Source organism: Gossypium arboreum, chromosome 10 (genome assembly GCF_025698485.1).
Source record: "Gossypium arboreum isolate Shixiya-1 chromosome 10, ASM2569848v2, whole genome shotgun sequence".
Taxonomy (NCBI): Eukaryota; Viridiplantae; Streptophyta; class Magnoliopsida; order Malvales; family Malvaceae; genus Gossypium; species Gossypium arboreum.
The window spans coordinates 98731562-98803650 of NC_069079.1; the positions used below are offsets into that span (position 1 = coordinate 98731562).

General features: G+C 35.1%; 1 long non-coding RNA gene across 1 annotated transcript; it reads right to left on the minus strand.

The window, feature by feature from the left end:
• Nucleotides 1-23953: 23953 nt before the first annotated feature.
• Nucleotides 23954-26230, minus strand: LOC128282599 (uncharacterized). The gene is made up of 2 exons (XR_008272925.1): nucleotides 26147-26230; nucleotides 23954-24437 (listed from the first exon to the last, which is right to left on the minus strand). It is a non-coding gene; the product is annotated as an uncharacterized LOC128282599 (long non-coding RNA).
• Between the last annotated feature and the right edge of the window lie 45859 nt (nucleotides 26231-72089).

Sequence of the window (72089 nt, forward strand, 5' to 3'; positions counted from 1 at the left end):
AGACTGTCAGGCTGAGTGCCATCCCTAACTGTCAGCCACCACTGATATGCTTCATCGCGAAGCAACAAAACAACTCCTTAAGCTTCTGCTCGGCAGTAAAATCCAAATCATACATAAAATGCTCCGTGGCCTCCATCCAGTACTCAGCCACATTAGGAGCAACTCTAGCGATGCCCCTGAATACCTCAGCCCCATTAGATCAGAGTCGTTTCATAACCGACCCACGACCTCCAGATCCAACATTAGCTCCAGCGACCCTCTCCAGGATTCGCAGCATAGCCTGGGCCAATGCATCTTCCCCAGCTGCACGGTCCTAAGACTCAGCACTAGTCTCAGTAACAGGTGACACTAGCGTCTCGCTAGTGTCCAGATTAGGGATTGTATCAGATGTAAAAAACTCAGCTCGAATCCCTCTACGGCCTCTATCTCGGCCTCTAGTACCCCGTCGACCAGTACCAGATGTGCTCATCGTAATTATCGAATTAATTTGAATTTAGAAGTTTTATGCATATTAGTTTACAATTTTGATAATCATTAACAGATATTTTATCCAATATGGTAATAGAGTTTCAAAGTTAGTTATCGTGAGTAGTAAGCTAACTACGGTTTTTAGGTTACACTACCTAAAGTGTTTCATAACACATACACAATATTTTAGACAGATACAGACAAAATTTCAGTATAAGCATGCTTTCAAACAGTACATATCAGAGTTTCAAAGAACATACAGGATCAGTGCAGGAGGCTCGATGTATCACATACTTATTATCAAAATATTTCAAATTGTTTCACAAATCATTTTCTTTAAACCAAATTCTGAAACCCATAATTCACAATCGAGTTTTGAACCTTGCTCTGATACCACTAAATGTAACAACCCCAAACCCGGCCTAGATGCTATGGCTGAATCTGGCGGTGTCACATGTGAGTGCTTTTTAGAAAAACCTTAGTGGGTGAAAATTTGTCCAGTTTGTTATCTTTACTTAAGTTGTGAAATCCTTATTCCAAACATTAAGAGAAAACATTTTATAAAAGCTGAAGCTAAAACGTCATTAATTCTTAAATCAATAATTTATCAATTTAAAATCCCAAAATAAACCAAAAAATAGTTTGAGCCCGAATACATAATCAACCCCCCAAAACAACTTTTAAGGTAAATCAGGAAAAATAAATGTTACTCATAAAACCATTAAATGTCTACCAGTGGTCGCTATTGAGCCCTCCATCACACTGATCCATCTACTGCTGAGGATTACCTGACAAACAAAATAAACAAAGGGGTGAGTTTTCACCAACTCAGTGTGTACATCCCCACAAGTAGCATGCATACAAGCAGATAATAGAATACAATTATTCAGCCTTAGCCATACAGATATCGCATACATAACAGATTAGATATCAGAAAACATGCCCACCAACCCTGCATACCATCTCCGTCTAACCCAACACACCATGTGAGGATAAAATCGACCTACCCATCCCTGCACACCGTATATGGGGATATAATCAACCCATCCAACCTTACACACCATAAAGTACCGCATTGCAGCACATATCATAAGTATGCAACTTAGCTACCAGATAACAGGCTAATCGCCTCTCAGACTTCCTTCTCTTCACAACAATCCCAACCCTATGCAATGCATCATAAATATCATGGCAAGCTATTATGCAGATAACAGATCATATAAACATCATGTCAGAGCAGATTACAAAATTAGACAGATACACATGCTTATGTTAACATACTTTTCAATAACCAATTAGAGTATGGGGACTAAGTAACACTTACCTCCGCTACAGTGAGGTCACAGTTGACTTAGGCGACCTGTGCAACCTAACAGAACAAATCAGTAAAATTGGGCTCACACGCTAGTGTGCCCTACCCGTGTGGGCCCACATGCCCGTGTGGGTCACACAACCCAAATTGGCCTTTCTCGTGTGTAACACACGGCCTGACCCAGATTCTAACAAGCCCGTGTGATTCACCCGTGTGGGCCCACATGCTTGTGTGGCCCACATGGCCCATTTTCCTAAGCCCGTGCCTCGCACACGGCCTACAAGCCATCACACGCCCGTGTTTATCATGCCCGTGTGGCGCACGCACAGCTAGGCTCGTCAGTGACACGCCAGTGTCCCGCGACATAAGCTGCCACACGGGCAGACCGTACGCCCGTGTGATGTCGACAATCCACTTTTTAGCTTCCACCGAAACTCGTTTTCTACGCGATTGGAGTACACACCTGATTCATTTTCGCTGCTAATTCAACAACGAGCACTCTAAAGCTTAAGATTGACAATACTGAGCCCAAATCAGTCACTTAAATCGACCTCTTTAGGAACTGCCAAATCCCGAAAGAGAGATCTACTTACCTTCAATGAAGAATAGTGTTTCCTTACTATTTAGAACTCAATTACTGATCTACAGAGCCTTGAATATCCCCTAAGCAGCAAACAAAAACCCTCTTAAACGATTTCCAAAAAAAATCACACAACTTGATAAATCGATACTTACCAAATCGACAGAATCACTAGTGATATGCCTAAACTTATCAAAAAAGAAGAAAAACAAAGGGAAGAAGGTAAAAGAGAAGGAAATTTTCGGCAGCAAGGGGTTTTGGGAAAAGGAAAACAGTAGAGAGCAAGAACTTTTGTTAAAAAGAAGGGAATAAGCCCTAATTATCCCTAAATCCCAATTCAGATTTCTGATAAAGCCTAATCTTAGTCAAAACTTGCAGCAAAAATAATCTCATCGCCTGCAGGGAATCGAACTCCAAACCCTAAGCGTAATCCCTTGCCACCTAACTACTAGACCAGCAGGCCCATTCTGTTAGGTTTTTACCATCAATTCCTTCTAAGTCCACTGACCCAAATAAAAACCAAAATTTAGCCCAAGTTAAAGCTTGAACTTAGGAACTCCCAGACACACCCTAAAGCACAAAATAATACGAGCAGGCTAATATTATGCAAATTTATGCAAAAATTTATTTTTAGATATCCCCCTATGCTACAATTTCACAAAAGCCGAAATCACCTAAATTTGTGGCGTTACACTGATAATAACTCTTTGGAGTTACCTATTAAGCTCAATGAGCTTCCTGATTAAAACTCTTATAAGTTTCCTATTTAGTCTGAATATGCTTCCTGTTTCATGGCTCACATGAGCATCCTAATATATGGCTCGAGAGTGTGCTTCTCGATTATGTGCCCTTATGGGTACCCCTGAAAATGAGTTGACGGATCATTGATTGTATACCTCGATTATACAACTTAGGTATCCATCAAAATTTCAATAATTCAACGGATAAAACTTCTGTTAAAAGAAAACATGAGATTAAGATGATTGATTTGGAAATATGATATGAAAAGCACATGTTTGTGAAAGATATTACATAATTAGCTCATATTTGATTTTTGATGTTTACATGATATACCTGACTAACAAGTTTTTTTTTTGAGATCATATGTGTTTAGGCAAATGGCCATAATGAATTGGATGTATGTTTGTATACTTATTTTGAATGTACATTATTAGTAAGTTAAATTTTTGTTATACAAACTTGCTAAGCATTTGAAATGCTTACTCAATTTTCTTTTCTCTGTTTTATAGTGCTTGAAAGCTCGTAAAGGTTGGAATCTGTCAGAGCACCATCACACTATCCTCCAGCTCGTTTTGGTATAAATAGGAAATTTACTTTACTATAATGGCATGTATAGGCGAATGGTAACAAGTAAGAGTATATAAATGTTTTGGTTGTAATTAGCCATTGGAATGGCTAGTGATAAAATAGTTAATATATTTATGCATGAAGTTAATATTATGTTTGGTATGTAAGTATGCATGGATTAGTAACTTATATATAATCAGACTTGGGTAAGTATATGATTAGAAAAGAGTAAGATGAATACTTGAAAGTATGAGCAAACATGTCATGTGTAAAACTTGAATAATAGCTTGATTTATATGTCTTGGATTAGTTGGTAAACATATATAAATGTTGTTATAGGTTGAAGTCAAATTTGGGTGATAAATAAGGCTAGGAAATGGCCTTATTTTGTCCACACGGATAAACACACAGGTGTGTATCTTGACCGTGTGTGACAAATGGCCTAGCACATGGGCGTGTGGTTTGGCCGTGTGTGCCCTGCATCTTTAAAATTTAGAAACAAAATTCTAAGAATTGATCACACGAGTAGAGACACAGGTGTGTGTCTCAGCCATGTGAGACACATGGCCTAGAACACGGGAGTGTGTCTTGGACATGTGAATTCTGCACCTAATTTTTGAAAATTAAATTGATCACACGGCCTAGCACACGGGCGTGTGGTTGGCCGTGTGACCCAAGTCAGAGAGTTACACGGGAAAGAACACGAGCTGGGACACGTCTGTGTTCCTCACATCAAACACCCACACGGGCGTGCTATTAGCCGTGTGAGCCACACAGCCTACCCACACAGATAGGTGTCCCCTGCACCTAAGAAAATTTTGAGATTTTGCAAAAAAATTTCTGCGATCCTGGTTTAGTCCCAACTCGAATCTAATATCCTGGTTTAGGTCTCAAGGATCCATTGAGGGACATTATGATTATTTTATGATTGATATTTGAAAATGAATAGTAAATGACATGAATTAACTAAAAATAACTGTAAACTCTGGTAATGCTCCATAACCCTGCTCTGGCGATGGATACAGGTTAAAGGTGTTACAAGTGTCAAATCCTCAGGGACTGGATTTGGACAAATTCTTGTTCCTCGAAATCCCAGGAAGAGTTGTGCCCAAGAAAAATGGTGTACTTGGAAAAAAAAGAATTAAAAATATGAACGAATTGAGATTATCTAAATTGAAATTGAAGTTGTAAAAATAAACAGAGTCAAGAAAAAAGATTCTTGGATTGAGAGATTCCAGCCTCCGGTTATCTTGATCCTCCTTGGATTTAATCCTAGGCATTTAGGTTATCCTTTGTGACAGCCCTAAAGTGACCCCAGTTGGAAAGCGGTTTCGGGACCGCTAAACCGAGTTACCAAATTATTTGAATGTGATATTTATGGTCTAAAATATGTGAATATGAATGTGCGAAAATTTTAAGCTTCGATTTAGTAAATTGCATGTGAATTTAGTCAAAAGGACTTGTGTGACACTTTTGAAATGTGATAGGCTAATCTACAAGGATCTAATAGTGCATGTAATCAAAAGGGAGGACTTGCATGTCAATTTTTCCCCCCTGATATGTAGTGGCCGGCCATGAGGATGGGTGGACAAGGTGTTATGGCTAAAAAGAAACATGTCATAGACATGTTGGCTTAATGCATTATGTAAGGAAAAATAAAATAATGAGCATGGTAATTGAATAATGAAAGGGAGGAGTGATGAAAAAAAAATGGTCTCATCCATGCCCCCATTGCTGTGAGTTGAAGGAGAGAAAAACAAAAAAAAAAACAAGTGTTCATCCTTTGGTTCATCCTTGGCCGAATAGAGGAAAGAAAGGAAGGGGAGGAGCTTGAGAAAATCGGCTATGGTGATTTGCTAGACTAAGGTATGTTTGATGTTGTCCATGAGATGCATGCATGTTTTAGTTGTTAGCTTAGTTCTACCTAGCCCATGGTCTAAATCTTGCTATGTGATGAAGATGATACTCGGCCTTGGGTGTTGTTTTCTTGCTTGGTGTTTGATGTTATGGTGGTTCACTAGATTAAGGGATGTGTTATGTTGCTTGAGGTGTTAGATAAATTTGAACTCATCACCAAGCTCTTTAAGCAACCCAAGTTAAAAGTTTTGATATTGAGGTATCTTGAGCATTCGGCCATGGTAGGAAATAGAAGAGAAATAAGGTTGTTGTTAGATGAAGTAGAGTCTAACAAATGAGCTCGTATGTACATTAGTTGCTAGATGGAGAAGAATCGGCTAGCAAGTTGTGTGCTAAGGCCAAATATAATTTTGTATATTATGCGTAATGCATGTGTTGAATTAATGGAAAGGGAGAGGATGCTTTAATAGTGTATATATGTGTATTAGCCAAGTTTTGAACTTGAAACAAATGGTGTTTAGTCAATACAAGTGACCATACTTGTAGAATGTATTAAGTGTTGCAATCGGCCTTAGCATAGATGTGTATGTTCGTCCATAGGTAGCCTATTGATGGCTTTAACTTGACTTAGAAAATTCGGCTAAGGGGAAATATTAGCTAGTACGTTGAATTCGATTCGTGATTTCGTACATATGTGACTCTAATGTCTAATGTATATATGGGCTAAGTACCTTGAGCTTCTCTTTTGATGTTCGAATGAATTGTATTAAATTGCTTGATGTGATTAAAAATGCGTATGATCATTGTGTATTTGAGCTAAAAGGTGGCCATATGACCTATCAAACTCCTTGTCATATTCGGCCATAAGCTAGCAAAATGAGACTTTAATAAGTTAAAGTTGTTTGAATTAGCTCAAGAGCTTAGAGGACCACAGTTGGATAAGGGAAAGGAAAAAGTGATCGAATAGCCGTTGAAGCCGTTCGACAACATCCGAGGTAAGTTTTCGAGTAATGGAACTTAAGATTATGATTTGATTAGATCACGTTTTAAGCAAATCAAAATCATGCTCTTTGTGTGTGGCTATTGAGCTGAAATTGCAAGTGTGATAAGTGCCTCGTGTTAGAGTTTTGCTAACGAAAATGAAATACGAATGTGTCATGATTTATTGATAAATGTGCATGGTTATTCGAATGATGTCCGGGCTAAGTCCCGAAGGCTTTGTGCTAAGTGACTAAATTCGGACTAAGATCCGAAGGCATTTGTGCGAGTTACTAATTCCGGGCTAAGCCCGAAGGCATGGTGCGAGTTATTAAATTCGGGTTAAGTCCCGAAGGCATTTGTGCGAGTTACTATAATCGGGCTATGTCCCGAAGGCATTTGAATGAGTAGCTATATCCGGTTAAACTCCAAAGGTACGTGATTCGGGAATGAATGATCTTGCTGTAAAAATTTCAGTTAATACGCTTGTGAAATCCCAACAATGAGGTATGTTTCGTATGTGCTTTGAATTAGTCGAGCCCTTACAAATAAGTATTCGCTCAGTTGATAAATGAGCTACCGCCTTTGGCTAAGTTGATCTTTGTGTATGAATATAAGGGTTGGTAATGTGAAGTAAGTATGATATTGAGAATTTGTGCATATGAAATTATCTGTTTAGCTACATGAATGCTATACTTTGGTTGTGTCTAAATTCATGACTCAAACTTACTAAGCATTAAATGCTTACTCCGTTTCTTTGATTCTCTGTTTTATAGATTTTGGTTCTTCAGCTATCGGACTCGGGATTTTTGAAGTCGAAGTCGCCCACACTATCAAAGCTCCTTTTGGTATATTTTTGGTTGAACTTTGAAATGGCATGTATAGGATTACCCTTTTGTTGTAGGTCATGTACCTTTCGGTTTTGTGTAAATTTGGATAGCCATGCGAAAATGGCTTAAGTATACTTTGGGCATGGTATTATAATCATTGTATGTTGTTCATTAAGAGGCATGGAAATGTTTGGAAACGATTAGCCATTGGGATGGTTAATCATGATCATATTTTGTGCTATTTATGTTAAAGGGCTAGTTGAATCATGGAAACTATGAAATAGGTAAAGCCTACCTTAAAGATAGATGCTGACAACTGTAGTGACGTGGATGTGAAAAATCACTAAAAATAGTAAGAATGGAATTAAATAGTGAATAAATTATGTAAACGAACCTTGACGAGTCTATTTTCATAGGAAAATAATGAAACGATCATATAAACAGTATGCTAAGAGATATTTAAGTTTTCGTGAGACAGGGCCAAAACGGTTTCTGGAGTCCCTGTTCCGAATTTGGAAATTCATTATAAATTGACCAGAGATAATTAGAAGTCATGCCATATATATAAAGATTCCTTTTCGAGTCTAGTTTCTGTAGAAACAAACGGCATCAGTATTGAAGTCCTTTACAGGGAGATATCCAAGTCGTAATGCGCAAAGGTCAGTGTAGTCGATCCCTGTAACATGGGGGACTTTAACTAATAAACTGTACTAATTGGCCTGACGAAAAATTCTAGAAAAAATTTGTAGATGCATATATGAGTCTAGTTTTAGGAAAAAATCACGAAACTGATTTTCGAGTTGTGGAACTCAAGATATGATTTTAAGGTGACAGTGACACGCTTAGCGGCTATCTGGAAATTTTAAAATGAACGTGCAAGTAAGTGGATTAAGCCCGTTAACCCCTCGTGTCCGACTCCGGCAATGGTCTCGGGTACGGGGTGTTACATCCTTCTTGAACAGAATAAGCCAGTTATAGTGGAAGAGGACACCTACGACCACCAGCTCCACTTAGATTTTAGACTTACGATATAGAGGAACCTGAATCTAGCCAATCGTCACTTTTGTGAGACCGTCTTACACTAGATCATCACTTCTCAATGGAGAATGCCACACCATTTTTTCTCTTGGACTTGACAACCACTGACGCAGTAAGCTAACGAACCAACTGTACAACCTTTCCAAAATATACAAAGCGGTCATCTTTGCACAAGATGAAAAGATCACTTTTGAAGGAACATGGATGAAAGCGCCAGCCCTGTAGTGTGAAGAAACAATGAATACTCGTTGAAAAGGCTAAGTGTAGATTCTAAGCCTCATGAACCTTTTTTGAGGAATCTTGAAAACCTTTGGCTAGATGATTTTAGTGGCTCATGCTTTTTGGGAAAAAAAGAAATAAACTTAAGAAAAATGGAATTTTATTGAATAAATGAAAGGAACAAAGGCTAGAGCTTTTTGGGAGATGGAGTTTTTTTATAGAAAAGATGAGTGAAGTTTGTGTCATTCCATCCCCTATTTATAGTACTTAGAAAACCTAGTTTAATCTTAATTAAATTCTAAAAGATAAATAAAGATAAAAGGTAATATTAAATCTAAATAATCTTAACAATAATCCTAATATAATTAAAATTTAAATAGAGTCTTATGTTTATAAAATCTCTTCTTTAACTTTTGCCCCCAAGTCTTCCACACTTTGCATTTTCAACACCACTTCTTTCCTATTTCGCATGCTGGCCCATTTTATCTTTAAATTCACACTTTTTGCCCCCAAATTTCATTTTGCCTTCAATTTAGTCTCTACAAGATAAAAAACGATAAATAACTCAAATTAGTAGGGTCATACTCATAATAAATATCTAATTAATACATAAAAATATGTCATTCGAGAGTATTATTAGTCATCGACACCCACGAGTTCCCCGTCCATGACTATCACGCAAACTCATAATAGCAATCTATCTACAATGTTAGAGTGCACAGATCAATTTAGACATCCAACAGGGTAATTCTACTAGTTCATATCATAGTATTTAACCAGATAACAGTTTATGTAATACAATGTTTCAGTTAACCATTACAACAGAACAAAAATACTTACAAGTTCAGCGTTAGAGGCTCGGTCATTTACTAGTATTCCAGTTTTCAGATTGACTCAGATATCATATTCTCATTTAACCATTTTTTTTCACACAATACGAGCCCAAATACAGTCCGAGTATTGATAAACTTGGCTCTAATACAACTAGATGTAACACTCTAAACTCGGCATAGACGCCCAGACTAAGTTCAAAGAGTTACATCATTGATATTAAGAATATCACATTTATAACGCAATCAAAATGAATCATTCAACATAAAGTATCAATCACAAAAACAAAAAATGTATATTGTGACAGCCCAAAATAGACCCTAGCCGGAATGTGGTTTCGGGACCACAAAACCGAGGCATAGCAATAATTTAAAATTTATTTTGATGCCTATAATATGTGAGTATTCATGTATGACATTTTTTGATGATTGATTTAGTGTTATAAAGGTGAATTTCACTAGAAAGGACTTGTGTGAGAAAATTTAGAATTTGAGATAGGCAAGCTGTGGAAGTGGCCTATTGATGCACACTAGGAAATGTTGTCCTTGCATGTCAAATTCCCCAAACTTGACTATAGTGGCGGCCATGGTGATGAATATGGGCAAAAGAAAACATGTCTTAAACATGTTTTGCTAGTGGTGCATGTTTGAAATAATAAAATAAGAGTATGAAAAAAAAAGAAAAAAATGTTCATCCTTCTCCATAGGCTTGGCGAATGTACTAAGGAAAGAAAAGAAAAATTTGTTCATCCTTTCTCATCTTCTTGGCGAAATTACTAAGGGAAAAGGGGGAGGATTTTTGCTTCATGCTTGGGTTGGAAGAGACCTAGAAGGAGATTTGGCTAAGTTTACATCAAGATTAAGGTATGTATGAGGTTGTGTTAGGAGTTTCATGCATGACTTGGTTGCTAACTTGATGTGCATGTTAGCCATGGCTCAAATCTTTGTTATGCCATGGAAATGGTATTTGGGCAAAGTTGTTATGATGATAAAGCCATTGCATGTTAAGTGTGAAGCTTGATGATGATGCATGCAATGATGGATTTTCTACTCATGAGTAAGATTTTGAGTTTTCTCTTTGTTTTATCATGATTGAAGTTGAAAAGGAACATGATTGTCATATTCGCCATGATGCATTCTTGAGCATGATTCATGCTTCTTGCATGTTAGTTAAAATTTGTGTTTTGGATGGCTATAGACACCTTGAAAATTGGCCATGCTCATATATGCATATATATGATTGCACATTATGTTTTGGTTATGAACTAAGTGATGAATATATTGGTTTAAAGAAGAAGATGTGGAAGAATGCTTGTGAAATTGCAAGCACAATTCGGCCTAGCACACATGTAGGTGCTTGATGCTATATTATAAGTTTTGGGCCACAATGTGCAAAGCATTAATTAGTAAATTGCATGCTGTTTTGTGAGGTATTAAGTGCAAAATTGACCTCAACATGTACATGAATATTCGGCCTTGGGTAACCTATTGAAGGCCTTAGCATTTCCTTGATGCTCAAATAAATTGTATTGAATTGCTTGATGTAGTATAAAATGTGCATGACCATTGTGTATTCAAGTTAAAGAGTGGCCATATGACCATTTAAAATCCTTGTCATATTCGGCCATAAGCAAGCACAATGAGGTTTTAATAAATTGAATTTGTTTGAATTAGCTCAAGAGCTAAGAGGGCCACAATTGGACAAAGGGAAGGAAAAGGTGATCGAATAGCCGAAAAAGCCGTTCGACAACATCCGAGGTAAGTCCTCAAGAAGTGACCTTACTTGAATTATGTGAGATGAAATATGGTTGTGTATGATTATTGATTATGTGTGTATGAGTATTTGAATTCTACCGGGCTAAGTCCCAAGGCGAATATGCTAATGATTATAATTGTGTTTGAGCCTTAGTAACGAAAATGAAATATGTATGTCCAATGATTATTGATGTATGTGTGCATGAGAAATTGAATGATATCGGGCTAAGCCGAAGACAATTATGCTGGAAATTATATCCGGGTTAAGACCCGAAGGCGATTGTGCTAATGGCTATATCCGGGCTAAGGCCCGAAGGCATTCGTGCGAGTTATTCTATCCGGGCTAAGACCCGAAGGCATTTGTGCACGTGACTATATCCGGTTATATTCCGAAGAATCTTGGGCTGGAGGTGAGTGTTGGTTGCTGAAATGAATTCATTTAGTACACTCGGTAAGCCCAAAGGATAAGGTACGTTATATGTGCATTGGAAAGTCGACGTGCTTGAGCAACATTCGCTCAATCGACTAATGAATTTCAGTTATTGAATTGATTGATGCTTTGCGAACTTATGTAATGATGAAGTGTGAAGTAAGAATGTGTATTAATGAAATGATGCATTTGGTTATGTGAATGTATTGCTGTAATTAGAGTTAATTATATTCCTTGAGACTTACTAAGCATAAAAATGCTTACCCCGTTGCTTTGGCTCTTAGTTTTCTAGATTTCGCTCGAAGCAATCGGATTTGGGATCGTTGAAGTCGAAGTCATCCACACTATCAAGCCTCCTTTTTGGTATAAATTTTTTTTGATTGAACTTGAGATGGCATGTATAGGACTACCTCTTGTATGTTAAATACGTTGTAATGTAAGTATGTATGGCCATGCGAAAATGGCTCGAAAAGGGGAGCATGAACTTAGACTAATTGTGGGTTGTATGTATATATTTGGTGTCATGATGTGGCTATGGTTTGGAAATGGGAATGTTGGTCATATGATCAGCCATTGGCATGGTTAAAATGATCATATATGAACCTATGTATGGCAAGACTAGTTGAATCATGGAGACTACCAAATAGGTAAGTCCTACCTTAAAAACAGATGCTGCCAGCTGCAGTGGCGTGAATGTGAAAAATCACCAAAATTCATAGGAATGGAATTAAATAGTGAATAAGCTATGTAAATGAACCTTGATGAGTCTATTTTCATATGGAAGAAACGAAATGGTCATAAGAGTTACAGGTTAAGAGTTATTAAAGCTATGGTGAGACAGGGCCAGAATGGTTTCTGGGTTCCCTGTCGCAACTTTAAAAATTCACTATAAATTATCCAAAAGAATTAGGAGACATACCTTATATTTACGGATTCCATTTTGAGTCTAGTTTCATTAGAAACAAACGACACCAGCATTAAATCCCTATACAGAGAGATATTCAAGTTATACCGCGCGAAGGTCAGAGCAGTCGATCCCTGTAACATGGGTAACTTTAACTAATAAACTGTACCAATTGGCCCGACCAAAAATCCTAGAAATAAATCCATGGATGGATATATGAGTCTAAATTCAGGGAAAATTTACAAAACCAGTTTCCGAGTTTTGAAACTCGAGATATGATTTTTAAGGCGACAGTGACGCAGTTTTCCAGCCTGACTGGAAATGTCAAATTGGTGGGCAAAAACATGTGAACTTGGCTTGTTAACCCCTCGGGTCCGACACCGGCGATGGTCTCGGGTTTGGGGTGTTACATATATAATCTCCCCAAACATCATAATATCATAGAATACCGAAATTTCTAATAATAGTATTTAAAGGAAAGATAAAAGCTTGACCAAGCTCCCATAGCGCCACCTGTTCAAGTCTAAGAACCACCTGAAATCCAATCAGTAACAAAATGATTTGTGACTCAGTGCGTAAAAGACATTCATTTAATTGGAACACATTTATAAGAGAAATAAACATATTTATAAGATAATTCTCAAATCTTAAGATTCAGTTAGGTAACAAAAGCAATTTCAATTCAGATACGGAATAGATCAATTACATATGTAAAAGCAATTTCATTTTTATATACAAAACAAATCAGATTCATATGCAGTTATTCCTACCCTCATCTGTTATACATCATATCCGGCCATCCCAACCCACCGTTAGGGGTGTTCAATGCCCAACCTATAACACCCCGAACCCGAGACCGTTGCCGGTGTCGGACACGAGGGGTTAACAAGCCAAAACCACTTATGGCACCGACCAATTTGACATTCCCAGGCAAGCTGGAAAACTGCATCGCTGTCGTCTTAAAAAGCATATCTCGAGTTTCACAACTCGGAAACTGATTCCGTAAATTTTACCTGAATTTAGACTCATATATCCATCCATGGATTTATTTCTAGAATTTTTGGTCGGGCCAATTGGTACAGTTTATTAGTTAAAGTCGCTCATGTTACAGGGGTCGACTACACTGACCTTCGCGCGTTACAACTTGAATATCTCTCTGTACAGGGTTTCAATACTGATACCGTTTGTTTCCAATGAAACTAGACTCAAAAAGGAATCTGCACATATAAGGCATGACTTCTAATTAATTCTGGATAATTTATGGAAAATTTTCAAAGTCGCGACAGGGGACCCAGAAACCGTTCTGGCCCTGTCTCACGAGAACGTTAATATCTCTCGGTATACTGATCATATGATCGTTTCGTTACTTTCATATGAAAATAGACTCGTCAAGGTTCGATCACATAATTTATTCACTATTTAACACCATTCTTACAAATTTTGGTGATTTTTCACATCCACGTCACTGCAGCTGGCAGCCTCTGTTTTTAAGGTAGGCTTTACCTATATTGTAGTTCCCATGGACCAACTATAGTCTAGTCATACTTAGGTCCACATATGATCATATTTAACCATTCCAATGGCTGATCATGTGACCAACTCTCTCATTCCAAACCATAATCACATCATGAAACCAAATATAATTACAAACCACATATGGTCAAATTCCATACTCCACTATTACGAACCATTTTCGCATGGCCGCATACATATACATCACAAGTACTTAAAAATAACCGAGGGTAGTCCTATACATGCCATATCCAAAACTCAACTAAAGGAGTACCAAAAAGGGCTTTGATAGTGTGGTTGACTTCAACTTCTATGATCCCGAATCCGATCGCTAACGAGCAAAATCTATAAACAGAGAAACAAAGGAACGGAGTAAGCAATTTATGCTTAGTAAGTTTCGAGCCATAATTTACACACAACCAAAGCATAGCATTCAAGTAGCTAAACAATAATTCATATGCACAATTTCTCAATGACATGCTTACTTCACAATCCCAACTCTTATATTCATACACAAATAACGCTTAGTTAAGGCCGATAACTCGTTTATCATTGGAGCAAATATTCATACGCACTTACTCCTAGTGTGCAAAGCACACACAACACATACCTTGTTGTTGGGAATTTCACAAGTGCATTAACTGAAAATTTTCCAGCAAGCTTATAAATTTCAAATCACATACCTTCGGAGTTTAACCGAATATAGCTACTGTTCAAACGCCTTGGGACATAGCCGGTTATGGTAACCCGCACAAATGCCTTGGGACTTAACCGGATATCACAACTCGCACAATTGCCTTCGGCTTAGCCCGATATCATAGCTTGCACCATTGCCTTGGGCTTAGCCCGATATCACAACTCGCACAATTGCCTTGGGCTTAGCCCGGATATCACAATCGCACATTCATACACATCTTTGTTTCAATTTCATAACAAACTTTTATGCACAATTTACTTAATCAAGAATATCATTTCGGCTCAATGGCCACATACAAGGGCACAATTTCGATTGCTTATTACTTTGTTCAATCGAATCAAAATCTAAGTTTCGATACTCGAAAACTTACCTCGGATGTTGTCGAATGATTCCGATGGCTATTCGACTACTTTTTCCTTCCCTTTATCGGATTTGGTCCCTCTTTGCTCTTGAGCTTAATTTAGCAAATAAATTGATTCAATCATTTGAGTATCAAAAGAGGAACTCAAGGCACTTAGCCCACATATATTCACTAGACATTAAAGTCACATAAGTACGGAATTCATGAATCGACTCAACACACAAAGCCTTCAACATGCTTACTCATGGCGAACAACACAACCTCTTAGGTACTCATTCATGGGCCGATTATGCATGTTGATGTTGAGGCCAATTACATGTTTAATACCACACATGCATGGCACACATTTTACTAGCTAATGCTTTACATATTGTAGCTCAATACACATCTATCATTTGCTTCATAATCAAAACACAATCACATGAAAATACATACTTTGAGGTAGTATATATGTCATTCCAACACATCATGTGCAAACATATATATATATATATAGGTGCATGGCGAATCTCAAGGGTTCATACCCATCCAAACACAAATTTTACCAATCAAGTAACAAGCATAAATCATGCTCATGAATGCACCATGGTCGAATACATCACAACCATACCCTTTTAACTTTGGTCATGGTTAAACAAAGAATTCAATGTCCTACTCAAGAATACTAAAAGAAATTTCAAGAGTAGTCAATCCATCATTACATGCATCATCAACAAGCTTCACATTTAGCATGCAATGGCTTTAACACAATATCAACCTTGGCCAAATACCATTTTCATGGCATAACAAGGATTTGAACCATGGCTAACATGCACATCAAGTTAGCAACCAAAACAAGCATGAACCTCATGACACAACCTCAAACATACCTTAATCTTGATGCAATTATAGCGAATCTCCTTCTAGTTCTCTTCTAAACCAAGCATGAAGCAAAAATCCTTCCTTTTTCCTTAGTATTTTCGGCCAAAGAAGAGAAAAATGGATGAACAAAATTTTTTCTTTGCTTCTCTTGCACTCACGGCAAAAGGGGGAAAGGATGAGCAAATTTTGATTTTTTGTTTCTCTTCCTACATGCTTAATTTTTTATCATTTATCACATCATGCATTAACAAAACATGTCATAACATGTTTTCCTTGCCCATATTCCCTTGTCATGGCCGGCCACTATACCATCTTTGGGGAAATTTGACATGCAAATCCCTTATTTTTGCATGCATGATCAACTAGTCATCACACATTTCCCCATCATACTTTCAAAGTTTACTACTAGGTCCTTTCTAGTGAAATTCACATTTATAATTCTAAATTGAAACATCAAAATGTCATACACAAATTAACACATATCATAGGCATCAAAATAAATTTTTAAATTATTTTTATGCCTCGGTTTTGTGGTCCCGAAACCACATCCTGACTAGGGTCAATTTTGGGCTGTCACACAACCAACCTTACACACCATAGAGTGTCTATCAAACACGTTTATAGAGACGCAGCTTAGCTGCTAGATCGAGAATGTGACAAAGCCCCAGGTTCATATTTATACGAATTGTGGCTTAGCCACTATTTTAGAACAATTTACTCCTTTACAATATCCCAACCCATGCAAATGCAGGGTACAAATACCCACAACATGTGTTCAATCATTCTGACTCATTTCACAAATAGATAATACAGTTCAGTGTTAGAAATAGCTATCACAGTACACATATAGTTATGTTATCCATATGTCAGTCACAAAGCATCAGAGAATTCTCATACACTTAATTTCAAATCATTCATACATTGTGGAGGTCAGGGTTAATGTTGGACAACACTCATAGCCTCAAAAATAAGATTCAATCCTTCTTTATATGCCACACGACCTGGGCACATGCCTATGTCCCTGGCCATGTGGTCCTAAAACATAAACAGTGTGTGACACAGCCTAGATACACACCCGTGTTCGTTGTTCGTGTGAACCCTACACTAACATGGCCCCACACTACCAAGACACACGCTCGTGTGCCTTGCCCGTATGGCTCCAATTTGATGAACAATGAGTTCCATAGCCACCCACACGGCCTGACACACAATTGTGTGGCTCTCATGGCCTAGGTACACGCCTATGTCCCTGGTCATGTCGTGTCGACAGTCATGTTTTTTGGAGACTAAAATTTGCATAAAATTAGGTTTTCGATATGCACCTGAAGTAGTTTTGATGCAGAAACAACGTAAGGAATTTTTGAAGCCTAACACAACTATCCAATTACACAAATAATCCAGTTAATTGGCAACAATTCTCAATTAGGCTATGTCAAAAGTTTAGACGCAGAACCTTCAACGAAACTATTACTTACGAAAACTCAACGACAACTGCTGGAACTGGCGTGTTGTTGTTTGTCACTTCCGATACTTCCGCCTAATAGTAAAACAAACCATCATCTATCAAAGATACTCATAATACATTCAAACACCTAATTCAGAGCAAGTTACAAAGAACAATGGGAAAAAATTTGTGAAAACGAGTGAATTGGCAGTGACTTACTCAATAGCCTTTCCATCGATACGATTTATAGTGTTTAAGTTTGTATTTACTTATGACTACAATTAGAATTAAGAAAAATAAAATAATTAAAAAAGAATAAGAAAAAAGAGGAAGAAAAGATAGAGAAGAAAGGAAAAAAAAATAAAAAGAACATGACAAATTAAAAATTTTGATAACATCCCATCAAACTTCTAACCCTTAGCAAAAAAAGTTCCTTATCGCATACTTCAGGATTCAAACATGGGACCTAACTGAATACAAATGCTTAACCAATGAACCAGTAGGCTCATTCTTAACATAAGTTTATGCTAAATTGAACTTAACTATGTAATGCATGATTAAGGGTTGTTTTTTAAAATAACAAAACTTCTAACGATGTGACTCAAACTCTAAACCTTAAACACGATAGCAAAACACAGACGCACAAATACAAAAATTAATTACTGCAGAGTCTCACAATTAAATTCTTAAAATTTTGGGGCATTACACCAATGACCTTTTTTGTGTGGGGTGGCTAAAATATTTGTCGGTGAACTTGTTTAGATAGGTATATGCACTTTTTTTATTATTATAGATGTGTTTAGGTTTTGTTTCCAGGCACACACATCACTTCGTTTGAAACAGAAAAGAACAAATATATGAAATATTGTAAATAGAAGAATACTTGTAGATGTAGCATTTTGAAGCTTAACTGATCAATTACATTGTCCAGAACAAAGGAAACAAAAGCTATGAACTAGTCCGTGTCTTAGTGATAAAAAGATGATAACAAGTTATTTGTTGGTTATTTTGGCGGCTTGCAGGTAGGATAGTTATGGTAGAAAGAAAAAAATCTGGACCAGTCGACTCTGCAATATCAAATAAGCTTATAGAATGGAAAAGATCCTAAGAGATCGATTTGAATTCTCATTCACTAAGTGCACATATATATTATGTATTTTACTAATTAGAAGGTTCATACATTTGACTAAACTAATTTGTTTTCAGCATTGTGCTATGTTTCATCTCTATTTCTTTCCACTATAAAGGTAGTTGGATGCATGTAGGTCAAGTTGTAGGTGGATAAAATTGAAGTGTACAAATATATTCTAATTTACTAAGGAGAGATTATCACATCCAAGAGAAGTTAACTGGACCACTTTTAAAATTTTCAATCATTTTGATGATAAAAATTGGTGAAGGCCACTAATTGATTGATTAGAGCTTAAGTAGCTTTCAAGAATGCTAACTGAAACTTTGGAAGATCCATTCCATATTGAAAAAAATGAAAATGCTACTGTTGACATTAGAAAAATTAAGAATATGTCGCAGATACATAACTAAAATTAGAGGCTAATGTATAAAGCTTGATTAGGTGGGCTGAATCAGGTAGAGATATTATATGTAACAAAGCTTGATTAGGTGGTCTAAATCAAGTAAAGACATTGTATGTAACTCTATTTAAGCTGTTGAGGGTGTGCGAATTAGCAGCTAAGGGATTGCTTTGTTTGATGTTTTGAAGTGGATGAATGTTATGTTTGTTGTTTACTACTGGCTTAATGAAAATCCTTGACTTATCTCATCTACCCCTTCACCTCCAAAAAAGGTTTAAGATTTAAAACAAGTAACATTTTTTAATGACTACATTTGTTGAATTTTATTCAATTATGATTTTGTTTGTTAGTGATATTTGCTTATGCTTTAACCATCTCTCTCACGTTTCTTTTCCCCTATTCTCCCTTTTTCTTTTTCTTTTTCTTTTTCTTTTTCTAATATTCTCCTTCTTTCTTTCTTTTTTTTGTTTTCCTTCATTCTTTCTTTCTCATTTCTTCTCCTTCCATAACAAACCCTAATCATTTTCATTACCTCCACACCTTTTGGCATTGTACCTTCGATCAAAAACCAAGGGCCAACGATCTCCTCTTTTCGAGAGACATCCCACACCTTATATTAACATAATTTTGATTTGGTTATTGGTTGTTGATTCTGATATGAAAGTAATATTTTTGTTCAAGGTGTTTTTGATTTTCTAAAATTAAAAAAATTAAAGTGTAGCCTTTTTATATGAAAAAAAAAATTGATAATGTGTTATATGCATAATAGGACAAGAAAAGTTAAAAAAATGAAAAAAAATATTTTGATCTTGATTCTTTATTCTTGAACTCTTTTAGTTGTTTTTGTCTTCTATATTTTACTAAATTTATTTGGTTTTTTCTTTTTGGTTTAGATTCGAATCTTCTTAAGTTAAACAACTTGAATACCATCTTGATCCACTTCTCCTATCATTTGGTATCAGGTTTGGGCATTTTTTACTTGGTTTTTTTAGTTAAATAAACTATTTTCATCTATTTTGCTTAAATAGCTTTGAAAAATAGTTTTTTAGGGTTCATGGCTTAGGGTTTAGGATTAGGGGTCTAGGGTTTAGAGGCACAAAAAGAAATAACATCCAAGTACAAGAGGGTGAGCCTTAAACATTTGATAAAAAAATTATTTTCTAAGAGGCTACGAATGATTTCTATAAATTTCAAGAAAAATCATTCATTATTGAATATGGATTTGACCTCACAATAGCTTATTCGAATGAAATTTGGGACTTGACCAATTGACATGAATGGATTAATATTTTCCTTCACCCGAAAGAACCAACCATGATCCTTTTAGTGCACAAGTTTTGCAAAACCTCAAGCACACTTCAAAACACATGGTTAAGGTAAATGGTGTCACAGTCGATGTCACTCAATGCTATTCATAAGTATTATGGTACACCCCGCTATAAGCCTGATTATTTTTCAATCATTGATGAAATAACCTTATAGAATATCAATTTAGAAGCAATTATCGACCACCTAATAAAGAGCCGAGAGAGTTCGGAGTGACAACCGACTACCAATCAACTATTTCGCTTTGACCAAGCCCTTATCTTTTCAGTAGCTAAAATGTGGATGCAATTCTTACGTACCAATATTTTTCCAACTCAAAAAGTGTCAAATGTTAATCTTTCCTGAGCTATCTTATTGTAAGCTATTTTGTAGGAAAGAAAGTTTGACTTAGGTAGGTTGATCCATTTGTATATGCACACTTGCTCCTCCGACAGCATGATTGAGATATATTTCCCACGGTTACGTATTTATGTCATCATACTGGTGCAAAGATTGAGCCTAATAAGCTAATCCACAAGCAGTAAATGATCATCATTAGAGATTCATTCTATCTACAATATAGGAATGTACATGAGAAACAAATCCAAGAGTTGAATGTAACACGCAAGAATAAGATTGAAAATTTGGTGGTTGTGTATGATTCATGGTTGTAAGTGTAGTGTAGGGTAGCATTAGTATTAATCGGAGGGTTGGGTCTTGGAGTTTATTAGCATAATGTTGACATCTTTGTTGTTAATTTGAGTTATGCATTTCTGGGGGAAAATAGTATTATATTGACTTAAAACATACTAACTAGTCATGAGGTTGGCCAAGTATGATCACAGATTCGGGATGTCGGACATATTGTACTGATAAATAGAGGTTGTCTAAGAATGTCAAATTTTTATTCATATCCTATTACACATCATGAAATGTTCCTATTTAGCTTTTTCTTCTTTGCTGGGTAATGTGTATGATGCTTAATATGCATTCGTTAAAACCAATCCAAATTTATTAAAAAATCTATATAAAATCAGGCTCGTATGAAATAGAGTATATTGATTACAAAATTATCAACACAGTAGAAAGAAAGTGGAGAAGTGATAAATAGTTTTATTTTTGTTTTTAATTTCATATTCAATCTTACGATGGATAAGTAGTTAAAGAGTTTGTAAAATTACAACCTCCTCTCTTTCTAGTGTTATCCAATTTTTTTTGTGTTGATCTTATCTAAAAAGATAAATACCGGTCAATTTTGCTGCAAAGATGTTCATAGGTCGAGTCGGGTCGGTTCAAGCTATGATTCGAACAATTTTAAAGACAAATAGTTGTTTAGTTAGAACTTGTAAACATTTAGCAAAGCGAGTCGACACGAAAACAAATCCAAGGTTGAATGGTAAAGTATCTTAAACATGTTAAATATCTATAAATGATATTAAATATCTCTAAATAACTTTTTTTTACATAAAAATGAGCATGTTTTATAGTATTGTGGTTTAATCAAGGTGACGCATTTCTAGTTTGTTTTTGAATTCTTCCAATGTTGTATTTCATTGTAAGTTTGATTTTTTCCACTTTTAGGATTATTTTGTGTGTATAACATTTGCACATCAATTTGTAGTATGTTATTTATCATTTGTACTATGTTCATCTTTCAAATTGTCAATGATGTCATAAAATGATGTGTTGGATATATTCTTTAACAATGTCATAATCAATTTCTTGTTCATTTGTTGTCTTAGTTGATTTCTCAGTGCATTCTGGTTTTGAATAATTTTTTTTTCTTTTGATTTTGTGTTTTGGGTTAGCTTAAATAGAATATAAAATTGTCTTTAACCAATGGTTTGATAATTCTTATCTTATACAAATGTTGTTTAATTTTCTTTTTTAAGAAAAATGTAGCTTGTATTGAATGTTGTGTTTTCTAATAGGTTTAGGGCTTGGGGCTTAAAATTTTATATGTATTTTTACTAATGTAGATTTTTTCTAAAAAATCAACTCAATACTTATTATACTATTTAAGAAGCTTATTTAATATAATATTAAAATAGTTATGTTGCCAATTAAATCTTAGTTTGGTTGTTATCGATATTGTTGTTAGTGTAAGATGTGCGTTCGAATGAACTAAAACCTGTTTAATCTCTTATTTAAGGGTTGATTAGGGATTATAGGTAGCTCTAAGGATTTTTATTAAAAAAATAGTGATGTTACATCATAAAGAAACAATAGTTAACCAACAAATGTTAGAATGTTTGGTGTAATGGTAAAGAAGTATATTATACTTTTAAAAGAGAACTAGATGTAACAACCCATTTTTCAGTGAAATCAGAACAGTGGTTTCGGGACTACAAATCCGATCTGAAAATAAGGTTTATTTTTATTTCATTATATGGTTCTTTATTATAATAGGCATGTCGTGTGAAAATGTTGATACAAAAATTTTATCGATTAAGTTTCTAATTACGAGAAGGACTAAATCGCATAAAATGTGAATGTTTAATTCTAGTAGCTATAAGGATTAAATAGCTATGGAATTCAAAATTAGATGTCCTTATATGGTAATTAGACCATTAAGAAAAGTATGTAGATTTTTCTTAGTGACTCATCCATGGAATTATAGAAAATGGGTAATGACTAAATTGGAAATAGAAAAATACCTAATTAATTAAAAGATGAAAATAAAATATATCATCTTATTTTCATCATCTTCAACCTAAAACACATGGAAACCCTAGGTGAGAGAAAAGAAACTTTCAAGGCCTAATAGGGTAAGTTTCCTTGTCTCGTTTTTAGTAATTTTGGTATTTTTGAAACCAGGATAGCTTAATCTCTCTATTTGAGGGATTAATTTGAAAAGTTATCAAGGTATGAAAAATGGGTCATGGATGTATATGCTGGAAATTAGAAATTTATGGTAGAAAATGAAAGATTATTGATAGATAAACAACTTCTACAAAGTGATTTTTGATGAAAACATTATTTAGGGACTCAAATGAAAAATTGTAAAATTTGATGAAAAATTATGAAATTTTATGAATACATGTGCTATAAAATTTGTAATAGGGCTTTGGTTAGGCTTGGAATAGGGAGTAATTTGCACAAGTTTCATTTTCCAAGCCTAGAGACAAAATCAGAATTTATGAAAATGTTAGGGGCAAAATAGTAATTTTTCCTAGGACATAAATTGAGTCTTTTTAAATATGAAATGTGTGAAATTGATAGTTAATGTAACACCCCGTACCCGAGACCGTTACCGGAGTCGAACACGAGGTGCTAACCGACTAATTCATTTACTCTCACAGTCCAATTAAAAATTTTCCAGACGACTGGCTAACTGCATCACTGTCACCTTAAAAATCATAACTTGAGTTCCACAAATCGAAAATCAGATTCGTGATTTTTCCCCGAAACTAGACTCATATTTCCATCTACATATTTTTTCTTAGAATTTTTGGTTGGGCCAATTAGTACAGTTTATTAGTTAAAGTCTCCCCTATTCCAGGGTTTGACTACACTGACCTTCATGCATTACGAATCAGATATCTCCCTGCACAGGGATTCAATACTGATGCCGTTTGTTTCTATAGAAACTAGACTCAAAAAGGAATCTATACATATATGACATGACTTCTAAATGTCTCTGGTTAATTTATAATGAATTTATAAAGTCAGATCAGGGGATCCAGAAACCGTTCTGGCCCTGTCTCACGAAAACTTTAACATCTCATAATATAATGTTCATATGAAAGTTTCGTTACTTTCCTATGAAAATAGATTCATCAAGGTTCGATTAAAAATTTATTCGCTATTTAATTCCATTCCTACTATTTTTAGAGATTTTTCACATCCACATCACTGCTGCTGCCAGCATTTATTTTTAAGGTAAACTTTACCTATTTCATGATCCTCCATGGATCAACTAGAGTTTGTCATACATATACCAAAAGTGATCATGAATAACCATTCCCATGACTAACCGTTACCAACATTTCCATACCTCTCGATGGACGACATACAAAATGATTACAATGCTATGATCAAAGTATACTTAAAGCCATTTTCGCATGGCTTATATACATTAACCAAAATATCCTCCCGCTACTAGTCTATTCTATACATGCCATAAGATATTCCAAAACGTAGTAGTACCAAACAGTGGGTAGTGATAGTGTGACTAGTTGCTGACGATCCCCGAGCCTGTAGCTTCCAATGAGATCTATAAAACAGAGGAAACAAAGTAAACGGAGTAAGCATTACAATGCTTAGTAAGTTTTAAGCAGTGTCAACAGATAACAACCAAATTATAACATAGTTGTTCGTTTTTTTTATTTCACTCTTCTTTCGGGCATACTATCCCCTTTTCCGAATATGCACATCTCATCATATACAATAGGCAGATAAACTCTCACATAAAAGTGAGCTCATGTGACATAGATATATCATATGATTTCACATAACCTCTCACACTAAACCGATGTCACATAATCATAGGAATAGTCCCATAGATTGCTCTCATGTGCATCATATATAAACTTGGAGTACATACCTGTTTAACCTTTCGCATTGCGTATATTTATAAGCAATTCTTATTACGAAGTCTTACCCGGACATAATCTCCACACGTAGTCATCGGGTCTTACCCGGACATAATCTCCACACGTAGTCATCGGGTCTCACCCGGAACATATTTCCAAGTTTCATGTACATTTAATCACATGTTACAACATTCACATTAGCCATTCGGCTTTACCACATATACATATCACACATATATTTCACATTCATCACATCGGCCATTAGGCCTTATCACATATATACACTTTCACATTCATCACATTGGCCATTAGGCCTTATCACATATATATACACTTTCACATTCATCACATCGGCCATTAGGCCTTATCACATATATACACACTTTCACATTCATCACATCGGCCATTAGGCCTTATCACATATATACACACTTTCTCATTCATCACATCGGCCATTAGGCCTTATCACATATATACACACTTTCACATTCATCACATCGGCCATTAGGCCTTATCACATATATACACACTTTCACATTCATCACATCGGCCATTAGGCCTTATCACATATATATATATCTCATACATATTTCATATTTTTCTTGTACATCAATTTCAGCAATAGCTTATAAGCAACTCAAATAGTTTCATCAAAGTTTACAACAAAATCACATATTCACTACATGCAGTTTTCCTGAGCAACAGTCACTAAATTGTTTATAACTGGAGCTACAAAACTCAAAATCAATTGCCGTTAATTTTCCCCGAATGTAGACTCACGTATCTTTCATCCATAAAATTTTCAGAATTTTAGGTGTGGCCAATCAATACCATATTTTTCTTAAAGTTTCCCCTGTTTCACTGTTTGACTAATCTGACCACTCTTCACTACAAATCAAATTTCTCATTGTACAGAATTCAAAATGTGTTCTATTTGATTTCATTTAAAACTAGACTCATTAAGGAGTCTAAGCATATAAATCTTATCTTATAACCATTTTTGTACAAATTATAATGATTTTCCAAAAACAGAACAGGGGATTTCGGAGTCATTCTGACACCGTCCCACACAACTTTAAATATCTCTTTATAGGAAATTTCTTTGCTTCCATGGTCTCTTTTATAAGAAACTAGACCAACTAAGCTTTGATTACATATTTTATTCAGCCTATAATTCCACACCAACAATTTATAGTGATTTTCTAAAATCACATTACTGCTGCTGTCCAAGCAAATTATCACAATTTGCTCTTAAATTTCCAAGTCCAAACACTTATGAACTTACCATTTGGGTTTAAGACATATCATGGCCACATCATATCTTATTGAATCAACTCATTATGTCCTATTATGATTGAATTTACTCAACGATTAATCGCTTAAAACTTACCTCGGAAGTGGTTGACGACTAGATACCCACGGCTATTCATTTACTTTCTCTTTTCCCTTATCCGACTTTGATCCTCTAGGCTCTTGAGCTAAATCAAACAATTTACTTCCCAATCAAACACAATCACACGGCATCCATATACATTTTAGAACCATTCTTAACATATTTACTACTCAAGCATGTAACTTAACAACTTAACCATTAGTTGTCAACCACAAACAAAACATATTCATACGTCAATATCTCAAACCTTACCATAACAACCAATATGCAAGATATCACATATACATAACTTAGCTTACGAGAACATATGTGTTACATCATAAACACATCTTTTACCAATTACCTCACTTAAGCCAAATTTTTATAATCAATCACAAAGAAAAATATACCACAATCACACTTCCAAAATGAGCTACCTCCATGGCCGATTATACTTCATCATTAACATATCTCATTTTCGAATCATATAATCAACATTTGTTCAAGACATCAAACCTCTTTAATTTCGGCTATTACTAATATAAACATTCACAAATCATATTCTTAGGAAGACCGATTTCTTTCCATAACACATTCATCTTAATAGCTAGCTTAGCAAACCTCGATTTAACACATAGTTGTTCATAACACAACTTAAGCATACTCTCCATTCCATCAATTCCAAAACTTAATGTCTTACTCAAAAATGCTAAAAAGAAAATCCAAGAGTCATCAATCCACCATCACATGTATCATTAACAAGCTTCATATTTAGCATGCAATGACATTAACACAAAATCTACCTTGGCCGAATATCATCCCCATGATATAGCAAAGTTTTGAACCATGGACTAATTAGAACTCAAGCTAGCAACTAAGAACATGCATGAATCTCATGGCACAACCTCAAACATACCTTAATCTAGACACAAGTATGGCCAAACCTCCTCCTAATCCTCTTCCAAACCAAGCATGAAGCAAGAACCCCTTCCTTCTTCCTTAGAATTTCAGCTCAAAGAAATGAAAAAAAAGATGAACAACAAATTTTTTCTTCTCTTTCCTTCAACTCATGACAAAGGGGGGAACACTCACCATTCTCTTTTTTTTTGTTCCTTTCATTATTAAATTCCCATGCTCATTGTTTTATTTTTTCTTACATACACCATTGTCCCAACATGTTTTATGACATGTTTTTACCCATAATCCCTTGTCATGGCCGGCCACTAGCTATTAGGGGGGGAAATTTGACATGCAAGTCCCCCCTTATGATTACATGCACTATTAGGTCCTTATAAATTAGCCTATCACATTTCAAAAGTGTCACACAAGTCCTAATAACTGAATTCACATGCAATTGACTAAATCGAAGCTTGAAATTTTCACACATTCATATTCACATATTTTAGACCATAAATATCACATCCAAATAATTTGGTGACTCGGTTTAGCGGTCCCGAAACCGCTTTCCGACTAGGGTCACTTTAGGGCTGTCACAGTTAAATTCATTTATATAGATCCAGACAACAATAATTTGAGGTTAGATCAAGGAAAAGAAAAGGTTACGGATTAGTAGACTTTTTACGCGAACAAGTGTCGAGGTACCTTCGTGTAACATAATCCGGCATGTAATTATGTTTAATTGAATGTTGTGTTGTATGGAATGTGATTTATATTTATGTACATTACTTGAATGTTATTATGAGAAATTTCATACATGCATCAAATGTTGAAAAAAGGGTTAAGTCCCGATTAAATATTGAATTCTGATGATTATATACGCTTTTCGAAACTAATAAGGTCCTGCATTTATTACAAACAGGATTTAGCTCGGACGAGTAATTCCATTGACTATGTTATAGAAAGGATTTAGCTCGGATGAGTAATCCTAGTATAATACCACTCGAGCATACGTTATGTAACACCCCAAACCCAACCTGGACATTATGGTCGAATCTAGCGATGTCACATTAAAGTGTTTTTTCTAAAGTGTGAAATCGTTTGAAAAGCTCAATGTTTATTTAGCCTCTTTGTGTAAACTAGAAATGATTTTAAAATTTGTGTCACTATCAAAATGTATTCACTCTAAAACTTATTAATTCAAAAATCTTGTTTATTGCGGAAGCTTTTGAAACGGTTTTGTGTATTCGTGGTATTTTGGTAAATCCTGCTTATCTTTTGAAAACCCGCATCCTGCTACTAGCAGATATAAATAAAAAGTAAATAAACCCCAAAAATTAAAAATTATAGAGGCCTTATTACATAATGAAACCCAAAATAAAATCTTAATTATAATGTTAACAGAAACTTCGTCAAGTGGCCACCTCTGAGTCCTCCGTCGCCTCGACCCCTCTAAGCCTGGGGATTTCCTGTACAGTTAACAAATGGGTGAATTTAAGAAAACTCAGTGTGTGAAATCCCATAAAAGAATACAATCAGAGTAATCAAAATTTAGGCCTAAGCCTTCAGTTTCAATTAGGGGCCTTAGCCCCTCTTTCAGTAGCAGTAACAGTCTGAGCTTGAGCCCATTTCAATATCAGTGGCAGCCTGGGCCTTAGCCCATTTTAGTGCAGTATACAAACACAAAATCCTACTGAATCCATCCGCTACACACCATTTGGGGATAAAATCGACCCACCCAACCCTACACACCAAGTCATACCGGTTACGGCACTAAAACAATATTTGCAGTAGAGCTTCCAGTAATAGGCTTATAGCCTTTTGGTACATTTCTTTCAAAATCATATATCCCACCCCATGCAATGGAACATGATATAAATGTACATACAGTAAAAATGGCATGCTTAAACAGTCATACATCACATAGGGGTAAAATAATCATCCTACCAAAAATAAGGGTCTAAGTACACTTACCGACCCAACAGTAGGTCCATAGTCGTCTTGGGCGACTCGTGCAACCTTAACAGTCAATCAATGATAATGGTCCCACGGCCCATATTGCAGGCCCATGTGGGCCCACACGCTCGTACGGCCCACATAGCCCAAATTGACCTTAGCCGTGTGGTTTACACAACCTAGCCCAATAGTAACCACACTTTTATGTGATTGATTCCATGTAGGGCCTATATGCCTATTGGGCCTACGTGGCCCAGTTTGGCCCAAAATGGCCTAGTATCTGTAACACCCCTTACCCGTATCCAATGTCAGGACAGGGTTCGAGGTGTTACTGGACTTAAACTCAACCAACTACATAAAATTGGGCCATAAAATTTAGATCAATTTAAAACTTTTCATTTCACATACATTTTGTCCCTTAAACGGGTTCACGAGGCCCAAAACATGCATTAGAGACGGTTTGGGACTAAATCGAGAACTTAAGAAAAACTTGAAAAAATTTCATGCTTTAAGGCTCCACACGCCCATGCGCTAAGGACACGCTCGTGTCCCGAACTCGTGTTCAAAAACCTGGACATTCTGCCAATTTGGTCATGAACAAATTAAAGCCACACGGCCAAGGTACACGCCCGTGTCCTATGGCCGTGTGCTTCACACGGCTGAGACACATAGCCGTTTCTCTTGCTTATGTGTTTACTATCATACATACTGACTTGAAAAACTTAGGTGCAAGGGACACATGGCTGGACAACACGTCCATAGGGGCAGACCGTGTGTCACACACAGCTTAGACACACACCTGTGTGTCTACCCATGTGGACAAATATAAGGCTATTTTCTAAGCCATTTTATCACCCTCACAACACATGCACGCATACTTATACAATAGCAGACAACATGGCAAAATTAGGCACTTAAACATTCCTAACATGTCATGACCATGGCAATTTCACATGCAACCAATATCATAGATTTTACCTTCATCTTTACCACATTAATGCTATAGCTATCAACATGTCATCAAACCTCATTTTCATCACGAAGCATTCATGATCACATCCACATACCGTTCATACCAAGCCATTAAAGACTCTTCATAAATAAATAGGTTTACCAACCCCATAATCAAAATAAGCCACTACATTTGGCTAAAGCAATATCACATACTCAAATATTTAAACTCCTATACATGCCATAGACTCAAAGTACTTGAAATCACTTACACCAATAGCGATAGCTTGACAGTGTGATAATATCTCCGACGAACTCCAACCCGAGCTAACCTGGCAACACTAGAGAACATGGGAAAGAAAGGGGGTAAACTTTATGCTTAGTAAGTTCATATGAAAACAATAAGCAACTCATTAACATTCTTTTATCAATGTTCCCAACATATTCTCAAGTTCATAATAAGTTGTCTTCTTGTACAATAGTCGATAAAATATTTATACCTGGAGCTAAAAAACTCAAAATTAAGTTCTGTTAGTTTTTCTTGAAACTAGACTCATGTAACTTTCTACCATAAAATTTCTAGAATTTTTTGTTTATCCAAAGAGTATAGTTTATTCCTCAAAGTGACCCTTGATTCACTATTTGACAGTTCTTACCCTTTTGCACTAAATTTCAATTATCTCATCTCACAGGACTCGAATAATGTTCTTGTCTATTTATATTGAAAATAGACTCATTAAGGATTCTAGAAATATAAATTATAACTCATAACTATTTTTTTCTAATTTATAATGATTTTCTCAAATCAGAACAGGGGATTTCAAAGTCATTCTGACTCTGTCTCACACAACTTCAAATATCTCATTATAGGAAATTCTTTTGCTTACAGGTTTCTTTTATAAGAAACTAGACGCAATAAGATTTAATCCCATATTTTATTTAGCCTCTAACTCATTTTCTACTATTTTTAGTGTATTTTCAAATTTACACCATTGCAGTAGCCCAAAACTATCCAAGCTAATTTGCTTATTCACAATTATTATTCACCAAATTAATACATCATATCATCTATCATGGTAAGAACACATAGCAATGTATCATAAGCATGGACCCATAATCTCAATGTCATCAAGTATCAAAGACTTATACCAAATCATGGCATTTTCCTAGTATTTACCAATTACTATATACATCATGAACATAGACCCATAATAATAAGGTCATTACACAATCATTCTGATAAACATGACTTACTTATTTGCATCCTTACCAAAGGTGCATTATAGACCGAATCATTTCTCATGAGTTTTGCATACATACCTGTACTACTTCATGACATAATCATTTCTTATCACAGCTTTGTTATAATCTTTGAATTTCCCGTTGAACTTGGAGTACTAAAGGATACTCAGGGAAATTCGTACACATAGTAAGATGCCAATGCCATATCCCAGATATGGTCTTACATGGATTCACACATATCGATGCCAATGCTATGTCCCAGACATAGTCTTACATGGAATCACACACATCGATGCCAATGCCATGTCCCAAACATGGTCTTACATGGGATCTCATATTGAAACTTTATCGAATGTCATTGAGACATTGTGAATTCATTTCATAAAGAAAAATACATGTACATATTTAAACACTAGACATATAATAATAACAGCACGTTGCATTGTTTTCATACAACTTACCTCAACACCAAATTGGTAAAAGAGACCTAAACATCAATTTCTCATTTTTCCTCGTTCTAAGCCCGAATCTCATTTTTCATCATCTATAACATCACATTTAACTTATTAAAATAATATACTAATCAAATTAGTCCAATGACACATTTTGGCAAAATTTTTTATTTTGCCCCTATACTTTGCCATAATTACCAAATTTCCCTTAGGCTCGTAAAATGATTTTTATCACATTTTCTTACTCATTAAGCCTAGACAAACCATTTTCATAACTATAGGAACTCAAAAATTCAATTATTCACACATTTACACTTATTTTACAACTTTACAAAATAGCCCATTTAGGTGCTTTCATGCAAATTTCTTTCATGAAAGTTTTTTATAACACTACCAAGGCTCATATTCTTCCATAAAAACTCAGCAAACAACACTTATGCTTTCATTGTAAAACCCTAGACTCTTAATCATTTTGCAAAATAGTCCTCTCATTTGAAAGCTCATGCTTTAGGGGTTCCAAAAATGTAAAAATCATCAAAAAAGACATTAAGAATCACTTACTAGCATGGGAGTTTCTTTGCTGAAATTTTCCAGATTCTAAGCCCTTTCTTTTCTGCCATTTTCGGTGGAGAGAAGATGAAGAAAAGATGAGATTTTTCTTTTCTTTTATTCTATTTTTAGTCAATTTAGTCACCTAAAAGCCACAAATTTTGGCTTTTTTGACCATTTTGTCTCCCTTGGCCGGCCATTACACTTTCAATGGCCTAATTTCAATTTAAAAATCCCAAATTTATGATACAAAGCAATTTAACACCTTTAGGCATCAAAACACAACTTTTACCTTTTAAGCGATTTAGTCCTTTTTCGAAATTGGACTAAAAATCGCTAAAATTAATAAACCAAAATTTTTATGCACCTTTATAAACATGCTATATCACATAAAATAACATCAAAATAATTTTCTCTGGCCTCGAAATAGTGGTTCCGAAACCATTGTCTCGACTAGGCCCAAAATCAGGCTGTTACAGTATCGTTTCGACCGATGAAGACGCTGATGACCATCTCGTCGACCACACGGCCATGTTTTGTCACTCGGCCTGCCACACGGGCGCCCACACGCCCGTGTGGTGTCGTCAACCAACTTTCACTTTTCGGCTTTTTAGCATTTTTAGTTTCACATCCAATGGCAGTGTTACACACACCTATTATGGGGTTGTAACCGAAACGCTTCCGAGATCAACGCGCCTATGATTAACAACAACCACTCATTAGCCTAAAACCATCATTAATCCATACCACAATATAGAAAAGGATTCGTTCGATCCACTGTCACTTACCAAACCAACAATCGCAGATCCTTACTAACTTATCACCCAATTACCACTCCAAAACTTTGACCTTCATAAGAAACATTGCGTCGATTCATAAGTATTTAAAGTCCAATAAAAATACATCTCACTTAAACCACTTACAAAAAAAGTGAATAGACCACTTTTAATGAGAAGAATAATCAACCTAAACTTCCACAATAGAATCCACCCTCCTAGCAAGATTAGGCAGATCATAAGATGTTTAGACGAAAAGCATACATTTAGCCCCAAACAGAAAGAGAAGGGGAAAGTCGAAACTTGGCAGTAGAGCTAATAGAGATTCGGTTAGAAAAGTAATAATGAATCGATTGTACTTACCCTTACCAATGACTCAAATGACTTTCGGCAATAGTCAATCCAGGAGATTTGGCCAAAGCAAAAAGAACAAAAAGATTTGCGAGAGGGAAAAACAATGTATTCGATCAAAGAGGTGATCAATTGAGTCAACGAGAAGAATGAGAGATTCAATTAAGACTAAGGCTAAAAACCGAAAAGGTCACAGAGAGAAAAGAAAGGAGGTTATTCGGCTACAAAAGGTATCAAGGGAAAATAGTTTTCTAAGAGTAGAAGGAGAAGAACAATAACTGAGATAGTCCCAAAATGAAAGTACCCGAAAGTACTAGCTAGAAACAACCGATACCGAAAGACTTCCTAGCACAAATCGGCTTCAAAAAACAAAGAGTAAGCAAAACCACAATTTGATGAAAATCCCAAAATGAAATTACCAATTACCAATACATAGCCAAATTTTACCCCAAAATAACTCCACAATTTCGTTTAGCCTTCCCCACACTAAACACCTCCCCCAACATCCCTACATAACCGAAACACTAAATGCCAGAGTTCAAACCCGGTAAGACTCTTATCCAAATTTGAACTTTCTTGATTTTCTCCTTAATTTCCTCTCATCCATCTTTTCAAATTCGGCTAACAACAACCCCATTCAAATCTGTTCAAATTCTTGGTGATTCGGTTAAATGTAACTTCCTCCCAAGGCTACCAGTAAAAATAATCTCCATTTGCACAAGTAGGGATTCGAACCTCAGACCACTAGCACACTCCACACGCCACTATCCACTAGACTAGTAGGCCCATTCTATCATGTTTTTACCAAAATAAACTTATAACCCTACTAGCCAAAGGTAGGGGTTTTATCCTTAAAAAGCAAAATTTTTTGGAAACCAAGGCTTGAACCCATGACATCCCATACACTTCCAGAGCACACAACCACTAAGCCAAAAATACGTTTGTGTCACTTTCTTGTACAACTAAATATTTATGTGCAGTCTTTTAACTGCACCCACACTCAAGACCTAATACTTCTAGGCCTAAACTTTGGGGCGTTACAATTCTCCCCTCCTTAAAAAAAATTCATCCCCGAAATTTCCAACTATCAGATCAGTCGCATAACACAGACTACACTACTACGCTCCCGCTGCACACTCTAATTCCAAAACACTACCACATTTAACCTGAGGTTTTAAGTACAGGACATGACATATAAGAATGCATAGACCCAACATCAATCAGTGCAGAGTAAGGTACATTATGGATAAAGAACGTACCCGCATCAACATATGGGGTGTCTCCGTCCTCTCGGCGACATGCAGCATAAACCAGTACTGGCTACCTTTTCTTAGTATAATCAGACCTTTGCCCTCCGCTCCACGACCACGGCCCAAACCATATCCACCACTGGCCTGACCACGGCCTTTTGGTGGCTACTAAATAGTATTTGTACTAGTAGCTTGCATCTAACCATGGACAATCTCTAATACGGTGCTCCAAAGATCCATACCTAAAACATGCCTCAATCCTTCACCAGCACTAGCCTTGATGGCGCTTCCCACAATTAGCAGGGTTGCGGTCCAGTAACAACAACAGGGGCTTCAAATCTGATCGATCCATCAACTTTGGATTTTTTCTTAGGCCTCATTAATGAACTCAAGGGCTCTGAATCCCTCTTGTTCCTACCCCTTTCCTTTTGTAGTTCTGGCACTCAGCGCACTTCACATCGTCGGCGATCTTTATCTTTTCCATCAAAGCAGCAAAATCTCGCTCCCTCTTTGGAGCTATTAAAACCCATAGACTATCTTTGAGGCCGTCTTTGAAGCGAACGCAGCGCTCATATTCAGTTGCCACCATCCCCCACGCATAGTGGCTAAGTCGCAAAAAATCATCTTCGTATTCAGCCACTGTTTTATCTCCCTGAGTTGAATTCAGAAATTCCCTCCTACGGGCATCCACAAAGCTGGTACCCATATATTTAGCCTGGAAATTAGTCTTGAGAAACTTCCAGGTCAAACGATTGCCTTAAGTGTCTTCTTTGATAGTAAGCCACCACTGGTAAGCCTCATCTCTAAGCAGTGATACTGCACCCTTTAGTTTCTGTTTGGGGGTGCAATCGAGGTCATCCATGATCCTCTCTGTGGCCTCGATCCAATATTCAAATACAGTAGGGGCCACTCTTCCAATACCCCTGAATATCTCAGCCCCATTAGACCTGAGTCGTTCCGTAACTAACCCACGGCCTACAGTGACAGTACTAGGCCCAGTGACCCTTTCTAGAATCCTCAACATTGCTTGGGACAGTGTGTCATCCCCAGCCATTCGAATTTTGAGACCCCGTCCCAGTCATAGGTGAAGCTGGTGACTCTCTAGCTTCCTTATTAGGCTGGTGTCAAGCTGACGAAGACTCAGCCCGAGCACTCCCACAGCCTCTGTCGGGGCCTCTTCTACGAGTACCTCTGGTGCTCACTATCAAATGCGCTTAGCCTGTATTAACAGTTTTATGCCAGTTAATTTATTGTTCCAGTATTTATTTTAGATATCTTATGAACAATATTATCTCAGTTTGTTTTCGCAGTTCGTAGTCTTGCTACGGTTAATAGTTTACTCTAACTAGAGAGTTTCTGTTTAGTTTTTACTACCCTAAGTAGTCTCAGAAATAACATTTCAGTATAAAAATTCAGAAGACTTACAGGATCGACGTGGAGACTCGGTGTACCACTCCTTCAACAAAATATTTATAAATTATATCAATCACTTTAAACCATTTGAAACAATTCTGTTAAAATTTCCATATTTTTGTAAAATCCCAAAATCCACAGCCGAGTTTTGCAACCTGACTCTGATACCACTAAATGTAACACCCCAAACCCGGCCTGAACATTATGGCCGAATCTAACGATGTCACATTAAAGTGTTTTTCGTAAAGTGTAAAATTATTTGAAAAGCCCAATGTTTATTTAGCCTCTTTGTGTGTACTAGAAAATGATTTTAAAATTTGTGTCACTATCAAAATGTATTCATTCTAAAACTTATTAATCCAAAAATCTCGTTTATCACGGAAGCTTTTCAAACTGTTTTGCATATTATGGTATTTTGGTAAATCCTGCATATCTTTTGGAAACTCGCATCTTACTACTAGCAGATTTAAATAAAAAAATAAATAAACCCCAAAAATTAAAAATTATAGAGGCCTTATTACATAATGAAACCCAAAATAAAATCTTAATTATAATATTAAAAGAAACTTCGTCGAGTGGCCACCTCTGAGTCCTCCGTCGCCTCGATCCGTCTAAGCCTGGGGATTTTCTGCACAGTTAACAGATGGGTGAGTTTACGAAACTACTATTTTGATTTTAGATTTGTGGGCCCGAAACTACTATTCTGACTAGGCCCTATTTCGGGATGTTACATCGTAACACAAATCGGCTTCAGAAAACAAAGAGTGAGCAAAACCATAATTTGGTGAAATCCTGAAATGAAATGACCAATTACCAATACATAGCCAAATTTTACCCCAAAAGAACTCCCCAATTTCGTTTAGCCTTCCCCACACTAAACACCTCCCCCAACATCCCTACACAACCGAAACACTAAATGCCAGAGTTTAAACCCGGTAAGACTCTTCTCCAAATTCGAACTTGCTTGATTTTCTCCTTAATTTCCTCCGATCCATCTCTTCAAATTTAGCTAACAACAACCTCATTCAAATCTATTCAAACTCTTGGTGATTCGATTAAACACAACTTCCTCCCAAGGCCACTAGCAAAAATAATCTTCATTTGCACAAGCAGGGATTCGAACCTCAGACCACTAGCACACTCCACACACCATTATCCACTAGACCAGTAGGCCCATTCTATCATGTTTTTACCAAAATAAACTTATAACCCTACTGGCCAAAGATAGGGGTTTTATCCTTAAAAAGCAAAATTTTGTGGAAACCAAGGCTTGAACCCATGACTTCCCAAACACTTCCAGAGCACACAACCACTAAGCCAAAAATACGTTTGTGTCACTTTCTTGCACAACTAAATATTTATGTGCAGTCTCCTAACTGCACCCATACTCAAGACTTAATACTTCTAGGCTCAAACTTCGGGGCGTTATACGTTATGATTAGGGTTTAGCCTAGACTGGTAATCCTAATCGAGCTCCATTGAGCATACTTTACATAAAGTATTTAGCCTAGACAGGTAATCCTATTATACGATATGTGGCTCGAGAGAGTGTTTCTTAGTTAAGTGCCCTAATGGGTACCCTTGAATAAGAAATTGATAGATTATTAAATCGTACACTTTGAGTGTACTACTTAAGCATCCATCGGAATTCTATGATTCATGTGACAGCCCAAAATTGACCCTAGTCGGGAAGTGGTTTCGGGACCGCTAAACCGAGTCACCGAAATGTTTGAATGTAATATTTATTGTCTAGAATATGTAATTATGAATGTGTGAAAATTTTAAGTTCCGATTTAGCCGATTGCATGTGAATTCAATTAGTAGGACTTGTGTGACACTTTTGAAAAGTGAAAGGCTAATCTATAAGGACCTAATAGTGCATGTAGTCAAAGGGGAGGACTTGCATGTCAAATTTCCCCTCCCCCCAAGTGCTAGTGGCCGGCCATGACAAGGAATCATGGGCAAAACATGTCATGAAACATGTTTTGTTGGTGCATTAGGGAGAAACAATAAACAAATAAGTATGGGTAATAAAGAATGAAAAAAAAATGTGTGTGAGTGAACCCCCCCTTGCCGTGTATTGAGGAAAAGAGAAGAAAAAAAATTTGTTCATCCATTTTTTCTCCCTTGACCGAAAATACTAGAGGAAGGAAGGAATTTTGCTTCATGTTTGGTTTTGAAGAGGATTAGGAAGAGGTTGGCTATACTTGCATCAAGATTAAGGTATGTTTGAGGTTGTGCCATGAGATTCATGCATGTTTTTAGTTGCTAGCTTGATGTTCTTGTTAGCCCATGGTTCAAATCTTTGCTATGTCATGGGAATGAAATTCGGCCAAAGTGAATGTGGTGTTAATGCCATTGCATGCTAAATATCAAGCTTGATAATGAAACATGTGATGGGAGATTGAGGACTCTTAGATTTTCTTTTAGCATTTTGAAGGAGATACTAAGTTCTTTGTTTAATCATGACCAAAATTATGGTGTTGTGGTATTCGCCATGGTATATCCATAAGTATGATTCATGCATGTTGCATGGTAAGTAAGATTTAAGCTTTGGATATGTGTATATATTTGGATATAAGCCACTTGAGAATTCAGCCCTTGCACCTACATGAATATATGTTTGCACATGATGTATTGGTATGACATATATACTATTTCAAGTGTATATTTGCTTGTGATGATGTTTCGGTTATGAAGTAAATGAGAGAGGTGTATTGAGCTACGATATGTAATCGTTAGTAGTAAAACGTATGCTGTTTTTGTGTGGTATTAAGTGTATAATTGGCCTCAACATGGACATGTATATTCGCCACATGAGGGGAAATTGGTGTGCATGCATTCGGTTAGAGGCAAGCATATTGATGCCTATTCTTGGCTTAGAAAATTCGCTAAGAGGAATATTAACTAATGTGTTGAGTTCGATTCATGATTTCGCACATATGCGACTTTGATGCCTAATGAGTATATATATTGGCTAAGTATCTTGTATTCCTCTTTCGATGCTCAAATGATTAAGTCAATTTGTTTGTTTAATTAAGCTCAAGAGCCTAGAGGATCAAGTTGGATAAGGAAGGGAAGAAGTGATCGAATAGCCGCCAAATCGTTCGACCACATCCGAGGTAAGTTTTAAGCGATTAATCGTTGAGTAAATTCAATCATAATAGGACATAATGAGTTGATTTGATAAGATATGATGTGGCCATGATATGTCTTAAGCCCAAATGGTAAGTTCATAAGTGTTTGGACTTGGAAAGTTAAGAGCAAATTGTAATAAATTGCTTGGACAGCAGCAGTAATGTGATTTTAGAAAATCACTATAAATTGTTGGTGTGGAATTATAGGCTGAATAAAACATGTAATCAAATCTCAGTTGGTCTAGTTTCTTATAAAAGAGACCGTGGAAGCAAAGGAATTTCCTATAAAGAGATATTTAAAGTTGTGCGGGACAGTGTCGGAATGACTCCGAAATCCCCTGTTCTATTTTTGGAAAATCATTATAATTTGTACAAAAATGGTTATGAGATAAGATTTATATGCTTAGACTCCTTAATGAGTCTAGTTTCAAATGGAATCAAATAAAACACATTATGAATTCTGTACAATGAAAAATTTAATTCGTAGTGAAGAGTGGTCAGATTGGTCAAACAGTGAAATAGGGAAACTTTAAGAAAAATCTGGTATTGATTGGCCAAACCTAAAATTCTGAAAATTTTATGGATGAAAGATACATGAGTCTACATTCGGGAAAATTAACGGCAATTGATTTTGAGTTTTGTAGCTCCAGTTATAAACAATTTAGCGACTGTTGCTCAGGAAAAGAAAACTGCTTGTAGTGAATAGGTGATTTTGTTGTAAACTTTGATGAAATTATTTGAGTTGCTTATGAGCTATTGCTGAAATTGATGTACAAGAAAAATATGAAATATGTAGGAGATGTATATATATGTGATAAGGCCTAATGGCCAATGTGATGAATGTGAAAGTGTATATACATGTGATAAGGCCTAATGGCCAATGTGATGAATGTGAAAGAGTATATATGTGATAAGGCCTAATGGCCGATGTGATGAATGTGAAGGTGTATATATATGTGATAAGGCCTAATGGCCAATGTGATGAATGTGAAAGTGTATATACATGTGATAAGGCCTAGTGGCCAATGTGATGAATGTGAAAGAGTATATATGTGATGAGGCCTAATGGCCGATGTGATGAATGTGAAGGTGTATATATATGTGATAAGGCCTAATGGCCAATGTGATGAATGTGAAAGAGTATATATGTGGTAAGGCCTAATGGCCGATGTGATGAATGTGAAGGTGTGTATATGTGGTAAAGCCGAAGGGCTAATGTGAAATATATGTGTGATATGTATATGTGGTAAAGCCGAATGGCTAATGTGAAATATATGTGTGATGTGTATGTGTGGTAAAGCCGAATGGCTAATGTGAATGTTGTAACATGTGATTAAATGTACATGAAACTTGGAAATATGTTCCGGGTGAGACCCGATGACTACGTGTGGAGATTATGTCCGGTAAGACCCGATGACTACGTGTGGAGATTATGTCCGTAAGACTTCGTAATAAGAATTGCTTATAAATATACGCAATGCGAAAGGTTAAACAGTATGTACTCCAAGTTTATATATGATGCACACGAGCAATCTATGGGACTATTCCTATGATTATGTGACATCGGTTTAGTGTGAGAGGTTATGTGAAATCATACGATATATCTATGTCACATGAGCTCACTTTTATGTGAGAGTTTATCGCCTATTGTATATGATGAGATGTGCATATTCGGAAAAGGGATAGTATGCCGAAGGAAGAGTGAAATAAAATACGAACAACTATGTTATGATTTGGTTGTTATCTGTTGACACTGCTTAAAACTTACTAAGCATTGTAATGCTTACTCTGTTTACTTGTTTCCTCTGCTTTATAGATCTCATTGGAAGCTACAGGCTCGGGGATCGTCAAGAACTAGTCACACTATCACTACCCACCGCTTGGTACTGCTACGTTTTGGAATATCTTATGGCATGTATGGAATAGACTAGTAGTGAGAGGATATTTTGGTCAATGTATAGGACTACCCTTTTGTTGTGGGTCATGGACCCTTTGGATTTGTATAATTTTAGATAGCCATGCGAAAATGGCTTATAAATGTTTTGAGCATAATGTTATAATCATTCGATATGTATATGCTCATTAAGAGGCATGGAAATGTTTTGCAATGATCAGCCATTAGAATGGTTCATCTTGATTATATTTTGGACTATATATGCAAGAGGGTTAGTTGAGTCATAGAAACTATGTGTTAGATAAAGTCTACCCTAAAAATAGATGCTGGCAGCAGCAGTGATGTGGATGTGAAAAATCACTAAAAATAGTATAGATGGAATTAAATAGTGAATAAATTAATTAAATGAGCCTTGATGAATCTACTTTCATATGGAAGAAACGAAACGGTCATATGAGTTGTATGTTAAGAGATATTTAGGTTTTTGTGAAACAGGGCCAGAACGGTTTCTGGAATCCCTATTCCGACTTTGGAAATTCATTGTAAATTAACCAGAGATAATTAGGAGTCATTCCATATATGTATAGATTCCTCTCTGAGTCTAGTTTCTATAGAAACAAACGGCATCAGTATTGAAGCCCTGTACAGGGAGATATCTAATTCGTAATGTGTGAAGGTCAGTGTAGTCGGACCCTGGATTAGGGGAAACTTTAACTAATAAACTGTACTAATTGGCCCAACCAAAAATTATAAGAAAAAATATGTAGATGGACATATGAGTCTAGTTTCAGGGAAAAATTACGAATCTGATTTTCGAGTTTTGGAACTCAAGTTATGATTTTTAAGGTGACAGTGATGCAGTTAGCCAGTCGTCTGGAAAAAATTTTAATTGGACTGCGAGAGTAAATGAATTAGTCGGTTAGCACCTCGTGTTCGACTCCGGTAACGGTCTCGGGTACGGGGTGTTACAATTCAACGGACATATAACTCTAGACATGGTATGGAAATTATGAAATGAAATGATAATGCCTTGGAAGTGTATTGCATGATGAGCTCATCTATCCTTACTTGATATATGTGTAAACTTTGTGGCTAACATGTTTGATTGGATGTATGTGTTTAGGAAATTTAGCCAAATGGATGGAAAACTTGTTATTGTATGCTTAGGTTTATTAAACATGATTGGTAAGTTTAGTTTCTGTTATACGAACTTACTTATACGAACTTACTAAGCGTGTAATGCTTACTTCGTTTATTTTTCCCCTATTTTATAGTGCTCAAAAGCTCACGAAGGTTGGATATCAATGGAGCATCGCTACATCATCAACTAGTCATTTTGGGTAAAATTAGTAAAAAATCATTTTGGTATAATGGCATGTATAGGACAACTTGGCCAATAGTGGTTTGAAATGTTATTTTGTAACCTAGCCATTAAAATGGCTAGTAAAGGTTCATTTTGGTATGACTAAGTAGATTATTATGATATATAGATACATATGCTATGTTAAGAATATGTGATCAATGTTGTTAATGCCTAAGTTCTTCCAAGGTAAGCTTACAAAACATATGCATGTAATGGTATGCTATGATGAATGATAGAATTGTCTATGTTGAATGCTTGGATTGGAACAAAATTTTATAGCCTGAAATTTTTTGGAAATGTCATGTTCGTGCACAGTAATGCCCTGTACCTTGTCCCGGTCTCGAGTACGGGTAAGGGGTGTTACATTTAAGGGGCAAGTATTCGATGCTGATTTGAGGGTTGTTCTTGTTAAGTGTTAAATACTAAATTTGAGTTTCAATTTTGATAATTGGTTATTAATTGAGTTTGGCGTGGTTGTTATGTATAGAACTTTGTTACTATTTTAGTGTCAATATCTCAGAATTAAGGTGTGTGTTTCTAACCCGGAAACACTAAAAACAGTCATGAAAATCTAGAATTTTGTAAAAATTTCAAAGTTGGCAAACTACGTCACACAGTCGTGTGGTTGGCCATATGATAGACCGTGTGGGCAACATGGTCTGGACAAGACGGGCGTACGGGCCCATTTTGTTCAATTTTTTGGGCCAGTTTAGGTTGGAAATAAAATTCTAAAATCGAATTTTTCGTTACTCTATAAGCATGAAACCAATAAAATTTAAGCGTATGTATATTAGTAAAGCATGACTCTGGTTAGTTAAACTCTATGTAGTCTATGTGACATGATCTATTTTTATGACACTTATGCAAGCATGTCATAAATCTATTTTTGCTATGATCATATGTAGCATGAAATGTTAGTATATTTTTGCATGTGCATTGGGGTGGGATATGATATGTGATGGAGGAAGTGTGTTTCGAGCAGTTTTACTACAAATCTGGCGGTATACCCACAATATATATTCTAGTAGTTTTACTACAAATCTACCAGTATATCTGCAATATATGTGTATTCTGGCAACTTAGTTGCGAACTTTCTGAGTGGCATACGACCACATTCTGGTGTAATGGTTGCATGGGTTCTTGTAACCTTATTTGGTGTGATTGCTTGGATAGAGTGGTATGTAGCGGATGGGGGTAGAATTATTTTGTTATGATATATGTATCTATGCTTGTGAAATATCTTATATGTCTGTTCTGCTATGTGCATATAAGCATGTTTTGGTGTGATTAATGCTTGTGCTGCAAGGAACACGCTGGGCTTTTTAGCACACTCTATTTATTTATCATTTTTCAGGTGATCCTCAGACTTAGGTTTGGTAGAGCTTAGGAGTTTGGTTTGGTTCACAGTTTTTTTTTGTTTTTTTCAGAATCTTTTGTTTTGTATTTTATGGCCTGTTGAAATATTTTCAAACTTTAACTTTGGTATTTGGGTTTTGCTAAATATTTTTACTTAGTTATTTTAAAAATTGGCATGGTTTTCTAATAACTTGCACTAAACGAGCAATTTACAAAATGAATAAACCTAAAAGTTTTCCACTGCAAAGTTTTAAATAAGATTATGCATTTTTCAAAGCAAGTAACTAAAGTCAATTTCGAGATGGTTTTGTAAAAAAGATCAAATTTCATAAGCAAACGATTTAAGATTTCACATAAACATTTTATGTAGGTCAAATTTATCCTACCAATAAGTCATGACAAGTTTTTACAAAGTCTTTGATTTTCTATTTCAAAATTAGATCCATTTTGTAAATAAATAACCAACTTTTTCAATGTATTAATATAACCCCACAGATGTATTTTCAACGTAAATAAGTAACTATACGCCAACCTCTAACTCGACCACCTTATACACATTCCACTTGATTGGCAGATTACAAACTTCTCATCTTATAGTGGATCCCATTTCGCAATCACTTGAAGATAGAAATGAGATACATTTCTTATAATGAATACCTATAAACACTACTCTCGATGGATTCATTTACTGGCTTTGGCGGCTACTAAAATACCACTCACACCATAACTCAATGTCGATCTAGACAATGAACTTGGTTCGATGAAAGTAATATTTTAGATCACCAAATAAAAATTCAAGTAACTTTAATACAAAATGGGAAAACTTCAACATGTGGCAAACACTTACACTAGCCATAATTACATATATGCCAAGCTCTATTTCTGACCTAGCGATTTACTATGCCAGATTCATCAATCATGTACATTGCAGAGGAATCTTTTAGAAAATGCCTCAAAGGCATACCCAGATCTCACCACAAAGGCAGACTAACCACTCGCCACTTAAGGATTACAGAATTTTCCTGACAGGCTTTCTAGACATTACACCACATAGGCTTTCCAAGTAACCTACCACAAAGGCTTCGCAAATAAATCACCATAAAGGTTTTATAAGTAACTCTGTAACACCCCAAACCCGTGACCGTCACCGGATTTGACCATGTGGTGTTACCGGGCTTACTTCCCTTGTTTCTCTCTCTGAAATATTTAATTTCTGTTCTAGGCAGGCTAGCTAACTGCGTCACTGTCACCTTAAAAGTCATATCTCGAATTCCAGAACTCGAAAATCAGTTCCGTCAATTTTCCCTCAAACTATACTCATAATCCCATCTACACATTTTTTTCTAGAATTTTTGGTTAAGCCAATTAGTACAGTTTATTAGTTAAAGTCACCCCTGTTTCAGAGTTCGATTACACTGACCTTTGCGCATTACGACCTGGATATCATCTCGTACAGAGCTCCAATGCTCATGCCGTTTGTTTCTAATGAAACTAGACTCAAATTGGAATCTATTCATATAAGGCATGACTCCTAATTGTTTCTGGATAATTTATGGTAAATTTTCAAAGTTGAAACAGAGGATCTAGAAACCGTTCTGGCCCTGTCTCACAAAATCTCAAATATCTCTTAAAATACGGCTCATATGGTCGTTTCGTTTCGTCCATATGAAAATAGATTCATCAAGGTTCAACTTCATAATTTATTAACCATTTAATTCTACTTCTACTATTTTTAGTGATTTTTCCATCTCACCTCACTGCTGCTGGCAGCATCTGTTACAAAAGCAAACAATGACTATTTCATAATTCTTCCATGGCCAACTATTTCATCATACATAATACAACTATGGCCACCTTATCAAAATTAAGGTTTCTAAGGCTCGTGACTATATGTTTTAGGATCACACTCAACCGACCACATAGGCCATTTTCGCATGGCTTAAAGTTTACAACCCACAATTCAACAAAACAAAATAGCCTATACATGCCAAATGTTCTCCTAGTTCAACTACGAAGACAATACCAAAAGATTTCCAGCCGGTGTGATGACTTCAACGACGGTTCCGAGCACATAAACGACACGAGTCCAAGAGACCTAAAATGGGTGACAAGAAAACACCGAGTGAGTTTATAACTCAGTAAGTCATAAGCATTCATCAACCATCCATTAATAAAATTATCACAACATGAAACGATAAACGAGGCTAGGTACTCCATCCATATCAAACTATACCATAATTCCTCAGACCTTTCGGTTCAATCTCATACCAAGTCATACATCCACATTTCATATTCTGTACAATAAGATATTTGAGGCATTTTCACACACCAACTCATTTTCACCACAATCATACAATTGCAATTATCACATAGATTTAAAGCTTACCAAGCTCAACCCCGAGCATGAACATATTGCCTATTCGTCATGAGCTCAAGGTACTTACCCGATCCGCTGTCCGGGATTAACTCGATAATGTCACACACTCAGTGCCAATTGTGATGCAAGAGCATATAGTGAATCCGCACACTTAGTGCTATATACATTCAACTCGCACACTTAGTGCTATATAATCAAACTCGCACACTTAGTGCTGTACAATTTTAAACCCGCACACTTAGTGCCAATCTTGTCACCGTGTCCATTTATACCCGCACACTTACTGCCGATACCAATACCTTATGCATTTTGCTGCCTTTATACATTCAAGAATGGCATCATTCCATACACATACATTTCCATTTACACATCAACTCATTTAAACACATTTGCATATATATTATGATCATATAAATCAACACCAAATATATGCTTAATGACTTACCTCGTGTTGGGTAAAATAGTTCCAAGTCGGCTACTCGATGACCTTCGTCTTTCCCTTGCTTGATTCTCCTTCTTTAACTCCTTGAGCTTAATCAATAAATCAACTAGTTTAACCATCTTGCTAAACATTCATAATTCAACTACACATGCATATGTATGCTTGTATATTCGGCAACCATTCTTACTAATCACCCATTTGGTCGATTATACACCTAACCGAATATGCACCAAAAACTTGATTCAACATCACCTACATACTTACTTTAATGGCCGAATATATATATATATACAATGTCAACTAACATCTTTTAATCACCTAATTTCATCTCATGAACATTTAATCAAATTTTCCCAATCTAGCATATATTTTCACATCCATTTGTAACATCATGTACAAACACATATACACATATATCAAAACACAAATTTTTACCTATCATGCAACAAGCATAAATCGCACTTATGAGCATGCCATGGCCGAATACATCCCACACCATCCCCTTTCAATTTTTGGTCATGGTTAAACAAAGAAAACTCCATGTCTTACTCAAGAATGCTAAAAGAAATTTCAAGAGTAGTCAATCCATCATTACATGCATCATCAACAAGCTTCACATTTAGCATGCAATGGCTTTAACACAATATCAACCTTGGCCAAATACCATTTCCATGGCATAACAAGGATTTGAACCATGGGCTAACATGAACATCAAGTTAGCAACTAAAACATGCATGAATCTCATGACACAACCTCAAACATACCTTAATCTTGACACAAGTATGACCAAATCTCCTTCTAGTTCTCTTCTAAACCAAGCATGAAGCAAAAATCCTTCCTTTTTCCCTTAGTATTTTCGGCCAAGAATTGAGAATGGATGAACAAATTTTCTCCTTTCTTTTCCTCTACTCACGGCAACAAAGGGGGGGCATCCATGCTCATTTTTTTTCTTTTGTTCATCATTTCCTTTTTTCTCCATTTCTTTATTCTTTCTAACATGATCCATTAACTAGACATGTTTGAAACATGTTCCCTTTGCCCATGCTCTTTATTTTATTATTTCTAACATCCACCATTAGCAAAACATGTTCAAGACATGTTTTCTTTTGCCCATCTCCATTACCATGGCCGGCCACTTCCTATAGTTGGCTAAATTGACATGCAAATCCTCATGTCTTTACTTCATGCATTATTTGGCCACTTAAAATTCACCTATCACATTTTCAAGTCCTAACACATGGGTCCTTTCTTATGAATTAGCACCTAATTAATAAAATCAAGGCACGAAATATTTATGCATACAAATTCCACATACAATAAGCACAGAATATAACACCTAATTATTCTTGTGACTCGGTTTTGTGGTCCCGAAACCACTTTTCGACTAGGGTCAAATTAGGGATGTCACAAACTCGCCACAAAGGCTTCCCAAATAAATCACCACAAAGGAATTACAAGTGACATGCCACAAATACTTGGCTTGGTTTGCCACCAATGCACCACTTAAACTACCATGTTTGACACTATGAATTTCCCTAAACTCAGAATCACCTAAAGTTTGCCCATCATCGCCCCCGGGGAACGTAAAAACCCTAATAGACAAATACGACTCATCTCTCATTCCTAGAATGTGTCGTGGCCATGGTCTTTACACATATCACTCATGCTGTCCTTATTTCAAGTTTATCGTCCTAGCAGACGTCATCAAGCACTACCGTAGGGTTCATTATCATATCACATGTTTTCCCGACTATCTGCCCAAACCCCCTTGTCACCAACAAAAATTTGGCATGTACCATTCTAATAACATAGTGGACATATTTACATAGACTTCACTCACACCCTTAACAGAATCATATTTATCAACAAAAAATTTCCTATACATGCTTACTACACATCGTCATTTTCATGTAGCACATCGTACACTTCAGTGCATACATACAAATGTTTCACAGAGAAAATACACAACCATACATACAGAAATTCCTCAAGAAGATATGCATATCTATATGAACATTGACTGTACAAGGAATCATCATAATATATCATGCAGAAGTCAGGTCTAGAGACTCACCAGAGACTTACTTTTACCTCGACCTAGAGTTTCTGTTTCGATTGTCCTTCCCAATCTAATAGCAGCAACTGCTTACATGATCATGGAATTTCTATCAGAATCCCTATTTACAGATAGTTTACTAATATTTCAACTATCTATAACCCTCATTCAAGGCCTTTCACTCACACCCTATTGTTCTTACCCTTTTAACATCCTTACTCAACAACAATCATAACATACAGGCCTATAAGACTTACCAAAAGGTTGAATCATTCATTGATTAAATGAGGCTTTAGCTCTACCTTAACAAATAAGAAAAGAACATTTATGTTAGAAAGAAAGACCAGAACGTAGAGTAGAAATAAAAGCATCTGGAAAGTCTTCCCTCTTCACTAGATATAAACTCCTTATACCCCTACTGTGGACTTTGACAACTAACTATGCTTACCTAACCCAAATCTCCTAATTTTCCAACAAAAAATGGATGGAAGGTGAAGAGAATCTGAAAAAGATCTTTGTTACTATTTGTCCAGCCATAGAGAGGGTCTGATAAATCCAATTGACTCTTAACTAATCCCGTTATGAAAACCAACTACAATAGTGCTCGTGTAAACTGAGCGTACTATAACTTGGTGGTGACTCGCATATGGTATGGTCTTGAAGACAATCAAGTCTTCTACATCTTTCTCATACACTTGATAGGCCCTTAGTGCTCAGCCAACACTCTGGGGCGTACTTTTTCTTAGTCGTACTCTTTCCTCACTTAAAGATACCTTATAACTAAATCCTTAGATAACTCTAATGGATAGATACTTTAACACTAGAATGTGTCAATACTCTAACTCACCTGCAAGTTAGCAAGGTGGCAAATTATACTTCCATAATGGCAAAATAGTTTACATGCATACTTACCTTTTTAGATTCACCATTTTTGGGGTGTGACAATATACATGATCCAAGAAAGGAGCATTCGCAAGCTATGAAATGAATTTTGTTATATATCTAAAATACAATTCATATGGATTGATTTTGGAGCAAGAAGATAATCAAGATGTGGTTGGATATTGTGATTTAGACTATGCTTATGATCTGGACAATCGGCGATCAACTGTTGGTTATGTGTTTACTCTTGCAAAAGTGCTAGTTAGTCAGGAGTCTACTTTACAGACAATAGTTGTTTTATCTTCTAAAGAATCAGAGTATATGGCAATCACAAAGGTTGTAAAAGAGGTAATTTAGCTTCAAGGGTTAGAGTGCTATTCAATTAGCAAAGAATCAAGTTTATCATGCAAGGACGAAGCACATTAATGCCTAGTATCATTTGTATGAGAGATTTTGGAAAAATATGGACTAAAGATCTAGAAAATTTCAACTATTAAGAATCCTTCCGATATGATGACTAAAGTTGTGACTGCGGTCAAGTTCTAACTATGTTAGGACTTGATCAATGTTAAAACCTGAAGGTTGAAATATGGAAACACTATCAAAAGTTGTTTGTAAGGAGATTGAAGATGTGGGAATTTTCTAATGTGGAGATTCGTTGAAATAGCACACTCCCACATCTAAAAAAATACAATGACATGAAGTGTTTTTAATGAATTATAAATAGAAGTGGTTTCTTCAACTTTAAATTATCCTAAAATTTTCTGTAACACCCCTTACCCGTACCCGAGACTGGAACCAAGTACGAGGCATTACCAAACATGTACTCGAACATTCTCGGGCAATATGGGTTATAAAATTTTATTCCAATTTGAAACCATTCAAACAACATCTTAGTGTCCCTATTATGGGCCTACGAAACCCAAATCATACATTGAAAAGGGTCCAGGACTAGACCGAGAACTTGAGAAAGTTCTTAGAAAATTTTTTAGATTAAGCCTCACACGCCCGTGTGGAGGCAATGCACATGCCCGTGTGCTTTTGGACACACCCGTGTCCTACACTCGTATTGAATTTCTAAAAATTATTTTCCATTTCGAACCTACAAGGGTTTTCACACGGCCAAGCACACGCCCGTATCCTTCATAAGGCCTAGACACGCCTGTATGGTCGTCCGTGTCTAAAAACTCGAGCATTTTGTTCATGACGTCAGCATGAATTTAGGGACACACGGCCGTGTACTAGGCCGTATCCTCCACACGGTTGAGACACACGGCCTTGTCTCTACGCGTGTGTTTACTACCATGCATTCTGACTTAAAATTTTTAGGTGCAGAGAACACACAGCCATACCACACGCCCATAGGATGATCCGTGTGTCACACATGGCCTAGACACACAACCTTGTGTCTACCCGTGTGGACCTTGTTAGGTTATTTTCTAAGCCTTTGGTCACCCTCTATCAACCCCGCACTCTTATAGGTTCCCATAATACATAACAAGGCCTAATTATACATTTTGAATGACCTTGATAAACCTCATTACATGTAAACCTCATCTCATCAGTTTTACACATGCTAGGTTATTCCCTTTGTATTAAGGATTTTTATGCCTTAAAATACTTTTAAGATTGGCTCATAATTATTACTCATCGCCAATTATGACCTAGTCATCCCATGTGATTTGGTCACATTACATGTATGGAAATGTGGTAGGCCATATTTCATCCTCACTAGCACAATTGAACATAAACATGCACAAATTTGTAGGTCATAACCTACATCAAAATGAGCTAATTCCCATAGCCATATACAAGTGAACATGTATACCTTTACAAGCCTTCATACTGGCAAATCAAAGGACACATATAACAAAATAAACAAAAGCCCTATACATGCCATTAATCAAAATAAAAGTATCTATATACCAAAGCTGGACAAGATGATAGTGTGTTGAATCTCTGACCATTTTCCAATCTTTACGAGTCCTCGAGCTCTATAAGACAGGGAAAAGAGAGGGGTAAGCATTTACATGCTTTGTAAGCCGGAATAACTGGAAAGTAAACTTACCGATTAATTAGCATGCAACCATATTAGGCAATAAGACCAACAAGCATGGAATGGTTTCCCTATCACGTGCACTCAATCAACAAGATAGTCACATAACAATGCACCATGTAACTTGTCTAAGATGAGCTCATCATTCAATGTTTTCATTTTTATATCTCATGTTAATCCCGTTGAGTTTCCTGGAAATCTCAATGGATTACCCATTTACCGTCAAGTCATAAGAGCGATCATCTCATGTACGCACTCCCGCGAACCTCGCATCTTACAGCAGGATTACCAGTCTAGGCTAAAGCCCCCGTAATATCAACTCATAAAGTGATGTCGGGATTACTAGTCCAGGCTAAATCCTTTATAGCGACAAACACTCTTAATGAGCTCGGATAGAATTACCAGTCTAGGCTAATTTCAGACCCTAATCGGATTACCCGTCCGGGCTAAATCCATAATGCACACATATTCTTCGGGAGGCTCGATCACTCAAGAAACACCCGTCCGGGCTAGATCCTTTTTATATTTGAGATCAACGGATTACCCGTCTGGGTTAAATCCTTTCTGCAACACATGCAGGATCTCAAGTCACATGTAAATCATGGTTTACCTATCAGACTTCCTTTTTAATCTCAACCGGGACATTTATCATAATGTCATTATTAATAACACATTTCATGGATTTTCATGCCATCATCAAATATAATATTCATACATTCATAAAACTTGAAATTAGATATATTATGAGTTTACTTTAAGTTATTTGAACTTACCTGGTATTCGTCTCGGTTTCGCATTTTGGTTATTTCGAAACCTTTCGTTTTCCTCAATCGACCTCCAGAATTTGTTCCTCAGGGTCTATAACAATAAAAATGAATCCTTAATACCTCACATTATTCCTTTCGAGTCTAAATTTCACCCCCGGACAAAATGATAGTTTTGCCCCTTACCTTTCACATTTTTACAATTTAGTCCCTAGGCTCGTATGATGAAATACATGCAATTTCTACCTTACCCAAGCCTAGCTGAATATTTTTCCCTCTTATGGAAGCCCACATTTTTCCACTATTTCACATTTCTACCATATATTTTACACCATTTGCAAAAAGGTCCTTTTTCACCTAGGAAAATATGTTTAACACACATCCAACTTTCATATTCCTCCATAAAACATCAAAGAATAAACATGTCACACATGGGTCACTTTGAAACATGAACCCTAACTTAAAATATGGGTATAAATGGAGAGAGTAAGCTATCGGGATTTCAAAAATACAAAGAACATTAAAAACGGGGCTTGGGAGCACTTACTTTTGAGCTTGAAAATGTTGAAAACCCTAGTTATGGAGGGCTTGAGAATTTCGGTTGGATGAGAGAGAAGAATGGCTGATTTTTTCCTTCATTTTCCCATTTTATTTCATTAATTAGCAAAATGACCAAAATGCCTTTAAGCCCTTTATTTAAAATTCCATCCATACATGCCAATTTTTGTCCAAAAACTTAAAAATTGGTCAAATTGCTCTTTAAAACCTTGTAATTAATAATCTAAAGCAATTTCATGCAAATTGCTTCTAGAATCCAAGTTTTACAATTTATTCGATTTGGTCCTTATTTTCTACTTGGACACCTTACTCATAAAATTTCTTCATGAAACTTTAACACATGCATATTCTCATATTATAGACCTCATAATAATCATAAAATAAATATTTCAATGTCGAATTTGTGATCCTGAAACCACTGTTTCACTAGGCCCTATTTCAGGATGTTACATTTTCCATTTTCTTCATAAGAAAAAAATTCCCTTTCCCTATTTGTAATTTTTCACTTGTACTTTTGCAATGAAATATATTGATAGTGTTCAAGGACGAAGGCATAATTTGCTGAACCTCGTTAAACTTTTAATGTTCTTTATTTTTTTATTTATCTATCAATATTTAATAAGGTACAATTATAGTGATATATTGTGTTATAAAATTACATTGTAGGGAGATTCTATCTAGGATGTTAGGTTTTAAGCGTGATCAGTTGTAACCCCTCCAATCTTTCTTGGGAATTACCTAGTGTGGTTTTCTAGTACATTAATGTATTTTATTTGGTCTTATTCGCATGATATATGGGTCTCATGCAAAAAGCACTTACTATCGTCAACTCTGCTCACATATTCTTGGCTCATAAGAACTCTACTATCGGTTTTTTGGCATTAAACTTACATAAGTCATTTGCCTTGTATGGGAGTGTGTATTATGTTGGAACCATTCTTCCAATAACATTGGTTCTCCTTGCTTATATGATAACTAAAAAGCCTACTAGACGTAAAACACAGTGAAAAACCCATATTTCTTCTTTTCGGAGTGAGATTTGTAACTTTTGCTCTCACCTCTAGAATTCGTCTAACTTGTTTCAAGCTTATTTATCTTTAGATTTTGGCCTACAATTTGTATGACAGAACATTTCTTATTATGAATTTTAGTTATTTCTAGTTTGTCAAAAAAAAGTTTATGTAATGTTTCTTGTGACGTTTCTTTATTCTATTTTTAGTTTTTAATGTATGTTATTTGTGAATTATTGATGCAAAAATTTTATGAAATTGGTTATTGCTAGTGTTTATGCATATGTTGTATTTTTTTCTATTATCTGTTGTCTATTCTAAAATATATATAGTGAATTCAGTGTGAAGTTGTTTGAAATAAATTGAAGATATTAAATATGATAAATTTTAATCAATCTATTAAAGGATATTTTATTATTTTTATGTTTTTGGGTTTTATAAATTAAGTAAAATTATTAAAGGGTATATTTTTTCAATTTAAATTGTTTTAAATTATTTTTAAAAATTCATTAAAAGGATATATTGGTCATTTGAGTATTTTTCTTATATTATTATAGTATCTATTCATTGAACCAAAGCAGTGGAATATTATTACAATACCTATTTCATTCCATCCAACCTAACTATTTTTTTGCTAATTTCATTGCATTATAGCTCTATTCCACTACAACAAACCAAACGTAGCATAAGAATTTCGATGTGGGACTATCAACCTCCCTCTATATTTCCCTTTTATAACAGGCTTGGTGTAACACCACTTACCCGGCCTGATCGCCGGACCTGAGCTATAGAATACTACTACAGTTATTGGAACAGACCACATACAAGTCAAGCTTTATCATTTCATTAAACAATTATAATTTCATACATCATACGAATTACAATCAAAATTGAACCTCAAACGAGCTTATGAAAGCTTTTGAGTTGACCTAGGAATAAATAGAGATTAAACTGGAAACATTTTAAAGATAATGAAAATTTTGAAAAACAGGGGTCACACTGTTGTGTGCCCAGGCAATGCAACTTACTGATTCATAATAGACCAAAATTGATCAATTCGTCTAGCACTCACATAGTTGTGTCACCAACCCGTGTGTGGCACACGACAGTGTGGTCAGACTATGTGACAAATGGGAACTATGTGGTCCCAAAGTCTCCTACATTTTAATGATCACACGATCATGTCATTAGCTCGTGTCTATCACACAATCGTGATTAGTACGTGTAGTTCAAAATATGCCACTTGGTGCCTAATTCATACCAAACTATATCAATAGCCTAATTGATGATCAAATGGACACTTAAACCTCCATAAAACCTTTTCAAAACATTATCGAAACATCTAATAACCAATCACAAGTATAATTAACTCATTTTACATCAATTGACAATATACTAAATATGCCAACCTATGAATTCATCAAACTCTTCAAATACGTACAAAACATTTATTTAACTCCATCACAAACACCAATTTAACATACCTCATTCGACATCAATCACCTCACCTACTTGTACATATTATACCATTGAAATCATGTAGACATTCAATACTTAATCATTTCCATACTCTCAATTATGCATCAAACCATTCACTAGGAAAAACAAAACATTGGCTTCCATTGCTCATATACATATATTAAGATACATGTAATCCATTTACATTTCATGCCAATTTATCAACTCAAAACACTAATACCTAAACATAACATTGTAATTTATGAATTCCATGAATATGCATGTCATTCATTTTAACCATTCATATGCTTTAATCTTAACTTACCATATTTTTATCAAACTTACTTATACATAATTTATAAGCATTCAAGAACAAGCAATTCTTATGGACCATAACCATTAACACTCAAGATGAACACTTATACATTTGAAACCTATATACATTCCATATAACAGAGTCTAGAATGATTTTAAAGTCTACTAAGATTGAAGGTGTATAGTGTGAGCTCTAGGCTATCTAAGAGGCGAGTTTTGCAAAACGCCAACTACAAACACAAAAAATGAAACAGAGTAAGCATTTACATGCTTAGTAAGTTCATAGTTAAAACTGTAACTTACCTCATTATACCATTAACAAAACAAAATAGCTAATTACATTACTTTCTTGACATCACTTTTTGGAAAAAGTGAGGTGAGTTCACAACATCTAAATCATATAACTATATAATTTATGCATATCAATTCAATACAATGTCATCAAATTGTAATCATCAAATACATTTCATAAATCAGTCTTTTTGTCTTTCATTAACAGATTAGCCTGGTGAACTATCATAAAAAATATGGATACGCGGGTGACTACACCACACCAGCTGTAGGCACCAGAGAGCTTAAATAGTAACACTGAAGTACTAAGTAGTAAGCACCATAGTGCGAATCAGTAGGCACTGAAGTGCTAAACAGTAGGCATTGTAATGCGAATCAATAAACACCAATGTGTAAATCTCGTACAAGCGCGTAATAATCCTATTAGCATGTCAATTGCATCATGTCATACATTTATTCAGGCACGTTTATTACATTCAAACACTTCTTTACAATTCAATCCCTTCTCACCTTTTTGTACAATTTTGAATCCATTTCAAAATAAAATTTATATGATAAAAACTCATGATTTAAGCACATTCAATACACTTATAAACATAACTACTCCATATGAGCTTACCTGATAAAAATTGCTAACGAGTTGAAGTGCATACGCACAACCGGTTGCAAAAATAAAAATTTTCGTCTTCACTTATACTGAACTCTGTAGCCTGTGCATTTTGAACTAGTGTTTATTTTTCTTGCAACTTTAAATCATTCATTTGAATTTCCCAAATTATTTTCAAAAATAACGGTTTAGTCCTCAGCATAGAACCGTCTCATTTTAGAATCAACTAAGCACTCATTGCTCTCAACACAAATAAAGGCTTACGACGTAAGGCATCAACTACTATATTAACTTTACCCGAATGGTAATCTATTACCAGATCACAATCTTTCAACAATTCAAGCCATTTATGTTATCTCAGGTTCAATTATTTCTTAGTCATTAGATATTTCATACTTTTTTTTATCAGTGAATATGTGACATTTCTCACTGAATAAGTAATGCTGCCAAATTCTCAAAGAAAAAACATGTGCCAATTTTAGATAATACGTTGGATAATTCTTCTCCTTTGGTTTCAACCGCTAGGAAGCATAAGCAATAACTTTACTATCTTACATCGTTACGCAACCCAAACCGTTCAGTGAAGCATCATTGAAAACAACAAATTCTTTTACGCATTCGAGCTGAGTTAGAATTGAAGCTTTTTTCAACAAGGCCTCAACTGATCAAAACTATGTTGGCACTTCTCTTACTAGATAAAATCAACTTCTTCTTTTTTTTTTTTGTAATAGCTTTGTCAATAGTAAAGTAGTCACCAAAAATCCTTTAATGAACTGTTTGTAATACCCTGCAAAACCCAAAAAACTTTGTATTTCTAGAACATTTCTCGGAGGTTTCCAATTCACAATCATAGAGATTTTATTTGGATCAACCCGAATACCTTCCGCAAAAATCACATGTCCTAGAAATCCAACCTCCCTTGTAATGCCCCAAAATTTGATAAATTTGTTTCTGTAAATATTGACACACAAGTGTGTATCTTCTTCAGTGGTTAAGTGTTCTTGGTGTATGTGAGAGGTCCCAAGTTCAGGCCATGTCTTTGGCAAATTTTGGTTTTTTTATGAATAAAGCTCTAACTAGGTTTAGTAGGCTCTTAATTAAAAAGTTGATAAAATTATGTCAGAATGGGCCTGCTGGTCTAGTGGTTAGAGGGAGTGGGTGTATGTTAGAGGTCGTGTATTCGAATCTTTGTAGTGGCAATGGTTTTATTTTTCTTTTTTGCTACCAATTTCAGGTAGAGTTTGAGTTTTATTAAAAATCTGAGTAATAGGTTAGTGGTGAGAGTTTTGAGGAGAGCTTAGGGGAAGTGATTAGAATTGTTACCAAAACTGATTTCTTTTCTCCAGTTTCAGTTTTCTTCACCCTTGTTCTCAAGCTTTGCTACCGATTTTGTTCTTTCTTTTTCCTAGGTGAAATCGTTTTCTTCTTACTGCTAAGGTTTCGCAATCCATTATCTCTATTCTCTCTTTGCGTTTGGTAAGTGAAATTAGCATTTTAGTGCTAACTTTGGATTAATGAATCAATTGTTAACTGGGTCGATTGGTGTAGGAGATAATCAAAGGGTTGGAGATCTCTGATTGACGTGTGAAGTGTGTGAAACCTCGATTACATGATAGAAGGTAACGTTTTGTGAGTTTAGAGTTTGGTCTTTTTCATGCGTTTCCATTTGAGCATGGCTTTAAGTGACTAATTTGGTGTTATATTGGTTAAATGAAGGTTCGGGAGTGCTCGTGGTCATTTTAGCTTCGAATCAATACCAAGTGTGTACCCGGAAACGTAGAAAAAGAGAGTCGGTAGAAGCTAAAAAATGATTCTGTCGACGCCACACGGCCGTGTGATAGGCCGTGTGGTAGGCCGTGTGTAAGGTAGTGAGCCACAACACGACTGTGTGCTCGATAAACCAAGCCGTGTGCAGGTAACACGACCGTGTGATGAGGGGGCCCCATGTGCGACACACGGGCTAAACCTATTGGGCTGTATGGGCCACAGGGGCATGTGGGTCCACACGGGTGTGTGGGATTCTGGGCCAGGCCGTGTGATCCACACGGCCAAGGCCAAATTGGGCTGTATGGGCCACATGGGCTTGTGAGCCCACACGGGCAGGCCACATGGGCGTGTGAGCCCATTTTTCTGAAATAATCTGTAAGGTTGTACGGGTCATGTAACGCCCCGTACCCGAGACCATTGCCGGAGTCGAACACAAGGTGTTAACGGACTTAATTCATTTACTTACACAGTTCATTTTAAAATTTCCAGACAAGCTGGCTAACTGCATCACAGTTACTCTAAAATTCATATCTCGAGTTCCAAAACTCGAAAACTGATTCTGTAAATTTTTCCTGAAACTAGACTCATATGTCCATCTACAAATTTTATTCTAGAATTTTTGGTCAAGCCAATTAGTACAATTTATTAGTTAAATTCTCCCCTGTTTCAGGGTTCGACTACTCTGACCTTCATGCATTACGACTTAGATATCTCCCTGTACAGGGCTTCAATACTTATGCCATTTGTTTCTAATGAAACTAGACTCAAAAAGGAATCTGTACATATAGAGCATGACTTCTAATTATATCTGGTTAATTTATAGTGAATTTCCAAAGTCAGGCCAGGGGATCCAGAAATCGCTCTAGCCCTGTTTCACGAAAACTTAAACATCTCATAAAATATGGCTCATATGGTTGTTCCGTTTCTTTCATATGAGAATAGACTCATCAAGATTCGATTACATAATTTATTCACTATTTAATTCCATTCTAACTATTTTTAGTGATTTTTCCAACTTACGTCACTGCTGCTGTCAGCATCTATTTTAAGGTAAATTTTACCTATTTCATAATTTTCCATGAATCAAATAGCAAATTGACACACATTATTATCAAGGGTAATCCCGATTAGCCATGACGTACGTAGCACCAATAGGACCATGATTGGCCATTCCAATGGCTAGTCGTTACCAAACATTTCCACACCACTTAATAACCATATCACAAGACCATAATGTTATACTTCGAAATATACGAGCCATTTTCGCATGGCTATACAAATACACATTACCAAAGGATACTTAATTAACGAGGGTCAGCCCTATACATGCCATTTTCAAAATTGAACTAAAAGAGTACCAAAAAGTGGCTTAGATAGTGTGGACGACTTGACTTTGACACTCCGAGTCCGATGGTGACGAACAAAATCTATAAAACAGAGAATCAAAGTAATGAGTAAGCATTTTAATGCTTAGTAAGTTCAAGTAATGAAATCATTTACGACTAAAGTACAGCGTTCATATGACTAAATGAATAGTTGCATATACGCATATTCCCAAAATCACACTTACTTCACACCTCAACCAGTATATTCATACACAGGGGATCAAACCTAACTAAAAGCCGGAAGTTGTTAATCAATAGAGCGCACACTATCTAAAAAGGAATTAACTTTTCCGATGCACATACGAAACATACCTTATCATTTGGATTTTATGGGCGTATTAATTGAAATTATTACAGCAGAATCGCTCATTTCCAAACCCAAGTACCTTCGGGATTTAGCCGGATATAGCAACTCGCACAAATGCCTTGGGGTCTTAGCCCGGATATAGTCAATAGCACAAAAGCCTTCGGGACTTAGCCCAGATATAATCACTAGCACAAATGCCTTTGGGACTTAACCCGGATATAGTCAATAGCACAAATGCCTTCGGGACTTAGCCCGGATATAGTCAATAGCACAAATGTTTTCGGGACTTAGCCCGGATATCATTCGAATAATCATGCACATATATCAATAAATCATGACACATCCATATTTCATTTTCATTACTAAAGCTCAAACACAAGACACTTATCAAACCTTACCAATTTCGGCTCAATAGCCACATGCAAAGAGCATGATTTTGATTGGCTTTATAACATGATCTCTATACACATTCGGCTACCCGTCATAGGTATAAACTAATCACCTCAATATATCATTCAAGTAGAAACATTATATCACCGTTTATTTGTTATGCTTATATGTCATCACTTAATCAAATCATAAACTAAGTTTCATTACTCAAGACTTACCTCGGATATTTGAGTACAGATTATGAGTGGCTACTCGGTTATTTTCTCTTTTCCTTATCCTAAATTGCCCCCTATGCTCTTGAGCTTAAGTTCAACAAATTTTAACTAGTCATTAATCGACTATTCAAGTATTACTTTCAGAATATAATACATATGGATTATAGTAAGCTTTATAAAATCAATAGATAATTCATTAGCAAATTTTCATTAATGTTTACAATATATTTACAATTTCCCTATAAGCTGACTTCCTGAGCAACAGTCACTAAAGTTTTTATAACTGGAGCTACGAAACTCCAAATCAATTACCGTAATTTTTTCTTGACAGAAGACTCATTTATCTATTACCCTTAAAATTTCAAAATTTTTTAGTTTAGCCCAACAATACCAGATTTTTCTTAAAGTTCACCTTGTTTCACTGTTTGACTAAACTGACTACTCTTCACTACGAATCAAATTTCTCATTGTACAGAATTCAAAATTTGTTCTCATTTATTTCATCTGAAACTAGACTCATTAAGGAGTCTAAGAATATAAATTTTATCTTAGGGCCATTTTTGTACAATTTATACTGATTTTATAAAAACAGAACAGGGAATCTAGTAGTCATTTTGACTCAGCCCCACAATACTTCAAATATCTCAAGATCGGTAACTCTTTTGTTTTTATAGTTTCTTTTGTAAGAAACTAGACTCTTCAAGCTTTAATGACATAATTTATTCAGCTTCTAACTCAACTCCTACAAATTATGGCGATTTTCCAAAATCACCTTACTACTGCTGTCCCCAAGCAGATTATTACCAAATCACTCTCTCACACATTCTTTGTATACATTTTATTTAAGCATGTATATCAACAATCGAATTCATCATATAAATATCTATAAATTCACTCAAACAATCTCAATACAACACATGGTGCTCAAACCATTATTCAAGTTCAAAACTCGGCTAATACACATATATACACTAGCAATCAAATACTAACATTTGCATTTCACCTTAATAGCTAGCTTAGCAAACCTTAATTTAACATATAATTGTTCATAACACAATTAAAGAATCCTCTCCAATCCATCAATTCAAAACACATACATTACCCAATAATATCCAAAATCATATTCGGCCTTAGTACACAACTTGTTAGCCGATTTTTCTCCATTTAGCAACTAATGCACATATGTGCTCATTTGTTAGACTCTACTTCACCTAACTACCATTTTTTTCATCCAAATAACATGAACAACAACCATTTCTTGAACATTTTCTCTTAACCAATTACTCATGTTACCAACAAGATTCAAAATTTGGACATGGGCTAACTAAGGGACTTAGTAACTAGCTTAATACATTCAACAATTTCAAAAGCTACCATGAATTACATACCTTATTCAAGACTAGAAGGAGTGGCGAATGTTTGTTTCCCTTCCCTTTCTTCTTAGAATTTTCGCCAAAGATGTTAAAAGATGAACACTTATTTCCTTTCTTCTTCCTTCCTCAAGTTACGGCAAAATGGGGGAGCAAGGATGAAACAACTTTGGTTTCTCCTCCCACTCCCCTCATATTTTATTATTCTTCACACAACATATTAACACAAAATGTTTATTGTATGTTTTACCCCATAGCATGGTCGGCCACTACCTAAAATTTTGGGTAATTTGACATGCAAGTACAAGCATTTTCTAACATGCATTAATAGATCCTTATAAATTAACCTAGCACATTTCAAAAGTGTCACACATAAGTCCTATTAATTAAATTCACATGCAATCGACTAAATCGAAGCTTAAAACTTTCACACAATCATATTCACATATTTTAGACAATAAATATCATATTCAAATACTTTGGTGACTCAGTTTAGCGGTCCCGAAACCACTTTCTGACTAGGGTCAATTTAGGGCTGTCACAGGTCACCCAAGTTGACTGTGACCTACCGTAGGGTCAGTAAGCAATACTTAGACCCCTGATTCCGTGATCTGATTATGTGATGTGTGTATTAAGCATGTTACTCTTAGCATGTGTATTTGGCCGATTGTATGATCTGTTAAATTGCATTATAGCATGCCATATTTGCATGATGCATTGCATCGGGGTGGGGTTGATGTTATGATAAAGGAAGTATTTTGAAAGGCTCTTAAGCTTGTTATTTGGCAGCTCAGCTACAATTATCTGATTATGTGTCGCATTTCTATACAACACAGTTTGTTAGGATGGGTGGGTCGATTTTATCCCCACATAGTGTGTTGGGTTGGACGGAGTTGGTGTGCAAGGCTGGTGGGCATGATTTTGTTATTCTGCTTTGTTATGCATGTTATATCTGAGATCGGCTAGGGCCCAGTTCATATATGATTCTGTATCTGAGTGGACTAAGGTCCACACCGATTCTGTAAAGGGCTCAGGCCCGAATTATCTATTATTTGGATATATGACTGACTTTTGCTACTATGTATATTTTTCTGTGGGGATTACACATTGAGTTTGCAAAAAATCACCCTTTTCTATTTAATCTGTGTAGGTAATCCCCAGACTTGATGGATCGGTGCAAGCAGAGGGCTCAACGGTGACCACCACTATCGAACTACTTATTTACAGTTTTTGCAGTTACATCGCTTATTTCTTGTTGGTATTTTATGTATGATGGACTTTAGGACTGTTTGGTTTTAATTTGGATTTTGAACTGTTGATTTGGATTTATAAACTGCAACGCAAAAAAGTATTGTTTTCCTAAAATAAACTAAAATTTTCGTAAATGAAACGGTTTTCAAAAATTATTTGGGTTTCAAAAGCTTCTGCGTAAAAGAAATGTTTTAAATCAAATTAATTAGAACACGGTTTCCCGAACTAGGTAAAAGTTAATAATTTGAAATGATTGATAGTCAATGCATTTTCAAAAAACTCTCATGTGACATCACCAAATTCGGCCATAACATCCAACCCGGGTTTGGGGTGTTACATCCCTGAACCAAAATTCACACTTACTGAACTTTGCGTATAACTATTTTTCTCGCGGAGTCTGTAATATAGTTCTCAAGTGCTAAGCATGTTCAGACTTATTCTTAGAATATATTAGAATGTCGTTAGTAAATACCACAACAAAACTATCTAGATACGGATGAAATATCTGATTCATTAGGTCCATAAATTCAATCGGGGCAGTAGTCTAACCAAACAACATCACAAGGAACTCATAGTGACCATAACAAGTTCTAAATGCAGTTTCTAGCACATCAAGCTCTTTAACTCACAACTAATAATAACCAAATCAAAGGTAAATTTCCAAAAATACGATGGCTCATTTCAATTGGTCAAACAGATCACCAGTACGGGGAAATGGATACTTATTTTTTATAGTGACCTTGTTTAAGTTCTTGTAGTCGATACACAGCTTCATCGACTAATCTTTCTTTTTCATAAATAAGACTGGTGCACCCCAAGGTGACACACTTAGTCGAATGAAACCTCTATCAATTAACTTCTACAATTGTGCTTTCAACTCTTTCAATTTAGTTGGAGCCATTTTATATGGAGCAATTGAGATCGGAATAGTATTTAGTATCAAGTCACTCACAAATTTGACTTCCCTTTCTAGCAGTAATCCTGGTAATACTTCTAGAAACACATCAGTAAATTCATTAACTATCGATACTTGATCAACCTTTGATTTTAGCATTCAATATATAAAATGTAAGCCAGAAATGCTTCACAACTTTTTCTAATTAATTTCTGTACAAAAATCACAAATATCACATTGGCAGCACTTTCGGTTCTGTCAGACTCCACAGTAATCAATTCACTATTCTAACATCTCAAAACAATCTATGTCTATCGATAATTTACCACAACATCATATAATGTCAACCAATCCATATACAGTACCTTATCAAACTCATCAAAAGGTAACAACATCAAATTGGTTGGAAATTTACAACCCTGAATTATCAATGGGCACTCTTTACATATTATATTAACTATGACACTTTGACTTGATAGATGAGTTAATCTAACATCAGATTGAATCGGTTCTACTACTAAGTTCTTTTTAATTAAGAAATCAGTGCATATATATTAGTGTGTTGACCTAGGTTCAATTAATGCATATACAGTAACAATAAGAAAAGGTACCAACGATAACATCAGGGGCAGAAACTTCCTCTAGGGTTCGAATAGCATAAGCTTTGGCAGATGCCCTAGCTTCTAAGATCACAGTAGTATCTAAGGTTATACCTTGACCAATCCCAATATTACTATTATTTTCGGGTCGAGACGAGTGGACACAAGCTTTACAATTTGATATCCAGCAATACCAGATCCTTTTGGACAATCTTTCAAAAAATGTTCTGAGGAACCGCATCAAAAAATAGGATCCCATTTTTACTCGACATTTACCAAGATGGTACTTATCACAGTACTCAAAAACTGGTACGTTTAGATTTTGAACGTTGTCAACACTAGCTACAGACATAGCTTGAGGCTTCAGGTAGTTCTGCCTAAGCACCTCTTCTCAGATTTTCTATAGAAATAAAAGATTGATTTCTGGAATCTCTAGTTTGCTTAGGTAGTGGGGTTATAGACAACTTGATCATGCTGCGTTTCTCAGAATCCCTAAGCTTTAATTTAGCCAGCTTTTTTTCATTGCAAATATGCTCTATCTTTTGGACCTATTTAGAAAAAGCCACAAATTCCCTCAATTCTAAAGCTTCAACTAACATTCGAATTTCATTATTCAATCCATCCTCGAAGCGGATGCACATCTCAACTTCCGTCTATACAATTTCCCAAGCATATTTACTAAGCCAAACAAATTCTCATTCATACTCAGCCATAGATCAATTTCCTTGTTTCAGCTCTAGAAACTCTCTTTTTCTCTTCTCTAAATACAATTTGTTGATGTACTTTTTTATAAAATCTAGATCGAAAAAAGTCCTAATTTACTTGGTCCTTCGGTACAATTGCTATCAACATGGACCACCACTGGTAAGCTTCATCTTTTAACAAAGATGTTGCACATTTCAGACAGTCATTAGGGGTACAAGTTATTTCGTTGAAGACTCTCTATGTATTCTCTAACCAGTATTCGACCCTGGTCAGATCATCTTTCGTCTTTACACGAAAATATTTAGCCCCACACTTTTTAATTTTATCTATTGGATGCATGTGAGTGTTTACTAGGTTTGAACTTTGAGGACTAAGGGGTGCCGCAAGAGGCACAATAAGGGGTGGAGGTTGTGGAGCCACAAGATTGGTTCACATGAACTCATTAAATAACTCACTCATTATACCAAAGAAGGCATTTTTCACTTCATTCTCAAACATCGGTGAAACCAGTATATTGTGACTCACTCTCTGTTCAAAAGTCAGGACATTACTATATACCTTGTTAGTGACGTCACGGTTTGACTTGGCTGACATCATTATATCTATCACAGGTTATTAGTTATGTAATTTCTAGACTCGATATATGTTACGTTAAATCCTAGAATCAACTAAATCGTAGCTCTAATACCACTAAATATAACACCCTTTACCCAGTCTAATTGTCAAACCTAAGCAACGGAATGCTACTACAGTTATCGGAACAGATCATATACAAATCAATTTTTAAAATTTCATTTAACAATAAAATATATTATAATTTCATACTTCATACGAATTATAATCAAAACCAAACCTCAAATGAGCTTATGAAAGCTCTTGAGTTTCCCTTAGAATAAATAAGGACTAAACTAGAAATTTTTTAAAGATAATGAAAATTTTGCAAAACAAGGGTCACTTGGCTATACGCCCAAGCTGTGTAACTCACTACAACCATGTAGACCAAAATTGATCAATTCTTCCGGTAGTCACATGGTCGTGTCATCAACCCATGTGTGACACATGATCGTGTGGTTACACCATGTAACAAACGGAAACCATGTGGTTCCAAAGTCTCCTACATTTCAATAACCACATGGTTGTGTCACAAGCCCATGTGTTTCACACAGCCGTGTGCCAACCCTTGTGGTACAAAATATGTCATTTGGTGTTTAATTCATGCCAAACTATATCAATTGCCTAATTGGTGATCAAATGGACACATAAAACTTCATAAAACATTTTTCAAAACATATACCAAAACATCTAATAACCAATCACAAGTATACTCAACTTATTGTATATCAATTGACATTTCGTAGATATTTTGACCTATAAAATCATCAAACTCTTCATATATGTACAAAACATTCATTGAACTTCATCACAAACACCAATTTAACATGCATTATTTGGCATCAAGTATCTCACCTACTTGTACATTTTATACCATTGAAATTATGTACACATTCAATACTTAATCATTTTCATACTCTTAATTATGCATCAAACTATTCACTAGGACAAACAAGACATTGGCTTCCATCGCTCATACACATACACTAAGATACAAGACATTCATTTATATTTCATGTAAATTTATCAATACAAATTTCACAACTCAAAACACTACACTTAATACCTAAATATAACATTGTAATTTATGAATTCCATCTATATGTATGTCATTCATTTTAACTTACCATATTTCCATCAAATTTACTCATATGCATATTTTATAAGTATTCAAGAATAAGTAATTCATATAAACCATAACCATTATCACTCAATATGAACACTTATACATTTCAAACATATATACATGTCACATAACAGAGTTTAGAATAATTTTAAAGTCTACCGACACTGAAGATGGATAGTGTGAGCTCTGGGCGATCCAATAGTTAAGTTCCACAAAATGTCAACTATAGACACAAAAAACGAAACAAAGTAAGCATTTACATGCTTAGTAAGTTCATAGATTTAAAAATCGTAACTTACCTCATTATACAATTAACAAAACAAAATTGCTAATTACATTACTTTCCTTTCATTACATTTTGAAATGGTGAGGTGAGTTCATGACTTCTAAAGCATATAACCATATAATTTATACATATCAGTTCAATTTAATGTCATCAAATTGTAATCATCAAATACATTTCATCAATCAGTCATTTCTTCTTTCATTAACAGTTTAGCCTGATAAACTATAATAAACAGATGCGAATACACTGGTGACTACACCACACCATCAGTAGGCACCGAAGTGCTTAAATATTAGGCATTGAAGTACTAAGCAGTAGGCATGTAGTGCGAATTAATAAGTACTGAAGTGCTAAATAGTAGGCACTGTAGTACGAATCAGTAGGCACCGAAGCGAAAATCTCGTACAAGTGTGCAACTAACCCGATTGGCATGCCAATTTTCTTCTATCATATGTTCATTCAGGCACATTTATTACATTCAAACACTTCTTTACAATTCAATCCTTTCTCACCTTTTTGTACCATTTTGAATCCATTTCAAAATAAAATTTATATGATAAAAACTCATGATTTAAGAACATTCAATATATTTATAAATATAACTACACCATATGAATCTACCTAACAAAAAATGCTAACGAGTTGAAGTGTAGGGACTAATAAACAATTTTCCATTTTCCTTAGTTGTTTACTGATTGGTTAAACTCTTGGTCTATACGGTAATTCATTTTGATTTATCAGTTTAAACTATCTTATAACACTTTATTTCATGCATATGGCAGTTCAATTTCATTTTATAGGCATTCCTTAAAGTTTTACATTTTATTCAATTTAGTCATTAAAATCGAAACAACCATAACTTTCACATTTAAGCTTCGTTTTTCTATCCATTTTCAATTTCATTCTTTTGTAACCCTCAAGAATCCATAATTATAGAAATTCCATGACAATTTTAAAATAATTACATTTAAGTACCTAAACTCAAAACTAACAATTTTCACTTTACAAATTAGGCCCTATTTCATCTCTAAGCATATAAACTAAAATATTAACACCAAAGCTTCAAATTTCAAAAATTATAACATTTTAAAACTTTAAAAGTTTTACGATTTAATACTCGAGTTAACTAAATCAAGCTACAACGATCTCAAAAATATAAAATTTACGAATAACAGACCTCGAATACCCTACATGCAATGGTCGAATGTCCAAAGGAGTCTAATGCTTTTGTTCCTCTTCAATAGAGAGCAATTTGTGTGGAAGATGAGAATTATGGCTATTCTCTTTATTTCTACCTTTTGTTTTCTTTTAATATTAAATTAACTTTTATTATTCTAACTAAAACCATGCAAAATTTCATGCCCCAACCGTCCACTATCATAGAAGATGACATAATTTCTGTTTTAGGCCTTAAATAAATATTATTTAACTCAATTACTAGATAAAACCAATTGAAATCATCTTTTACTATTTTTACGATTTAGTCCTTATGCTTTAATTACTAACTGATCAACAAAATTACCGTACCAAAGATCACTATAACACCTTAATAAGTTTGTAAATATTAATAGATAATATTTACCAACTGATCATTTATTAGATAAAGCCAATTGAAATCAACTTTTACTATTTTTACGATTTAGTCCTTATATTTTAATTACTAACCGATCAACAAAATTTCCGGACCAAAAATCACTACAACACTTTAATAGGCTTGTAAATATTAACAGATAATATTTACTGACTTGATCATTAGAATATGGGGTTCTAAAACTACCGTTTTCAATACCACAAAAATACAGGCTGTTACACTTGGACTTCATTGGAAATGAACTTAAACAAAACAAAAAAAAAACTTAGGCACAACCTATATGAACTCATGAATTATTCTCGATTTTGGCACAAATATTTTAGTATCACTAGATAGTTTGGACTAGAGCAGTCTATCGGTCGGGTCAAAGCTCAGTTCCAAAAATTTTCATGCCTAAGCCCTGTTTTGGATTTGACCAGTCCACCTAAAAAGTCCATTCTACTATTTAAAAAATAATAAAATATTAAAAAATCCTTTTAGTTGATATTTTATATATTTTTATAATTAATTTTAATATTTTTATTATTTAAATTAAATTCGAACTAGGCCGGTCCAAAGTACAAAAATGATTATCTAAGCCTAGTTCAAATTGGCCCAAACGAGCTATCGAGCCTTTAAGCAGGTCTAATCTGAATTTAGACAAAAAAATTTAAATAATAAAACATATTATTAAATTAAATCAAGTTAAATTTAAAATTTTAAAATTTTACCAACTATAATCCTACCTAATCATAAACCTTAATTTTATTTATTAATGAGAGATAGTAATCCATAATTTAAAATTTAAAATTGGTCTGAATCGATGATTTGACATAAGTCTTTTGTCATTCTATAATGAAATGAACATACAATCATAAACCCTATTTTAAGCATCACTTTGTATAATTTATATCTATCATATTATAAAAGGTTAATATTTAATAAATTCACAGTGTAATTCATAAGTAGATTTAAAAATTATCACGTCGTCATTTATTTTATATATTTATTTTTAAATATTTTATTATTATTATAAAATACTTGTCAATACTCTAATCATGTTTGTGGAGTCTAAAATTTTTTGGTAATTTATCAAATATTTTCTCATTATGAAATTTTGATTGAATTAATATCACGAGTTAATGACTACCAATTCAATTAAAAAATACTTAAAATACCTTTTTAGAAAGTACTAAATATTATTATAAGGAAAATATTTAGTACACTACTAGTGAAGTTTTTAGACTCTACAATTAGGGTCAGGGGTTGATAAATGTCCTATAACGATATAGTAAATATTAAATATATATTTAAAAAAAAAAAGAGACGCATGGTAATTTTTTGAGGTTACTTTGGAATAAAAAATGCACCAACTACTAACCTATACCTATATAGGTTAGTATTTGGTACATTGACCGTATATTTTTCTTTTATTTCACAAGCAGCTTTAAAAAATTGGCATGTGTCTCTTTTTTTAAATATTTATTTTTAAGGGAAAATATTTAGTATACTGACAGTGGAGTTTTTAGACTCTACAAGTATGGTAATGTCTTATAGGGATATAGTAAATTATTAAAAAAAAAAAAGACACCTGGCAATTTTTTAAAGTTGTTATGAAATAGAAAAAGTACAGTGCCAGTGTACCAAATATTGACCTTTTTTTAAATACTTGATTATACTCCTACAAGATACTTGTCAACCCACTTACCTTTCTCGTGGAGTTTAAAAATTACACTAGCAATGTACTAAATATTATTTCTTATTAAAATGTGTTTTTGTCCTTTTATATTTTTATAAATTCTTTTTAAAATTAAACAACTAATTGTTAACTCGATTAATCAATCAGTAACCACCAAGAGGGGGTAAATTAACCTTTTAAAAATTTATGGGAGCAAAAAGAATAAATATAGACAATGAACATAACGATATATAGTGGTTTGGCCCCAATTGCCTACTCCACTACCTTAGCTTTCCACAACTAAGAATTTTCTCAAATTCACTAATTTGACAACCTTTGAGGACAATGTTTAACCTTACAACTCCCTCAAATTTTCTACCCAAATTTTAAGATTATAACTTCCTTAAGTTTTCTACCAAAACCTTAAGACTTAACTCTCTCAAAGAGAATAACAAATAAGCAAACTAAGAAATAACCCTTACAAGATTAGAGTGTTTGCAAATTAAGCACAAATACAAGGAGAAACACTTGAACTGAATGAATACAATGAAAGCTCACATGTGTGTGTAAAGAAAAATGTTGACAATTGAAAGCACAAAGTTGTTTTGATTGATCTTTAAGCTTGATGATCTCTCTTGTTGTTGTAGGGCCTTTAAATAATGGTATTTATACCCCTAATTGATTTCCAACCGTTGTGGTTGTTAGAGAAATGAATAAAGCCATTGGGATGAAATAACCAGTGCACTTAATTCACTTGCAACCACGAGTATCGATACTTGCTAACAAAGTATTGATATTTTTAGCATTTAATACAAAATTCAGTGACTGTTGGAACCAGGAATCTTGATACCAAAGAAAATTTATTGATGCCAAATAAAAGGTATCGATACTGGATCGATACTTGGCTAGATTGTTTAAAAGTCAGAATGTCAATTTAGTATTAATTTTTAGCAAGATATCGATAAAATTGAAAAACCATTGATACTTACCAAAAAAGTAGCGATACTTCTTGACCTGGAGCAATTCCAACTTGTTTGAAAATTATATAATGTTTGTTCGAATATCTTAACATAACTTGCTCTTGTAAAAACAATTTTTAAGTGTTTCAAAATGTTTGTTTTGAAGTTCTTTCCTTAGACATGATTTTTATCCAAAAATATTTTAATTTATTATATTAAAATAAAATCCAAATAAAGCTTAATTCAAAACTCACAAATACTATTTTAAATACATAAAATGTTTAAAATTGAATTTCAAAAATTTATTGTTTATTTATTATCGCACAATATTAGAAAATGGAAAATCACTATTCCTTCAACTAAAATTGGATTCATTTATAAAATAAAGTATGGATAAATATATTGTGTGGCCTAATCTAATTAAATTGAGTTGTTTATTAAGG